This window comes from Bufo bufo, chromosome 9 (genome assembly GCF_905171765.1).
Source record: "Bufo bufo chromosome 9, aBufBuf1.1, whole genome shotgun sequence".
NCBI classification, from domain to species: Eukaryota; Metazoa; Chordata; class Amphibia; order Anura; family Bufonidae; genus Bufo; species Bufo bufo.
In genome coordinates this window covers 67,663,794-67,735,882 of record NC_053397.1, presented here as the reverse complement: position 1 = coordinate 67,735,882, position 72,089 = coordinate 67,663,794, and positions in this window count along the sequence as shown.

The following is a 72,089-nucleotide window of genomic DNA, read 5'->3' as shown; positions in this document are numbered from 1 at the left end:
CATGAAAAAATGTTGGACTCCGGCCAAATACACTTTGATGGTGCTGAAGGACAGCTTGAGATCGAAATGACAGAAGGCTATGAAAGCTGTGATGTACGTGGTTTTGTTGGTGTCTCGACTTGGGTGTAGGCCCCTGAACTTGTTGAAGGTGTTCCAGGCGGTCCTGTAATTCCTGGCGGTGTTGTGAGACAAAGACTTCTGCATCAATGTTTTTGCTGCATTAATAAAAAGGTTTAATCCAACACTAGCAATTGGTACATCGGAGGAGGAAGCCCCACACGGTCTGCCGCTGGCATGACCTGGAAGAAAGTTTCATAATTAAAACGAGATAGGGCATCTGCGGCCACATTGTGAACCCCCTGGATGTGCTTGCATGTTACGTGGAAATTGTGCACCAGCGAGAGCCAGACCAGCCTGCGGACAAATGACATGATCTGGGGCGACTGAGACCTGCCCCTGGTGATGATGTCCACCACTGTTTGGTTATCAGTGATGAACGCCACCGAAGAGTTGGCCCACTGGCCGCCCCAGACCTGGGCAGCCGCCACCACTGGATAGAACTCCAGCAAAGGGGATGACTGCAAGGCGTCTCTGGCTGTTGATACCTCGGGTGGCCAAGGGCCCGCGAACCATTGGTTCCCACAGATCGCCGCGAACCCCCCGGAGGCGGCGGCGTCTGAGAAAATCAAGGTGGACTCTGGCCCTAGCCGAGGAACGAACAACGAGACACCGTTCCAAGAGGCCAGGAAGTTCTCCCACATGGACAAGTCGGCCATGGCTTGTGCGTCTAAGGTGACGAGACTGTCCTGCTCTGGGGCTGAGGGGAGCAATTGGAGAAGCCTGGACATGAAGGCCCTGCCCTGGGGCATGACTTTGGTGGCAAAGTTGAGCATGCCTAAAAGGGACTGCAACTCGACCTTGGTGCAGGTCCTGCAGCCCGCCGCGGTTGAAATGGCTGTCTTGATCTTTGCCAATTTCTCGGCTGGAAGCCTGGCCTCCATCTTCCCTGTATCTAGCGTTATACCTAGGAAGGTGATTACCGTGGCGGGACCTTCGGTTTTTGCGGCTGCCACCGGAACATTAAGTCGGCCGAACATGTGCAGCAGAGCCTGGAGTTTGCAAGGCTGGCGGTCTGGGCTCTCAATGATGAGAAAATCATCCAAGTAGTGGATGGTCATAGGGCAACCACAGTGGTTGACCAGGATCCAATGCAATGCCTGCGCGAACTGGTCGAACAGCCAGGGACTGCTCTTGGACCCGAACGTCAGGCGATTGGCAAAGAAGTACTGATCTTGCCACTTGATACCGTAGAACCCCCAGAGCCGTGGATGAATGGGCAGCAGCTTGAAGGCGTCGGCGATATCTGCCTTTGCCAACCACGCCCCCCGACCTACCTGGAGGATCAGCTGTATGGCTTCGTCTATGGTGGCGTAGCTCATGGAGAACTCCTCAGAAGGCACTAAGGAGTTGAGACTGGGTACACTGGAGCCATGAGGCGCCGACAAGTCGTAGATTAACCGTGCTTTATTTGTGAACTGCTTGGTCACAATACCGATAGGGTTGATCCTCCAGAGGTCGAATGGAATGAAGGGGAAGGGGCCGATGAGAAACCCCTTCTCCAACTCTGAATTGATCAGAGTCCCCACCGGCTCAGGGTCCCTGCTCGCTGACAGTAGATTGGGCCCTTCCCAGGAAGTTTGTGGGAGAGCTACTAGCCCCGTGTGGAACCCTGTGGTGAACCCGGAGACCAGGAACTGCACCCAATGCGGCTTATGGTGCCCGCGCAAAAGGGACTCTAACAAGACCACGTTGACCCCGCTTAGTCAGGATGGCCTTGTTCTTTGAGGACACGCCGTCTGCGGGTGAGCCCTGAAACAGCCTGTGCAGACGTGGAGAGCCCTGCACTTGTTGTAATAACAAGCCTCCTGATTAAAATTATTACAAACCTGGCTGTTGCCCAGAAAAACTATTGGCCGACCTAATTTATCCGTGGTGGCGCCAGGACGTGGGAGGGGCCCGGAGCTACTACGGAGGGATCTGCCCTGGGATGTGGAGGGACCTGAGTTGGGGCACCAGTCCGACGAGTGAGTAATGGACTGGCATGACGTACATGCCGGTGCCCTGAGGCACGCGAAATGACGGCAAAAGAGTTCCATGTCCATTACCGCCCAGTTCGTAAGGTGCTGGAATTGGACCAGCGAGGCGGCGGCTTTAGCTGAGAACGAACGATGGTAATCGTAGAAAGCCTGCCCACCGTACTTGTGGCCCAACTCCGTGACCCTGTATAAGTAAGTGTCCAACTCTTCCCGCCTCTCAGGGTGGACGGAGCAGATGACATCTCTGTATAAGCTAAACGCCAGGACAAACTCCATGGGGGTTAGCTTCCTGTTGAGGCGGGGGTCCCTCGCTTTGAGGACGATGGACATATCGCCGCAAGCAATGGTCTTGCTCTCCACTGTGTCATGGGTTGCTATCAAAATAGACGCCAGGTTGACGTCCTTGCCCTCTAAAATGTCCTTCTTGATGTTGCTGGGGATGAAATGGGCCGGAGCTACCTCGGGTGCGCAAAGAACTCTACCTGGGGGAACCAACCCTGCCACGGGGGCCACCGGCAGTGGAGAGGCGACCCGCTCGGATGACAGTCCCTGGTGAGACTCCACTGCCTGGAGTCTGGACTGCACGTCCGAGACTGAGGAGGCGATAGTGTTCATCATAGCGTGCAGTTGTGTCAGAGACACTTGCATAGTGGACATGGAGACTTGCTCCAAGTCCTGGGCTGCTGGCTCCGCTGTGAGTAGCCTGAAAAGTTCGGCTTTCCGGGCGGAAGCGGGGTGTTGGATCCCTCTTCTATTAAGCTCCGCAATTAACTTGGCGATCGTCCAACTCCTCAGGGATGAGGAGCAGGGCCGTTCGGATGCGGGTGTCTCCGGGACGGACAGAGCTTCCCCGAAATTGGAAATCTGCGACATTTCGTGGCTGTGAGGTGATAAACAAAAATTAACATCTGAGCCGGAGACCCCAAGTGACAGAACGACGACACCCGAGCCGTGAATGGTGATGAAGAGCGAACTTGGGGCGGGCGAGTGCCTAGAGCTATGAAGGGGGGGCTACTGTGGAAGACCTTACCAACCTGAAAGTGAAAACAAGACGTAAGCGCTACGAGGACGTGGCCATTGACAGAGGAGTAAACACATGGAAAAACACCAAACCTGGGGTCGTACCGTAGAAAATAATATCGATCGAACCTGAAAAACAATGATAGCGACAAAAAATAGTGATTAACCGCATGAACCTGACCTGTAACCGGTAATGGACAACGTAAAACCGTCAGCGTGACGGGGAATAAAAAACATGGGGGAAACGTACGCCTGACGACGTGATAGGCAACAGACGGGGTACAGTAGATACGTAAGCCTGAAGCGTAACAGGCAACAATTGGAAAAACGTAAGCCTGAATCGTGACAGGCAGCAGGACATGTAAAGAAACGTGAACCGGAGAGGAACCGGCAAGAGAAAAAAGGAAAAACGTAAGCCCGCCGACGTGGCGGGCAACAGACATGAAATAACGGGAAATGTGAGCCAGGAAAGTGACTGACGCTAGACAGAGAAAAACGTAAGCCTGGAACGTAACAGGCAGCAGACATGTTATGACAGAAACGTGAGCCAGAAACGTAACTGGCGACAGAAAGAACCCAACAAGTGAGCCTGTAAACGGAAAACAGACAGTAAACATGAGAATAAGCCCCTTTTTTTTTTTTTTTTTTTTTTTTTTTTTTTTTTTGACCCCGGCTCTGACGAACTGAACGTCAGCCTGAACCGCGACCGGGAAACAGTATGGTGTGAGAGAAAAACGTAAGCCCGTAGCGCCAAGGCAATGAGATGACAAGAAATACGTAACCTTTACATAAAATAGGTCCCAAACATGGCGGAGCATGTTGTGCCATGGAATCAAGAAGTAATTACCGAGCAATGTTCGTAGATGCGGCAGAGCGGAAAGGCGGTGTTCGCAGCGGGTGGAATTCGTAGAGAACTTTTTGGCAGACGATGGATGACAAGCACGGCAGAGTAACCAGAGTCTGCAACAATAATCAGTAGCGTAAGGGGGGCGGGGGGGGGGGGGGGGGGGGGGGGTGGCCCCTGATGCCATGGTACGACCCTGGACCAGGGAAAAGCGTGACCCTGCGACTGATGAGACTGTTTGTGGGAGCTGAGGTGCGAGGTAGCGGGACCGCTGCCGTGGGGTGTGGAGGGTTGACTGGCCTGTAGTTTTGGCCAGACAGAGGGGGGCCCGTGGGAGCCAGCGGAGGGCCAGCCCCTGGCAAGCAGCTGTGCTGTGTGTGAGCCGGCGAGGGCCTATGATGGGGTTTATGGAGTCGAACCAGTGTGTATAACAACCTTTTTTTTTTTTTTTTTTTTTTTTTATCTAACTTTATTGCTTGGCGAACAGCAGCCGGCGCCGGCCGGTGGCTGCGTGTGGAAGAAGCGGTGCCCCTGGGTCTCGACGGACCTGCCCGTGGGGAGAGCGCCAGGACCAGCCAGACGAGGGGGTTTGAGCTGCTGTGGCGGCCGGAGCCAGGACGGGAACCCGACAGCAGAGACCGGCCGGGACGCCAGATCCGTAGCCATGGCAACGGAAGTGCTGCCGGCGTCCCGCGAGATCTGGTTTCCAGGCGGCGCCTGAGCGAGGCCGGGCCTGGCGTGCGAACCGGGATGCTGGGTGAGTGGTGAGTGGAGCGGAGCGGAGCGGACCGGACCGGGGGGAGGGGGGAAAAGATGGACACGCCGGAGGGGGGTGCGGTGGAGCCTGAAACTTACCCCAACAGCCGCCCGGGAAGCGATGGAGGGGAACCCTCAGCAAAAACTTACCTACTCAGCAGAGCAGCGGGACGGGGCGTGACGTCAGGCGGGAAAAGGCACCAGAAACGCACGCAAATGGGGAGAGGGCATGCCTCCTTTTAAGGGCGCCTACGCCCCTCCCACAAATGCAGGCTGACATGTCAGCCTTAACCTACTTATACCAGCCTCAACCATCCATTCTTGTACTCAAGTGCACTTATTATTTGTTTTATTTTGTTATATGTCCCAATATTTTGGGGGATACCCCAATTAAAAAAAAAATAATAACACAAATCAGTGTTGGCTACCTATTCCTCCTTCACCGCCACGTCAACCTACACCGCCACATCCACCGCCTCCTCAACCTCCTACTCCTAGATCCAGATTGTTATTTTTAATTTTTCAGTATTTTATGTTATTTTAAGTCATTTCCCTATCCACATTTGTTTGCAGAACAATTGCCACGCTCTTAAGCACATTTTGATGCCTTTTGCAGCCCTCTAGCCCTTTCCAGGACTATTTTAGAGCTATTTTAGTGCCCAAAAGTTCGGGTCCCCATTGACTTCAATGGGGTTTTGGTTCGGGGTCAAGTTCGGGTCAAGTTCGGGTCCCGAACCAGACCTTTTTTTTAAGTTCGGCGGAACTCGAACCCGAACATCCTGGCGTCCGCTCAACTCTAGTTACAGCCTTTTTTTTTCCTTTTTCACCTTGAGGTTTAATATAAGGACATACGTTAATAAAATGTCCTTCTTTACCACAGAAGAAACAAAGTATTCTCTGAACCCTGAAGTTCCTATTACCAGGGCATGAAGAGACTTGTCCCAATTGCATAGGCTCATCACCAGACACGAGATCGAGTGTCTCTGTACCCCGCAGGACAGAAGAGGCTGTTTCCCCATATGGTAGTGCATCCCGAGTGAGGGGAACCTTGCACTGCTCTCTCAGGCTTCTATCAATCCGTACGGCCAGGGACATAGCCGCCTCCAAAGAATCAGGGTTTTCGTGGAATGCCAGGGCGTCTTTTAGTCTCTCAGACAGCCTTTGACAGAATTGACTACGGAGTGCAGGGTCATTCCACTCCGAATCAGTTGCCCATCCCCTAAATTCAGAGCAATATGACTCTGCAGAACGTTCTCCCTGACTCAAACTATGCAGCTTAGATTTGGCCAGAGAAACCCATCATAAATAAGGCCCAGGGCCCTGAAAATATTCATCCACCGATCGGAGGGATTGGAACCGATCGGTAGAGAAAAGGCCCAGAACTGAACATCACCTTTTAGCAGAGAAATAATAATCCACACTTTTAGATTTTCGTCCCCAGAGCAGAGCGGACGCAGTCAAAAATACAGTTTACAAGATTCTCTGAACCGAACAAAATTATCGCTGGGAGGGCAACTTTAGGTTTAAGGCTGCCCTGGTTCCCACTGAACCAGAAGCCTGAGAATTCTGAAACTGTGCAACTGAATTACGGAGGTCAGCTACCTCCAAAAATAATCCCTGCATGCGATCCACCAGTGCATTAACAGTATCTATATCTGCACAAGGAAAATAATGATGGTAGGGGCGGTTGATAATGTCACGGCAAGTGGGAATAAGAGGAACACCAAGTAAACAAACAGCAACAGGTAAACAGACTAGGCCCCAAGGCTAGGGAGGAGGGAATGCTAACCTCCTAACAATCCCTGAGCCTCTCCCTGACTGCTGACAGTATGAGCAATTCCTTATGGTGAACAAACTCATACGCTGGAACCTAAGCCCTGCTGACACTGAAGCAAACCCTAACGTAGGGAGCGGGGAATGAGACAGCCAGTACCTTCCACCGTGAAGAAACCAGCATCTCCCTGAGACCTAGAAGCAATACACGCACAAAGGGGAGAACAGAATGACTTAGCTTGAGACGAGTGGGAAGTAGAGGATCCACAAACAACCTGTATAGAACTCCAGAAGGAAAATATCAACCGCAAAGTCAGCAGTAAGAAGCGGACTTAAATAGAGCTTCTTAAACAGCTAACGAGCAGAACCTGTGGAGAGGGTGGGATCCTGCCCACAACAACAAACAGAAGGGAAACACAGAAAGACCTGTCAGATAGACTCACACGCTGCAAGTCTATCCGATCTTCTCCGATCTCTCACAGGGCAGGCAGGGACAATCACTGCACTGCAGAAAGGCAATAAGGCCCTAATTTTTTTTCTTTTACACAAAAGGCTTTTCAACAGATAAGTGCAACGATGAACGGCGAATATATTTTTATTTCGCCACTAGTACACAACAAACTGGGCTTTAGAGTATATCACTGTCACGGCAAGTTTGGATAAGAGGAACACCAAGTAAACAAACAGTAACAGGTAAACAGACTAGGCCCCAAAGCTAGGGAGGAGGCAATGGTAACTTCCTAACAATCCCTGAGCCTCACCCTGACTGCTGACAGTATGAGCTAGTCCTGATGGTGAACGAACTCATATGCCGGAACCTAAGCCCTGCTGACACTGAAGCAAACCCTAACGTAGGGAGCGGGGAATGAGACAGCCAGTACCTTCCTCCGTGAAGGGACCAGAGTCTCTCTGAGACCTAGAAGCAACACATGCGCAAAGGGGAGAATAAGAGGACTTAGCTTGAGAGGAGTGGGAAATAGAGGATCCACAAACAACCTGTATAGAACTCCAGAAGGAAAATATCAACCGCAAAGTCAGCAGTAAGAGGCGGACTTAAATAGAGCCTCTTAAACAGCTAACAAGCAGAGCCTGTGGAGAGGGTGGGATCCTGCCCACAACAACAACAAACAGAAGGGAAACACAGAAAGACCTGTCAGATAGACTCACATGATGCAAGTCTTTGCCATCTTCTCAGATCTCACAGGGCAGACAATCACTGCACCGCAGAACGGCAATTAGGCCCTACATTTTTTCTACTTTTACACGAAAGGCTTTTCAACAGATAAGTGCAATGCTGAACGGCGAATATATTTTTATTTCGCCAGTAATACACGGCAAACTGGGATTTAGAATATTTCACTGCACCGCAGAACGGCAATTAGGCCCTAATTTTTTTTTTACTTTTACACAACAAAAAAGGCTTTTCAACAGATAAGTGCAATGCTGAATGGCGAATATATTTTTATTTCACCAGTAATACACGGCAAACTGGGATTTAGAATATTTCACTGCGCCGCAAAACGGCAATTAGGCCCTAATTTTCTCAACGTTTACACAAAAGGCTTTTCAACAGATATTTGCAACGCTGAATGGCGAATATACTGTATTTTTATTTTGCCACTAATACACGCAAAAAAAGGCTTTAAAACAGATAACTGCACCGCTGAGCGGCAAATATATTTTTTCCTTTTTCCACTAACACAAGCAAAAAAGGGTTTTAAAGGGATTCTGTCACCTCATTTTTTGTTATAGAGCTGCGGACATGCACGGCTAGATCACCGCTAGCATGTCCGCAATATACCAGTCCTATAGGGCTGTGTCCTTTTATTTTGTTTAAAAAAAGATTTTAGAGATATGTAAATGAGCTTTGTAAGGAGCCCAAGGGGCTGCACTAACCTTCCTGGTGCCCAGCCACGCCCCCCTGTGAAGGAGCCCAGCACTGCCTATGTCCTCTGAATCTGCGGTATGCCAGACCTGCAGGGTAATGCGATTGTGAGGTCACGGTCAATGGCAAGCGAGGGTCACTCACAGTTATATAAGGAAACCCTGGGCAGGCATACAGCAGTGAAGGAGAGGCTGGCACAAGAGTCCTCTGGGGCACACTCTGTATTTAGGGACCAGGCCTGGTGTTGGATGAGGTGCCCTGGGTGTTGCTGGTGTTTTATGTGCCTGGGGCAAGGGCCCTTTGAGGTACGTGACGCCAGTGCCGGTAACGGTGGCACACCGGTGGAAGGTCTTAATAAGCAAGGAACACAGATGGCAGGGTGAACCAAACTTTGCTTTACTGTAATAAATTCCACTTTGTACAGTTAGACAGCAACGCAGTTCCACATGTCAAGTACACTTCACAAGCAGGGTTTCACAGTTATGGCAGGTATACGGTACTTTGGCAAGATACACAGAGGGTAAACATCCACATGCACAGAATCAGGTTGTACAGACTCCTCGGAGATAGTGTACACTGTTCCCTAGAACTCCTGTCTGGCTTTAATCCCAAGGCCCGGATACCTTATTGTAGGCTTTTATCCTTGGTAAATAATCCTCCTCAGGTACTCATTCTTGCTTTACACTTCTACTCTCTCTGCCCTTCAGCTTACTTGTATTAGCTGGACATGTTGACTCTGCTCGACTTGGTAGGAACTACAGGGTTGCTTCCAGGAGGTAACCTCTTCCCCTGGGGTAGATCTTCTGAGCTAACCATGGCTCTCTTGATCAGCAGGTAGACTAGGATCCCTCTACTAGTCTCCTGGTGGCAACTAGAAGCCTGGACTGTCTAGTTGCATGTCAGGAGAAAGCTCTGGCTTGAGCCTTCTAGCTTGTCTCTGTAGACTCCTGACCTTCAACCCCCTTTCCCTGTCTGGGCCTGAATACTTATACCAGGGGTACTCTAGCTCCCTCTAGCGTCTGGGATGACTAACTACAGAGACTAGGCCTGATAATGCATATAACAGGGAAACATTGCATACAAACAATACCTTATACATTACATAAAATGCACAATTAAAGATACCATCCCTGTCCCTAGTGAGGAGAAGTAGCGCACACACCAATTGACCCTTGTGTAGTGCCCACGCTTATCTAGTGGGGACACTACATACCACCACGCTTTAACGTTGCCCGACCTCGGCGCAACATGGAGGGGCCCTGCCCAGCTGGATACTGCACCTGAAAAAGAGACCAAAAAGCAAAGCAGGAGAAAGACATCTACATTTGCAGGAGCACATTACATGCATAAATCAGGCAGTCCACTGGCTTAGGAACAAGTAACGGTGAAAAGGGGCGTCGCTCTCTTCTCTCAGGATCATATGAGGGAACAGGGGCGCTGACCTGGCACAGCGTAGCAGTGCTACCAGGATAGTCCATATGTGCAAATTGTCCTTAATAGAACAGCAAGAGGAAAAAAAAACAATTTAAAAGTTCTTGGAGGCTCAAAGAACAAATATGAGTCTGTACCCAGGTTCTTGTGCTTATTTAGTGTGAGTGTCTGTCACCAGCAAGGTAGAATAGCAAATCACAGAGGCTCGCTTACAGTGGAGTCCATCTCTGGGCACGTTTCCTTAAAAGAGTAAAAATCTCAGAGGCTCAGGTACTTTTGAGTCTATCACTGGGCACGGTTCCTTAGCATCAAGTTGCACAATCAAATGACAGCACATGAAAGATAGCCCACACTTTCCAAATGGCATAAAAAACGAATGCTGTAATACCCCTGATCAACCTGAAAAGGGGGTTAAGGGTTTAAGGTGCAACAAAGGAACAGGCACAACTTGGTGTGGGATAGTAGAAGCAGGCAGGAGGTCCTGGAAACACACACATGGTTTTGCTAACATTTTTATTTCAGTGGATGACCACTACCACTGAGCCGTGGGTGAACTGGCAGCAGCAACAAAGGACCAAAAACAAAGGACTCCTGTCCTGAAAGGGTTAAATTTTCAGAAATAATCCCTTGGCAAAGCAAATCAAAGGCCTAGCAGGCTAATTCACAAGGGCTTATCATAATCACCCGGCTCTGCTGGCAAATGAGGCCGGTAATAATCCTCCACAGGTGGATGTGCCCACAACACGGTGTTAGGGGGCAGCTGCAGCATGAAGGGACCCCTAATAGGTATTGGCCCCATAGGCCTAGGGGTGATGACAGTTGCTGACCGCACCGGTGCAGGCATGATTATGGTAGGCTGTGCTGGATTAGATACCGCCGCCGCAAGCGGTCCGGTGGGCTTTGGAGTAACTGACTCTGCGCAGCAAGTCACAGGGTTAGAGGGCCTTCTTGGGGGCCTTGACGGAGCGGGGGTAGTAGAAGGTGGCTTACGGGTGGAGACAGGCACCCTTACCTCTTCCTTCTTAGGCGGCGTCTGGATCCTGGCGGTGGCAATCTTGCGTAGCTCCCGCAACTTCTCTTCCAGACGGACGATCTGGTCACCCAGGCTCTCGGTCTCAGAATCGCTGTCTTCTGCTGTCGCCGCCGGCACAGGTACAGTCGATGATGCATCGGACGCGGCCGCTGCAGCCTCCGGTGGCGCATCAGGTCTCCTACCCTTCCGGATATTCTCCAGGGTAACGCGGAGTCCTTTCAGATTCTCCATGTCTTGGATTGTTTTCTCCCGGCGAGGCAGCTCGGGGGATGGATAGGGACTCACCCATTTCTCTAACACAGTTGGCTGCCAAAATACGTTAGGACCAATGAAAGAGCCCCGCTCTTGGAATGCGTGATGGGCTGGTTCTGGAGAGCGCACAGGTTTGCACTCGCAGCCAGAGTAGTCCTCATCTGCCTCCCAGTCCTCCGGTTCTTTCTTGGGACGGGTCACGGCAGTAGCATATGGGCCTCGCAGGCTCTCGGCAGGGGTGAATTCCACTTCCTCTCCCTCGCGGAGGTTATGCAGATGCTCGGGGAGGTAATCCCGCTTGACGGACCTCCGGTTGACATATAAGTCTCTGCCAGTAATATAGTCTTGTATGAACCCGTAGCCACGGTTCTTATCAAAAGACACAACCAACCCCTTTCTCCTTTCCAGGCGGGGTTGGGTATTAGTGTGACGTTCGTGAATGGACTTGGTCAGTTCTTCGTAGTATATCTTAGTCTTAGTATTCCTCTTTATGGCGGCCTCCCGGACCTCTGCCATTAGTGCTGACCACTTGAATGAGGGCTGAAAGAAGTCTCTCCAGGAGCCAAAGTAGTTCTCCAGTTCTTTCCCCAGTGGCGGGCAGGCGGGTCTCTCCGGTCCCGGAGAGTAGGCCGGTGGAGCGTCCTCTGGCTCTACACCAACATCCTCCATTTTTAATAAATCAGGCGCGGACATCCCAACAGAGCAGTCTTCACTCCCCAACATGCTCGATCCTTCTCTGGAGAGCGACAGGGTGGCGCCAATAAGTTCAGACAGATCCTCCCATTGCACTGGGAGGCCGCCCCCCAGGTACTCCAGTATGGGGGAGGCGGAGTCCATTTCTGCAGACATGCAAATGTCCAGACAGGGCGGTGGCGCTGACATTGAACCTTTTCCCGCTTTTTCCAGCAAAAAGGCGCCAACTTTTACCGCCAATTCAGGGTGAAGATGACGCAGCAGTAAATTCAAGCAAGCTGGGCGGCCATCTTTAGCAAAACGCTGTCTGTTCACTGACAGCAAGCGGTGGCTTAAACAAGCAGCAAATAGTCCAGAAAACACTATCTTCACACCGCTACTTAGGACAGTCCTTTGGGCCCATCAATTTTCAATAAAACAATTAGGGCTTGTCACTTTAAGGTAGTCTTCAGCACACAGTTTTATATCCGTAATGGCGCAGGAATGTTCCGTATCCTGTTCATGACGCCAATTTATGCGGTATGCCAGACCTGCAGGGTAATGCGATTGTGAGGTCACGGTCAATGGCAAGCGAGGGTCACTCACAGTTATATAAGGAAACCCTGGGCAGGCATACAGCAGTGAAGGAGAGGCTGGCACAAGAGTCCTCTGGGGCACACTCTGTATTTAGGGACCAGGCCTGGTGTTGGATGAGGTGCCCTGGGTGTTGCTGGTGTTTTATGTGCCTGTGGCACACCGGTGGAAGGTCTTAATAAGCAAGGAACACAGATGGCAGGGTGAACCAAACTTTGCTTTACTGTAATAAATTCCACTTTGTATAGTTAGACAGCAACGCAGTTCCACATGTCAAGTACACTTCACAAGCAGGGTTTCACAGTTATGGCAGGTATACGGTACTTTGGCAAGATACACAGAGGGTAAACATCCACATGCACAGAATCAGGCTGTACAGACTCCTCGGAGATAGTGTACACTGTTCCCTAGAACTCCTGTCTGGCTTTAATCCCAAGGCCCGGATACCTTATTGTAGGCTTTTATCCTTGGTAAATAATCCTCCTCAGGTACTCATTCTTGCTTTACACTTCTACTCTCTCTGCCCTTCAGCTTACTTGTATTAGCTGGACATGTTGACTCTGCTCGACTTGGTAGGAACTACAGGGTTGCTTCCAGGAGGTAACCTCTTCCCCTGGGGTAGATCTTCTGAGCTAACCATGGCTCTCTTGATCAGCAGGTAGACTAGTATCCCTCTACTAGTCTCCTGGTGGCAACTAGAAGCCTGGACTGTCTAGTTGCATGTCAGGAGAAAGCTCTGGCTTGAGCCTTCTAGCTTGTCTCTGTAGACTTCTGACCTTCAACCCCCTTTCCCTGTCTGGGCCTGAATACTTATACCAGGGGTACTCTAGCTCCCTCTAGCGTCTGGGATGACTAACTACAGAGACTAGGCCTGATAATGCATATAACAGGGAAACATTGCATACAAACAATACCTTATACATTACATAAAATGCACAATTAAAGATACCATCCCTGTCCCTAGTGAGGAGAAGTAGTGCACACACCAATTGACCCTTGTGTAGTGCCCACGCTTATCTAGTGGGGACACTACAAATCTCCTCATTTCGTCACAGTTAGATTGCCGTAATCTCGCGATGCGCAAGCTCGCGCATGCGCAGTTCCTTCCATGAGGCTGATGCCAGCACAGGGAAGGAACACTATATCGGCACTGTACATGCGCGAGCTCGCGCAGTGCGAGATTACAGCAATCTAACTGTGACGAAAGGAGGAGATTCGGAGGACATAGGCGGTGCTAAGCTCCTTCACAGGGGGGCGCGGCTGGGCTCCTTACAAATCTCATTTACATATCTCTAAAATCATTTTTTTAAACAAAATAAAAAGGACACAGCCCTATAGGACTGGTATATTGTGGACATGCTAGCGGCGATCTAGCCGTGCATGTTCGCAGCTCTATAACCGAAAACGAGGTGACAGAATCCCTTTAAAACAGATAACTGCACCGATGAGCGGCAAGTATATTTTTTCTTTTTGCACTAATACACGGAAAAAAGAGTTTTAGAACAGATAACTGCACCGCTGAGCTGCAAATATAGTTTACTTTTGCCACTAATACACGACAAAAAGGGCTGTAATTTTGGCATCATCACACAACGGCTAATAAGCCCTTTTTCCACTAATACAAGCCCAAAAAATGCTTTAGAACATATAACTGCACAGCACTAGGGCAAATAAAACATAGAAAAATAATAATAATAATAATAATAATAATAATAACCCCTGTTAATGCCTGTATCAAACAGCACTTTCACCCCAATAAGAACGGTTTTCTGGAATTACAGAGCTGTATAATGGCAATTTGGATCCCCAGTCAGTGCAGCCAGGTGTAATAGGATTGTTCCTATTACCCAGGCTGTAACCTCCCCTACTGAATCCTGTTCAACAGAAATGCTGTGGAATGATTCCTCCCTATCCTTTCCCTGCACTATTTTTTTTAGCACAATGACTATCACTGTCTCTAGCGCCTGCAGACAAATCTCCTTGCACTAAGTACACTGGTAAATGGCAGAATCTAAGATGGCTGCCGCTATTTATAGGGCTTTGACATCACAGGGCTGGCTGGCTGCTGATTGGCTGCATGTATGGCATTGTGGGTGATCCCGCCTTCCCAGAGTTCCTTGCTCCATGTCCTCACACGTGCAGCAGCCATTTTAGGAAAAATTGCGATTCGTTACCATGAAGCGCGAGGAAATTCGCATTCGGTGCAAATCAAATTTTTCCTGAAATTTTGAACAAATTCCACTTCGTCAGCTTCGATTCGCTCATCTATAGTATAGTGTTTTAAGTGCAGGGAGGCAGGGTCCCTGAGGTTCATGATGTCAGCACCCTTGAGTGAAAATTAGGTGTGGAAATAAGTCTACTTTCACACTCGCGTTTTGACTTTCCGTTTGTGAGATCCGTTTAGGGCTCTCACAAGCGGTCCAAAACGGATCAGTTTACATTCTAATGCATTCTGAATGGAAAAGGATCCGCTCAGAATGCATCAGTTCAGTCTCTATTCCGCTTTGAAAAAGCACATCAAAACGCTGCTTGCAGCATTTTGGTGTCCTTCTGATGAAACTGAGCCAAACGGATCCGTCCTGACACACAATGTAAGTCAATGGGGACGGATCCGTTTTCATTGACACAATCTGGCACAATAGAAAACGGATCCGTCCTCCATTGACTTTCAATGGTATTCAAGACGGATCCGTCTTGACTATGTTAAAGATAATACAAACGGATCAGTTCTGAACGGAGGCAGACGGTTGTATTATCTGAACGGATCCATTCATGACGTATCCGCCCAAAACGTGAGTGTGAAAGTAGCCTTAAAATGAGTCCGTTCGTATAAATAACTGGAACATTTACTAGTAATCAGTTATCTTGAGGTAGATGGACAGGTTCATTGACATGGAAGAGGTAGCTGTATTGTAATCCATACAAAGCACATCACAGTTAGCGGTGGTTGCAATCCTAGTAACAGACTCTTGATGAGGTAGAGATTCTGATCACACTGTTGTAACTTCTGTAATCAAAGTCAGTAAAGAAATCCAGCTCACCTCATAATCCACAGCCCTATGCAAGGAACGAGCTAGGCAAATCTCTTGCATGAAAAATAGGGGGGAAAAAACTTTAAAAACGGTTCCAGCACTCGCAATAAAACTTTGTTGCACTTTTATTTCTTCTTGTAGCAAATAACTCACATAGACACAATCCTCCACCCTAGCAAAGTTGACGCATTTCGAACACAGGTGTGTTCTTAGTCGTAACCAAATGAGACTCCCCTTGCTAAGCTTTAAGTACAGATCCCGCCTCCAATCAGGTCAGGGGTGGGAATACACGAACCTGATGCTAAGGGAGTACTCATTAACTTGACACATATAACACACAAAATCCACATATAAAATATTATAAGATACGACATTTCATGTTATAAATAGAGATGGCCTTGCGGTTCGCCCAGCGGCCGTTTCACAGTGAACGTTGCCCGTTCGCGATTCGCCGAACATGAGGCGATATTTGCATGCGCTATATTATTTTGCATAGTGCCGAACTTTGACCCATGACACATCCATCAGGTGGGTCAGAATAGCCAATTGAGATGTTTCAGCACATGGACACACCCCCAACCCTATAACAGAACCCAATCTGGCCACCATTTTACATGATGTTTTTTTCCAGTGTAGGGAGAGGTTGCATTTTGGAGCAGGGATATAGGTGTGGTATAGGTGTGCTATCGATAGGTGTGATATAGAGGGGTGTAAAATAGATAAAAAGAGAAAATACTGGAACTGCTTATTCCTTTTTTTGGTGCTGCTAGGCTGGATATATCACGCAGGTAGTAGAGTAAAAAGTTGCATTTTATTTGTCTACGCGTTTCGAGGGAATTGGACCCTCTTCTTCAGGACAATACACTATTAACCTACTGGTCGGGTTTATTTACCAGCAGGGCTCTTCAAGGTGTTGTGACTCCTCACAACACACTCTGGTAAGCGCATTACTTCTGTAAAACCTTAATTACTTTATACTGTACTACACATCTGGCGCTGCCTCCGTCCGTCCCCCCCTTTCTATATAGAGGGGTGTGATATACTTATAATATACTTTCTAACATAGAAATTATATTATAGTGTATTTGTATTGCGCAGCAGTTGTGTGCGGGTCTAGATAGAGGGACAAACGCTATTGGAGTAAGGATACTTTCACACTTGCGTTTTTCTTTTCCGGCATTGAGTTCCGTCCTAGGGGCTCAAATCCGGAAAAGAACTGATCAGTTTTATCCCCATGCATTCTGAATAGAGAGTCCGTCCTTCAGGATTGCTCCGCTTCAGTCTTTTCGACGTTTCCATTAAAATGAAAAACCGTAGCATGCATAATTTTCTTCTCCGTGTCAAAAGCCGTAGCATTTGCCGTAACGCCGGATCCGTCCTTAATTCCCATTGAATTATATTAAGGACAGATCTGGCTTAAAATGTTCGGGCGAACGACGCAACGACTGATCCGGATATCCTCTCTGCGCCTGTGTCCGATAGAGGAGGAGCAAGTTTCGCGCCATCCTGTCTGGATCCTATAGGAGCTATAAGTACATAGTAGCTGTTAGTACACAGTGCATGTTAGGAGTAGTAGTCCTGTCTACTGCTACTCCTAGCATCCACTATGTACTTATATTAACTGAAAATCCCTATGTACTGTACCATAGGGGTTGCAGGTAATATAACCACACAGTGCATGAGTATGTTTTCGTTCAACAATATGACCACCTGTAAAAATATTTTAACAAAAAAAAATTCAGCCAGCCAGCTAGCCACTCACTCCTAACCAAACCCAGCCAGGCAGCAAATTATTAAAAATAAAATGACCAGTAAGTATTTTATTTAAAGTTCAAATATTCAATTATTTTTTTATTTATAGGCATATCTTCTTCTTCAAGCGAGGCCGGGAGCTCTCCTCCCTGATCACAACGCCACCAGGATGTGGTATGTAAAGTTCCTTAGCATTCCAAACTGTATATTGTGTTGTTATTCAAAAATATTTTTTTTTTGTTTAATCAGTCAGACTCTATGGAGGAGAGTTGTCCCGGTCAACCCAGACCCAGAGGAACAGCGGAGGAGGAAGTTGGGGGTGGAGGAGAAACGGTTGGTTAAAATCTTTTTGATACTTTTCAAAGTTTTTTGCATTGTTGTTTTTATTTTTAATGTTATATATATATATATATATATATATATATATATATATATATATATACAAAAAGAAAATAGATGTGACGCACTGGACTAACTATTGACCCAAGAGGTGCACTCAGTTGAGTGGGCTCACCCAGTCCACTCAAAAGGAGAAGTATAATAGAACAAAAGTAACTGGGCACTCTCAGGATATCTGGACCATTTGAAATTTATTAACATATAATAGCATGAATAACTGTACTTATTGACAATGATAATATAAAACTGTAATAAAAATACCTGTCCACTACACCATAATACACAATGTGCAGTACTCCAATATGACAAATACTACAATATAAAATACTAAAATTCGAGGAATACAATAGAATAAAAACTCGTATAAATATTCGGCAGATATGTGTATGGGAAAGTCAAATATTTAAAATTTGGCGATAATCCAATGTCCTTTATGTATGTCTCTTTCGATAAATGACAGGGATATCCGAAAAAAAGCAAAGTCCCAATGAGCAATCAAAGAACAAACTCAAGCGGCGTCCCGCTAATAGCATCCACCAGCAGCGTCCCACTGGAATAATAATGCAGTTTTTAAATCGCTGGAAAATAATTGCTGGATAAAATCGTACGGTCTTACCGTCTCCTTTGATAAGTCGACAAAGATGCAGTTATGGACTTCTGAGTTTGCAGACCATATCTTGTAGTAAACTCGCACAACTGCAATTGTTTGGCACATGTAGTCAGGCCTTCACCATGGAATCAGGCCTTACACTTTCTTTTCCAAGTGTACCTTTCTTGTGCCAGGTAGTTCTTTCTTTGCGACTTTCCAGTCAAATCTCCAGCTTCCCAAGTGGTCCAAATGTTGGGGTCCTGTCTAGGCTAGACGCGTTTCGGGGTTTAGAAGTACCCCTTCCTCAGTAGCTATCAGTCCCCCAAACAATCCCTTTTTTTATATAGTGGAGAAGTTCTTCCAAAAGTCTGGATAAGATGTTCCAAAAACCTGAAATGGATCAATTTTTGATCCAGTGTTTCATTGAGTCTATTCCCATTAAAATCCTCGCTATAAAATAACATTGTCAAATAATTTTTAATATATATAAAAAACACACATATGTCACAATGGTCTTAAAATTTAAAATACCATTCTACACAGATAAAAAATGAAAATATGCTCTAGATTGTGTTTGCAATCTAGAGCATATTTTCGTTTTTTATCTGTGTAGAATGGTATTTTAAATTTTATATATATATATTTTTTTAGCCATCTCGTCCTGTTGCCAGCCAGAGAGGTCATCAACGATCTTCCAGAGGACGCCGTGGAGCATGCGGCGGTCGTGGTCGTGTGAGTATTGTAAAGTTATGGTTTTTATTAAAAATAAATTTATCAAATATAAAAGTTAATTTCTTTTCTATCTTTTTTCTTTTTCTTTTAGGGTTCCCAAATCTCCACCAGAAGGCATGAGGAGGACGTTGAACGATTTTATATCGACAATGACCTCCTCATCCATATGGTGGAGGAGCGTACACCGACCGCCGCCATGCAGACCATCCCATCATCTAACACGGCTCCTCTGGAACGAGATATGTGCGGCCATTCTGCCCAACTGGGATGACCCTTCAGAGAAAAGCAACAGGGCCAATGCCCGTAAGTATAAAGTATTTAATTTGTAGAGAGCTGAAACGTAAAAAAAAAATGTAATCAAAAGTGGTTTACAGTTTAGTGTAGGCAACGTAGTTGCCGTATTTGTGGGAGGGGAGGCTCCCACACAGTCTACTTAAGGCACCTCTGCGCCCTCCCCCCGTCAGCTACCTTCTCGATTCCCGGCACAGCAGCGTGTGCCGCGTCACTTCGGGGTCACGTGGAGGTTCAGCGTCCGGCATCCTGCGTCCCGCGAGCTGCAGCGCATCATCAGCGGGCTTCAAACATCGTCGCTCCCGTCGAGCAGGTATTCCGGTTCGGGTAAGAGCAAGTGTGCCCCCTGGAGTTTCGTCATGCCCCACGTCCAGGCAGCGGCGGGTCCGGTAGTCAGCACGGCACGCTTCTTCCTCGCTATGCGCACGTGTAGGCTGGATGCACGTGCAGCGTACCAGAAGAGCTGCACAAAATTCATAACCCCGAACGACCTGCTGTCTTTTTACCGTCACCGGCGGTCCTGCCGTCTGTTCTGAGGTGTTCTGACGTCACCATGTACCACGTAGCATGACAGTCACTGTTGATATAACTAAGTCACATGTTTCTCAGTGTTATGCAGTCTCCGCTGCTCCCGAGCTGAATTAATCAGTAACCGTGCGGCTTCTTCTGGAACACAATTTTAGAGGGGTCGAGCGCAGTGTAATTAGTCACAGTTACAATCATAGTCTATACGCCGCTCGTTTACTGATGGTTAATCTCTGAAGCAGCACTGAGTATTTAGATTTCGCGTTTTACATTACTGACGAGGTGTCCAACAACTTGAGCACAACAGGTCTGTTCCACCACCTACTATCTGTTAATGCGTTTTAGTAGGAAACTTTCGTTTTTCAGGTAACTCCACCGCACGGACCCGTTTCTTTTATTATCACACTGTTATCGTCCTCTTCTTGTAAGTTGGTAAGCTTGCGGCCTGCAGCTACCACATCCGGTGCTTTGCTGGTAAGATTTCAGGTGCCATCACTTCATTAGGTTCAAGATATACATGTCCGCTGGTCGTACATGATGTTGCAACTACTATGTGTACTGTGGGTTTATATGTTCATTGCTTTATCCCCTTCTGCTTCCTATTTTCTCTATTCATTGGTGTAAATTCATTTGGTAAAATGGTTCCGTCAAGGTCATTACTGTCATTTGTTCTAAACAGGTGTCTACCCGGGCTTTGGGGGTTCAGGCGGTCATACTTTCGAACTCTTTCGAAATCTTTGCACAGGTACATATTCTAGTGTCTTGGTTACGTTAGGCTCAGGCTTATCCAAGCTGACCTGAAGCTCTGTTTTGCTGTTACAGTCGCAGTACCTACGTACAATCATCCGTCAGGATCCGGTGAAAATAAAAAAAAAAAATTTAGAAAAGGGGTTTCTCTCCCTCTCTCTCCTCACCAGGGGTTTCATGTACAGCCATAAGAAAAAAAAAAAAAAAACTCCATCCGTGTCATCACTAGATCAGGCACGCATTGGTCCGTCACAGCTTCAGACATGACTAATCCCTGTCGCCACATCAGGCACGTTCATCAAGTCTGTCACGTCCTCAGACTCAATGCAAGTCCTGTCACGATTTCAGGCTCTCGTCAGGTCTGTCACGTCATCAGACTCGATGTAAGTCCTGTCACGACTTCCGGCACCCGTCAAGTCTGTCACGTCTTCAGACTCGGTTTAAGTCCTGTCACGGCTTCAGGCACACTCGTCAAGTCTGTCACGTCCTCAGACTCGATATAAGTCCTGGCACGACTTCAGGCATACTCTAAGTCTGTCACATCTACAGCTATGACGTAAGTCCTGTCAAGACTACAGGCGCTAGCGCAAGCCTGTCCCGTCCACGTCTACCCCAGGTCTAGTCCCAGCCAAGTACAGCCTACAGCGATACATACACATGCCTTCATTCTCATGCACACGGCCACAGTAACAGCCCGTTCACAGGTAGCCATGGGCATCTCCCCACGACTAAGCATCAACGGTTATGGCTGTACATGTCATTTCTCGTGGTACACAGGGTGGCGCATGGGTTAGGGTTACACAGGGTGCTTGTCCTGCAAGTTGCGCATCATCTCCTTGGGCACGGTGTCGTGGTGTTTCTGTCCTTCCCTTCACACTAGTTCACCAGGGTGCATGGTAGTGGTCAATCGTCACACTCAGTTAGCACAAGAGTCATATGGTTCATATTTTTTAGATTGAGCTGCCACACGACCAGGTTCCACTAGGATCTGCATCATCCCAAGCGAGCGGGGACCTACAGTCAGAAAGAGATGCCACCCCATCGCTAAGGTCTTGGACCATATCAAAAATCACTACGGAGCTGTTACGCAGAGGGATCCCTTTCCCAGTATCTGCCAGGAAGGCTGAACTTTTTCGCCTGTTACAGTCCGAACCAGGGTCCAGCCAAGAGATGTTTTCCTCAAACACCATACAGACTTCCATCACTCAGTTACATGCTGCGACCATCAATATCGCGTCCTCTATGTCTGGCTTCCAAACTAGACTAGAGGCTTTAGAAAACAGGGCTATTACCTCCAGCGCTGCCACCCCAAGACCTATGACTCCATCAGTCCCCACGACGACCACGGCGACCTTTCCCCCCAATTTCCCCAACATCGCGCCTTCACATTTTATACCGGCCAATATTAGGCAGGATATTCTAGACGGTAAGGACGTCAACTTAGCCTGTTTGCTCATCGCAACGCATGAGGTACCCGATAATAAGACTATCGCCTGTGGCGAGGTGTCAGTCATTCTCAAATCACGGGATGTCAGGCTAAACCGCAAACTCAGCATCACAGAGTTTGTTCTGGCGTTTAGCCTGTACCGGGACGTAGTTTGTTCCGTGTCTCCCAGTCGCGGTGAGGAATTAGACCTGTATCTTTATAGAATAGTGGATCTAGGTCATAAATACGGGGGAACGGCATTCTATGATTACCATAGATCTTTTTCCGCAAAGGCGGCAGCTTTACTAACTCAATTCCAGCACACGGTTGACTGGTCAGTTACTGACACTGAGCTTTTCTGTCGCCATTTCGCAGGGTTAAAAGCCCCCGCATGTTCCACATGCGGTTCCCACTCCCATACCGCAGAGTGGTGCTCCTCCAACAATCCTCCAGCAGGCGGCTCTCAGGCTAAGCATGCACCCGATAGCGTCATGCCCAAGTCCACAACAGGGGTAGACAAATTAGGCAGACCCATCAAATACTTAGGCAAGTCATAGATTTGCAATAACTTCAATTCCGCAGGGTGCTTCTATAGCCAATGTCGGTTACTGCATTTGTGTACTAATTGCTTCAGGGCTCACCCCAAGATAGCATGCCCCCAGAAAGGCCTTCATACGGCGTGACTAGGCAGAATATACGTAGATGCATTAGCTACATTCCTGGCAGACCATCCAGACAAACAGTGGGTGTATTTTCTCCTCAGTGGTTTTACTAAGGGTTTCCATACAGGCCAGATTTCCCTACCACAAACCATATATGAGTGCAGGAATTTGTTGTCAGCTATCAGGAACCCTGAGGCAGTTAGTAGCCTCATTCAATCAGAATTGGCAAAAGGCTATCTGATAGGTCCTCTGCGTCAGCCCCCATTCGAGTGCTGGAGAGTCAGTCCTATAGGCATGGTCGTTGGGAAGTTCTCAAATAAAAAACACCTGATTTACGACCTGTCAGCTCCACATTCTTCAGACATTCCTAGCCTCAGTGCTCTTATTCCCTCTGAGGAGTTTGGCATGAAGTATGCATCCATTAATGAGGCAATTCAGGTTATACTGTCTTTGGGGCAGCATACGTGATGCTTTTAAACTGTTACCTATTCACCCCCAACTATGGCAGTGGCACGGCGTTAAATGGGACGGTCTATACTATTTTGCTAACTGTCTCACATTCGGCTCAAAATCAAGTCCATGGCTGTTCGATCAATTTGCCAGAAGTCTGCACTGGATCCTCGAGCACACCTTCAGTGCCTATCACGTCATACACTATCTAGACGACTTTCTGTTGATCTAACCCCCATCTCGGCCTCCCGGGGACCTAGGGGTTTTAACCGAAGTCTTTAGCAAGCTCGGTGTTCCAGTAGCAGATCATAAACTTGACGGCCCACACACTAGGTTGACTTTCTTAGGCATCCAGCTAGACACTGACACGTTACCAGCTAGTTTGCTTCTGGACAAGTTACAAAGAGTCAGAGATACCGTTCACAAGTTAGCTCAATCAGGCATTTGTTCCAGACCAGAGTCTGCTGGGTATACTCAACTATGCCATGAGGATTATACCGCAGGGCAGGACTTTTATCTCCAGACTCCTTAGCCTGCTTCCGTTAACCACTGACCAAGATAGCCAGGTGAGGCTAGATCAACAAGCGTTGGCCGATCTCGTCATGTGGGACCTGTTCCTTTCCAGCTGGAACGGCATTTCATTCTTTACTCCCGCAGTCTCTAGCCAGTCTCCTGTCCTCCACGCCGATGCTTCATCAGCTTTAGGCTTCGCGGCCATCTACGGTAACCACTGGCTGGCCAGCTCTTGGCCACCCGAGGTTACGTCCATCTCTGGGTTTTCCCAATCTTCCTCGTTATTCGAGATTTACCCTATCGTTGCTGCAGCACAGGCATGGGGAGCTTACTGGAGCAAGAACACAGTTTTAATTCTAACTGATAATGCAGGTCTGGCAGCTCTGATTAATAAGGGTAGGTCAGCTTCCAGAGAGATCATGGTCTTCATGAGGCGATTTATCTGGTTGGCTTTGGAGCACCAATTCCATTTCGAATGTGTACATATTCCCGGTAAGGTAAACGTGGCAGCAGAGGCACTATCCAGAGGTAAATTGCAGTTTTTCTTCCAGATTTCACCAGAAGTGGACCCTACACCAACCCCAACACCTTTGTACAACCTGTTAGTCATGCGTTGAGTGCGCAACTGGATACAGCCAGGGTTCTCATGCAGAAGTCGTTATTCAAGAACACGGCGGGGACGTACAAGACGGCTTGGTCCCATTTCACTAGGTTTCAGCAAATTTGTCCTCAACAGGGTGTGGATCACATCACATACCTACTTGCGTTCATAGCATTTTGCCACTCAGACCTTAAACTTTCACATGGTACAATCAAGTTATATTTAGCCGGTATACAACACTGTTGGCATATTTCCTACCCAGACAGACCCTCGTTATTTTCTGCTCACCCCATTAAAACGATCCTCAAAGGCACGGGTGTCAAACACAAGGCCCGCGGGCCGAAACCGGCCCGCCAGACCTCGTCATGTGGCCCGCGCAGCCGCCGCCGGCCGCCAGCCTTCACCTTTTATTCTTGCTTTTTTTTTTTTTGACACAAGAAAGCCGCCTCTTCAGCGCATGCGCGGCAGCCTACAAGCCAGAGAACGTCTGCCCTCTAGCGGCCGTTCTATTGTACCGTATATCCTAATTGCTTGTGTAGAATGCAGGCAGGCCGGGCGGGCGGCAGCGTAACTCCCTGATGTCACGTGCCTGCACCACCTCCTTTATGAATGAAGCAGGCGGCGCAGGCAAGTGACGTCAGTGAGTGACGCGCCGGCCGCCCGTCCTGCCTGCCGGCATTATACACAAGCAATTAGGATATATACAGTACAATTAGGAGTGAGGGGGGCATGTTTAATAACTTTTAATTCAATAATACATTTTATATTTGTATACTGGGGGGGGGGGGGGGGGCGGGGGGGGGGGTTACACAGAATCTGTGGATGGCACAGTTAAGGGGTGGGGGTCTGTGGATGGCACTGTTATGGGGTGGGGGGTCTGTGGATGGCACTGTTATGGGGTGGGGGGTCTGTGGATGGCACATATATAACACTGCCATCCACAGATCCCCCCCCTGTAACAGTGCCAGCCACAGATCCCCCCCCCCCTGTAACAGTGTCTGTCATCCACAGATCCCCCCATAAGTGTCTGTCATCCACAGATCCCCCCCATAAGTGTCTGTCATCCACAGATCCCCCCATAAGTGTCTGTCATCCACAGATCCCCCCATAAGTGTCTGTCATCCACAGATCCCCCCATAAGTGTCCGTCATCCACAGATCCCCCCCATAAGTGTCCGTCATCCACAGATCCCCCCATAAGTGTCCATCATCCACAGATCCCCCCATAACAGTGTCCGTCATCCACAGATCCCCCCATAACAGTGTCCGTCATCCACAGATCCCCCCATAACAGTGTCCGTCATCCACAGATCCCCCCATAACAGTGTCCGTCATCCACAGATCCCCCCATAACAGTGTCCGTCATCCACAGATCCCCCCATAACAGTGTCCGTCATCCACAGATCCCCCTTTAACAGTGTCCGTCATCCACAGATCCCCCCATAACAGTGTCCGTCATCCACAGATCCCCCCCCCCCATAACAGTGTCCGTCATCCACAGATGTTTAATGAAAATAAAAATTACTGTCTGTTACCAAAAATCATTTTTCAATAAATTGTACAATAATTGTACATTTGAATATATACTTGCCATTATTCTGACTATGTTTCTGCTTTCAGAGCTAGTTATTACTTACATTATTACAAAAAACAGTAATAATTGAATGCAGTGACAATAATTTATGATAATAAAGAGTCCTACAGATACAACCGGCCCTTTGAGGGTGACCAAACTGCTGATGCGGCCCCCCGATGAATTTGAGTTTAACACCCCTGCTCAAAGGGATACAGAATTCTTCAGCCGTTAGCAAAATTTCCAGGAGACCCTTCTCAGGGGAAATGTTTAAGTCCTTGTCTGCGATCCTGAGTACTAGCCCCTTTGGGTTGAAGACAAGCGCCTTAATCAAAACAGCCCTGTATTTATGTTTTTACAGGTTCCTACAACCCGGGGAATTCACGTGCCCTACATCTAGCAGCGCCTTTGTACAGAAACAACATTTACTACGCTTAGGCTCCCACTACGTCTTTACACTTGATCATACTAAAACTACCAGACCCGGCTAAACCACAAAGATCAAATATTTCTCTACGGGCAATAAGTGGTGCCCAGTGGCAGTATTCAACGAATGGTCGGTGCTGACCAAACGCGCTTCACCCAACTCCCCTCTGTTGGCACACAACTCTGGCCCGCTCAGTATTCAAGCATTCCTGAAATACATTCGCGTATTGTTGCCTAAACTGGATGTAGATCCTTTAAGCATTACCGGCCATTCATTCAGAATAGAGGCGGCCTCTGCCGCTTCTAAAAACAATGTACCGGGTCACATCATAAAGATGCTGGGGCGTTGGAAATCACTGTGTTACACTCGTTATATCCCCAACCCTAAACGAGAGATGTCATTAGCTTTTCAGAATTTGCTGCTGTGATATGTTTCAATACAGTTCTTTGTTTTCACACTACCGTGTCTTGTATTTTTGGCCCCTTTAGGCTACCCTTTACAGCAGTTCCGCCACTACTCTACTGCTATGCTTAGGTTAATGTCATTCTGATATTCGATCCGAGCACAAGTGTAAGCAACGTAGTTGCCGTATTTGTGGGAGGGGAGGCACCTCTGCGCCCTCCCCCCGTCAGCTACCTTCTCCATTCCCAGCACAGCAGCATGTGCCCCTCCCACCCAACCCTCATATCATCATTACCTATAGGGTGGCCCCCTTTAGTCTACCCTTTACAGCAGTTCCGCCACTACTCTACTGCTATGCTTAGGTTACTGTCATTCTGATAGTCAATCCGAGCACAATTTAAAAATTTTAAAAATATTTTTTTTTTCTTGTGGCTGTTTCAATTAAATTGTAAACCAACTTTGATTAAACCACAGATTTTTATACTAAACATCCTTTTTTTTTATTTATTTCTTTATAGGGGATACGATCATGGTTCGGTGGCGCTCAATCAGGGACCGCTACAAGAAGGCCTTTAATGAGGAACTTCGGCGCCCGAGTGGGTCGGGAGGAACCTCGAGGCGTGAATACCGCTATTCTGCCGCCTTGGGGTTCCTACGAAGAACCCTAGAGATGCGAAGGTAAGATATATGGTTTCTATAAAAAATTGCTTTTCCAACTAGGTGTATGGCCCAGGCAGACTGTCATTTGGCACTTTTTCTTGGACATACACATTGTATTTCGTGGAGTAGAGAGGAGCGATGTGTGCTTCCGATTTTTCATTTGAAGTTGCTTTCCAAAAAAAAAAAAAGCTATACTGTACATTGACACTGCCTTGAAAATTCATTTAACCACCTCAGCCCCCAGTGCTTAAACACCCTGAAAGATCAGGCCACTTTTTACACTTCTGACCTACACTACTTTCACCGTTTATTGCTCGGTCATGCAACTTACCACCCAAATAAATTTTACCTCCTTTTCTTCTCACTAATAGAGCTTTCATTTGGTGGTATTTCATTGCTGCTGACATTTTTACTTTTTTTGTTATTAATCGAAATTTAACGATTTTTTTTGCAAAAAAAATGACATTTTTCACTTTCAGTTGTAAAATTTTGCAAAAAAAACGACATCCATATATAAATTTTACTCTAAATTTATTGTTCTACATGTCTTTGATAAAAAAAAAATGTTTGGGTAAAAAAAAAATGGTTTGGGTAAAAGTTATAGCGTTTACAAACTATGGTACAAAAATGTGAATTTCCGCTTTTTGAAGCAGCTCTGACTTTCTGAGCACCTGTCATGTTTCCTGAGGTTCTACAATGGCCAGACAGTACAAACACCCCACAAATGACCCCATTTCGGAAAGTACACACCCTAAGGTATTCGCTGATGGGCATAGTGAGTTCATAGAACTTTTTATTTTTTGTCACAAGTTAGTGGAAAATGCAGATTTCTTTTTTTTTTTTTTTCTTTTCTTACAAAGTCTCATATTCCACTAACTTGTGACAAAAAATAAAAACTTCTATGAACTCACTATGCCCATCACGAAATACCTTGGGGTCTCTTCTTTCCAAAATGGGGTCACTTGTGGGGTGGTTATACTGCCCTGGCATTCTAGGGGCCCAAATGTGTGGTAAGGAGTTTGAAATCAAATTCTGTAAAAAATGACCTGTGAAATCCGAAAGGTGCTCTTTGGAATATGGGCCCCTTTGCCCACCTAGGCTGCAAAAAAGTGTCACATATCTGGTATCTCCGTACTCAGGAGAAGGTGGGGAATGTGTTTTGGGGTGTCATTTTATATATACCCATGCTGGGTGAGAGAAATATCTTGGTCAAATGCCAACTTTGTATAAAAAAAAGGGAAAAGTTGTCTTTTGCCAAGATATTTCTCTCACCCAGCATGGTTATATGTAAAATGACACCCCAAAACACATTCCCCAACTTCTCCTGAGTACGGAGATACCAGATGTGTGACACTTTTTTGCAGCCTAGGTGGGCAAAGGGGCCCATATTCCAAAGAGCACCTTTCGGATTTCACAGGTCATTTTTTACAGAATTTGATTTCAAACTCCTTACCACACATTTGGGCCCCTAGAATGCCAGGGCAGTATAACTACCCCACAAGTGACCCCATTTTGGAAAGAAGACACCCCAAGGTATTCCGTGAGGGGCATGGCAAGTTCCTAGAATTTTTTATTTTTTGTCACAAGTTAGTGGAAAATGATGATTTTTTTTTTTTTTTTTTTCATACAAAGTCTCATATTCCACTAACTTGTGACAAAAAATAAAAACTTCCATGAACTCACTATGCCCATCAGCGAATACCTTGGGGTCTCTTCTTTCCAAAATGGGGTCACTTGTGGGGTAGTTATACTGCCCTGGCATTCTAGGGGCCCAAATGTGTGGTAAGGAGTTTGAAATCAAATTCTGTAAAAAATGACCTGTGAAATCCGAAAGGTGCTCTTTGGAATATGGGCCCCTTTGCCCACCTAGGCTGCAAAAAAGTGTCACACATCTGGTATCTCCGTACTCAGGAGAAGTTGAGGAATGTGTTTTGGGGTGTCTTTTTACATATACCCATGCTGGGTGAGATAAATATCTTGGTCAAATGCCAACTTTGTATAAAAAAATGGGAAAAGTTGTCTTTTGCCAAGATATTTCTCTCACCCAGCATGGGTATATGTAAAATGACACCCCAAAACACATTCCCCAACTTCTCCTGAGTACGAAGATACCAGATGTGTGACACTTTTTTGCAGCCTAGGTGGGCAAAGGGGCCCATATTCCAAAGAGCACCTTTCGGATTTCACAGGTCATTTTTTACAGAATTTGATTTCAAACTCCTTACATAGAAACATAGAATGTGTCGGCAGATAAGAACCATTTGGCCCATCTAGTCTGCCCAATATACTGAATACTATGGATAGCCCCCGGCCCTATCTTATATGAAGGATGGCCTTATGCCTATCCCATGCATGCTTAAACCCCTTCACTGTATTTGCAGCTACCACTTCTGCAGGAAGGCTATTCCATGCATCCACTACTCTCTCAGTAAAGTAATACTTCCTTATATTACTTTTAAACCTTTGCCCCTCTAATTTAAAACTGTGTCCTCTTGTGGTAGTTTTTCTTCTTTTAAATATGCTCTCTTCCTTTACCGAGTTGATTCCCTTTATGTATTTAAAAGTTTCTATCATATCCCCTCTGTCTCTTCTTTCTTCCAAGCTATACATATTAAGGTCCTTTAACCTTTCCTGGTAAGTTTTATCCTCCAATCCATGTACTAGTTTAGTAGCTCTTCTCTGAACTCTCTCTAGAGTATCTATATCCTTCTGGAGATATGGCCTCCAGTACTGCGCACAATACTCCAAGTGAGGTCTCACCAGTGTTCTGTACAGCGGCATAAGCACTTCACTCTTTCTACTGCTTATACCTCTCCCTATACATCCAAGCATTCTGCTGGCATTTCGTGCTGCTCTATTACATTGTCTTCCCACCTTTAAGTCTTCTGAAATAATTACTCCTAAATCCCTTTCCTCAGATACTGAGGTCAGGACTGTGTCAAATATTCTATATTCTGCCCTTGGGTTTTTACGCCCCAGGTGCATTATCTTGCACTTATCCACATTAAATTTCAGTTTCCAGAGTTCTGACCATTCTTCTAGTTTTCCTAAATCCTTTTCCATTTGGCGTTTCCCTCCAGGAACATCAACCCTGTTACATATCTTTGTGTCATCAGCAAAAAGACAAACCTTACCAGCGAGGCCTTTTGCAATATCACTTATGAAGATATTAAACAAAATCGGTCCCAGTACAGATCCCTGTGGAACCCCACTGGTAACATTACCTTGTTTTGAATGTTCTCCATTGACTACAACCCTCTGTTGTCTGTCACTCAGCCACTGCCTAATCCACTCAACAATATGGGAGTCCATGCTCAATGACTGCAGTTTATTGATAAGTCTTCTATGTGGGACAGTGTCAAAAGCCTTACTAAAATCTAGATAAGCGATGTCTACTGCACCTCCACCGTCTATTATTTTATTCACCCAGTCAAAAAAATCTATAAGATTTGTTTGACATGATCTCCCTGAAGTAAACCCATGTTGTTTTTCATCTTGCAATCCATGGGATTTTAGATGTTCCACAATCCTATCCTTTAATAGGGTTTCCATTAATTTGCCTACTATTGATGTCAGACTCACTGGTCTATAGTTGCTCGATTCCTCCCTACTACCTTTCTTGTGAATGGGCACGACATTTGCCAATTTCCAATCTTCCGGGACGACTCCTGTTACTAATGATTGGTTAAATAAATCTGTTAACGGTTTTGCCAGCTCACCACTAAGCTCTTTTAATAATTTTGGGTGTATCTCATCAGGCCCCTGTGACTTATCTGTCTTCACCTTAGACAGCAAACTTAGAACATCTTCCTCTGTAAAGATACATGCATCAAACGATTTAATAGTCATTCTTTCTAGTGGAGGTCCTTCTCCTTTTTCTTTTGTAAAAACTGAACAGAAGTATTCATTAAGGCAGTCGGCTAGCCCTTTATTCTCTTCTACATACCTTCCGTCCTTTGTTTTTAATTTAGTTATTCCTTGTTTTAATTTCCTTTTTTCATTTATATATCTGAAGAATGTCTTATCCCCTTTTTTCATAGACTGAGCTAGTTTTTCTTCTGCCTGCGCTTTAGAAGTTCTTATAACTTGCTTGGCCTCTCTCTGCCTAATCTTGTAGATTTCCTTATCTTCATTGCTCTGGGTTTTTTTATAATTACAAAATGCTAGCTTTTTATTTTTAATGATTTGGGCCACTTCTGCTGAGTACCACATTGGTCTCCTCCTTTTTTTGCTTTTACTGACAAGTCTAATGCAATTTTCTGTTGCCTTCAATAATGCACCTTTTAAGTAGTCCCATTTCTCCTGGACTCCATGTAATCCGTTCCAGTCTGATAAGGACTCATTTATGACTAATTTCATTTTTGAAAAGTCTGTTTTTCTAAAATCTAAAACTTTTGTTTTTGTGTGGTGGGACTCTTTCACAGTTCTTATATTAAACCACACTGACTGGTGATCACTAGATCCCAAGGTTTCGCCTACAATGACATCATATACCGAATCCCCGTTTGTGAATACCAAATCCAAAATGGCCTCCCTCCGGGTTGGCTCCTCAACCACTTGTTGTAGAGATAACCCCAGTAGGGAATTTAGAATATCTGTACTCCTGGTAGAACTTGCTATTTTGGTTTTCCAGTTTATATCTGGAAGATTGAAATCTCCCATAATGATAACTTCTCCTTTCATTGTCATTTTAGCTATTTCTTCAACTAGTAGATCATCTAGTTCTTTAACTTGACCAGGTGGTCTATATATCACACCTACACGAGTTACTGCATGGTTAGCAAACTGCAACGTAACCCAAACTGACTCTATGTTGGCCTCACCAACTTGTATTAGGTTAGATTTAATGCTATCTTTCACATACAGGGCCACTCCTCCTCCTTTCTTGCCTTCTCTGTCTCTTCTGTATAAAGAGTACCCTGGTATGGTTATGTCCCAGTCATTTCTTTCATTAAACCATGTCTCCGTAACAGCCACTAAATCTACATTCTCAGATGCCATTATTGACCCAAGTTCATTGATTTTTTTACCTAAACTGCGAGCATTTGTAGACAGGACTCTGAGCTTATCATTTCTTAACCTCAGTGCTTCTGGCCTGTTCTGGCATTGTTTCCACACATTTGGGCCCCTAGAATGCCAGGACAGTATAACTACCCCACAAGTGACCCCATTTTGGAAAGAAGAGACCCCAAGGTATTCGCTGATGGGCATAGTGAGTTCATGGAAGTTTTTATTTTTTGTCACAAGTTAGTGGAATATGAGACTTTGTATGAAAAAAAAAAAATCTGCATTTTCCACTAACTTGTGACAAAAAATAAAAAATTCTAGGAACTCGCCATGCCCCTCACGGAATACCTTGGGGTGTCTTCTTTCCAAAATGGGGTCACTTGTGGGGTAGTTATACTGCCCTGGCATTTTCCAGGGGCCCTAATGTGTGGTAAGTAGGTAAATGACCTGTGAAATCCTAAAGGTGCTCTTTGGAATATGGGCCCCTTTGCCCACCTAGGCTGCAAAAAAGTGTCACACATGTGGTATCGCCGTATTCAGGAGAAGTTGGGGAATGTGTTTTGGGGTGTCATTTTACATATACCCTTGCTGGGTGAGAGAAATATCTTGGCAAAAGACAACTTTTCCCATTTTTTTTATACAAAGTTGGCATTTGACCAAGATATTTCTCTCACCCAGCATGGGTATATGTAAAATGACACCCCAAAACACATTCCCCAACTTCTCCTGAGTACAGCGATACCAGATGTGTGACACTTTTTTGCAGCCTAGATGCGCAAAGGTGCCCAAATTCCTTTTAGGAGGGCATTTTTAGACATTTGGATACCAGACTTCTTCTCACGCTTTGGGGCCCCTAGAATGCCAGGGCAGTATAAATACCCCACATGTGACCCCATTTTGGAAAGAAGACACCCGAAGGTATTCAATGAGGGGCATGGCGAGTTCATAGAAATTTTTTTTTTTTGGCACAAGTTAGCGGAAATTGATATTTTTAATTTTTTTCTCACAAAGTCTCCCGTTCCGCTAACTTGGGACAAAAATTTCAATCTTTCATGGACTCAATATGCCCCTCACGGAATACCTGGGGGTGTCTTCTTTCCGAAATGGGGTCACATGTGGGGTATTTATACTGCCCTGGCATTCTAGGGGCCCTAAAGCGTGAGAAGAAGTCTGGAATATAAATGTCTAAAAAATTTTACGCATTTGGATTCCGTGAGGGGTATGGTGAGTTCATGTGAGATTTTATTTTTTGACACAAGTTAGTGGAATATGAGACTTTGTAAGAAAAAAAAATAATAATTCCGCTAACTTGGGCCAAAAAAATGTCTGAATGGAGCCTTACAGAGGGGTGATCAATGACAGGGGGGGTGATCAATGACAGGGGGGGTGATCAATGACAGGGGGGGTGATCAATGACAGGGGGGTGATCAATGACGGGGGGGTGATCAATGACAGGGGTGGTGATCAATGACAGGGGGGTGATCAGGGAGTCTATATGGGGTGCTAACCACAGTCATTGATCACGCCCGTGTAAGGCTTCATTCAGACGTCCGGATGCGTTTTGCGGATCCGATCCATCTATCAGTGCATCCGTAAAAATCATGCGGACATCTGAATGGAGCTTTACAGGGGGTTGATCAATGACAGGGGTGTAATCAATGACAGGGGGGTGATCAGGGAGTCTATATGGGGTGATAACCACAGTCATTGATCATGCCCCTGTAAGGCTTCATTCAGACGTCCGTATGCGTTTTGCGGATCCGATCCATCTATCAGTGGATCCGTAAAAATCATGCGGACGTCTGAATGGAGCTTTACAGGGGGGTGATCAATGACAGGGGGGTGATCAATGACAGGGGGGTGATCAATGACAGGGGGGTAATCAATGACAGGGGGGTAATCAATGACAGGGGGGTGATCAGGGAGTCTATATGGGGTGATCAGGGGCTAATAAGGGGTTAATAAGTGACAGGGGGGGGGTGTAGTGTAGTGGTGCTTGGTGCTACTTTACTGAGCTGCCTGTGTCCTCTGGTGGTCGATCCAAACAAAGGGGACCACCAGAGGACCAGGTAGCAGGTATATTAGACGCTGTTATCAAAACAGCGTCTAATATACCTGTTAGGGGTTAAAAAAAACACATCTCCAGCCTGCCAGCGAACGATTGCCGCTGGCAGGCTGGAGATCAACTCTCTTACCTTCCGTTCCTGTGAGCGCGCGCGCGTTCACAGGAAATCTCGCGTCTCGCGAGAGGACGCGCCGGCGCGTCCAGGAGGAATGAATCAACCACCTCCAGGACGCGTCTGTGCGTACATCGGTCCGGAGGTGGTTAAAGGGCTTCTGTCACTCCACTAAACTCTTTTTTTTTTTGTCTCCTTAAAATCCTTATGCTGCGATTTCTCAATATATAGGGCTATTACTCAGTTTGGTTCAGTAGTTATATAAAAAAACTGACTTTTATAATATGCAAATTACCTCTCTAGCAGCAGGTAGGGCGGCTACCTGCTGCTAGCAGCCGCATCCTCCATTCATAATGATGCCCCCTCCTCATGTTGATTGACAGGACCAGCCAATGCGCTCGTCCTCTGACTGGCCCTGTCTGCATTTTAAATCTCGCGCCGGTCTTCAGTTGGCGCAGGCGCACTGAGTGGAGGACGCTCGCTCGGCCGCTCCATCCTCAGTGCGCCTGCGTCGGGTGTACATGTGACGTCATCGGCGCAGGCGCACTGAGGATGGAGTGGCCGAGCGAGCGTCCTCCACTCAGTGCGCTTGCGCCAACTGAAGACCGGCGCGAGATTTAAAACGCAGACAGGGCCAGTCAGAGGACGAGCGCATTGGCAGTGACAGAAGCCCCTTAATTCATGGCCTCTATCTATGTACAGTATGTTTCTCAATTTTTTGGAATGTAACCTCCTATGTAGCTTCTGAAGGCTCTTTGCTCACCTCTATTCCACAGTTTCTCCCATTCAAAAAAAATGCTAATTATTATTTTTTCTTTGCTTCACAGAACAGCCAGCAGCACTCTGGAGCCCGAAGTTCCTCAGGAGGCGGTCCCTGAAGAGCAAGCCACCGCGGGTCCCTCTCGTCCTGCTCCTACTGCTGGTCAGGAACACCAGGTTTCCCAACCTGTTCCCCTACCTGTGCCCTCTGGCGACGCAACAATGTCAACGATGATGTGTATTGTTTACTGAGTATGCCTTTATTATTCTTAAGTTAAGATTTAACTTTTATTTCTATCATTTAAAATAAAGTGAGACGAAGGAGTAAAGTGAACTCCTGCGCTTTTTTTGTTAGAGAGGGAGGAAAGGGTCTGGGTGCAGAGTAGTGGGCTTTAGCAGTGTTCCCGTATGGTAGGCGTGTTAAATGTATAGGGGAGGAGCCTAGTTGAGTTTACTAAATCTCCCTATACACTTGCCCTACTTGACCTAGTCTAGTCAGTGTGATTGCCTAAATGGCTGTAGTCGGGGCACTCGTCTTTATTTTAAATGATAGAAATAAAAGTTAAATCTTAACTTAAGAATAATAAGGCATACTCAGTAAACAATACACATTATTTTGAGACCACTGTGAGTATTTAATTGTGGGTCTACTGTAATTAGACACCAACTATAAACGTATGATACAGTTTAAACAAATATAAAACGCAAATGGCAGGCTTTCTGTCAGCAAGCCCCAACCTGGAAGCCTGGGCTACAGAGGCTAGAAGTGTCTTTTCTGAAATTGATTATATTCAATCCAACTCAACTACCAGTATCAAAAACGTATTTAAAGATTTGACAGGGGCGTATAAAGATCTTATTGTATCCTGGTGGGAAATACAATCCCTGGACCACTACCTTAAAGAAAATATTGTCCCAAAAGGCCTTAGAATTAACCTGACCCCTGCAGACAGACTAAGGAATACAAACTTGATTAAAAAGTGGGAGGAAGAAGCTACAGCGAGTTCTCACAGATGTATGCGTCTGCTCCTAGAGGAAGAGAGACTGAACCTTGACTGTAAACAGAAAAAAGTGGATAACCTAAGGGAACAGGCACTTAGATTTAAGGACGAGGCTCAATTCTCAACAAAGGAGGAACACCTACAGAATACGATTGAGAGGTTTCACTACACCTTCAGGGAACGTAAGCACCAACTCCACAGAGTTTAAAAAAAATAGAGCATATCTCTTCCTAAACAAAATACAACAAAAAGAAACAGCAAGTGAAATCTCTTCCTCAGAGGCAGAGGGATCAGAAACCGAACAGGTCAGAATAAAAGGAGGTAGGGGACAGAAATACAGAGGAAAAGGAGGTAGGGGGAGACAGAGAACAGCAAATAGAAATATCTACAACGAGGGATATTCAACATGCAATACCCACAGACCTACACCTACCCCCTCATCATCAGCTGTATCCTCTACTTTTTTGGCCCAGGCCCCCACACAAATGCCCTACTAATTAAGGAACAACGTGTAAGGGGGCGTACAGGACACACTAATCTATCCAGCAAAATGCAAATCATTAATCTGTCCTCACATAACCTATCCCTAAGTGACATATCACTATTGAGTAAAGGGCTGTCATTTGTCCCCACAGTTAAATATGATACTTTCGAGTGGAGTAAGGACCTAGCATTATTCACACGCAAATTGCTCTGGCACAAACACTTCCGCCTCCAGGATCATAAAAAATATGAAGAGCTGAATATGAATCCCAGGGAACTGGAGGCCACACGCACCCTTGTTGGCCTAATGGAGGAAGGTGAGAGAGATAGAGCAGAGGGTCCCATTACTGAAATGAAACTAAAAAGTACCCAAATGCCACCACCTCTACCAGACTCTAGTGTGTCCATATTCCACAAATTAGTATCCAGGGATCTGGAACTAATTAAAACGACCAAGGATATCTCAAATTTGAGTAAGGAAGAGTACCAAGCCCTAATAAGCCCTATATTTGTCTCAGAACTCCGGCAAATTTTATCTAAGGGATTGAAGGATAAACTAATTGACCAGACAGAACTAGACTTCCTCCTTCCTAAATATCCAGTCACAGCCACCTTCTATTCCACACCCAAGATTCATAAGGGCACTACACCACTGAAAGGACATCCAATAGTATCAGGTGTAGGCAGCCTAGGACAGAACGTAGGCATCTACATCGACAAAATCATTAAACCCTTTGTGGAGACACTACCGTCGTACATACGCGATACATTTGACCTCCTATTGAGGCTCAGTGGTGTATGTATGGACGATCAAACCATACTGGTGTCCATAGATGTCGAGGCCCTATATAGTTCGATCAAACATGATCTAGGAATGAAGGCAGTAGAAAGCTACCTAAGTATGAGGGATATAAGACAATCTCGACACAATCAGTTCATACTCGATCTATTGAACTTCAGCCTCACTAGGAACTATTTTGTCTTTGATGACCACTACTACCACCAGCTCAGGGGCACCGCGATGGGCAGTTCTTGTGCGCCGTCGTACGCAAATCTGCTCCTGGGCTGGTGGGAAGCCAACGTCATTGGCTCAGAGAGGATGGATAAGTGGCAAGACATGATAGTTCTGTGGCTGAGGTTCATAGATAATGTCTTTGTATTGTGGCGAGGGACGGTAGACGCCTTTGTGGAATTCATGGAGATGATTAATGACAACACTATGGGCCTTAGATTCACATCTGAACATAGCCATGACTCATTACTAGAGTTGAGCGAACACCTGGATGTTCGGGTTCGAGAAGTTTGGCCGAACTTCCCGGAAATGTTCGGGTTCGGGAACCGAACTCGACCCGAACTTCGTCCCGAACCCCATTGAAGTCAATGGGGACCCGAACTTTTCGGCACTAAAAAGGCTGTAAAACAGCCCAGGAAAGAGATAGAGGGCTGCAAAAGGCAGCAACATGTAGGTAAATCCTCTGCAAACAAATGTGGATAGGGAAATGAATTAAAATAAAAAAAATAAAAATAAAAATTAACCAATATCAATTGGACAGAGGTCCCATAGCAGAGAATCTGGCTTCACGTCAGCAGAGAATCAGTCTCTTCATGCCATAGCAGAGAATCTGGCTTCAAGTCACCCACCACTGGAACAGGCCACTGTCACATATTTAGGCCCAGGCGCCCAGGCACCCAGGCAGAGGAGAGAGGTCCCGTAACAGAGAATCTGGCTTCATGTCAGCAGAGAATCAGTCTTCATGTCATAGCAGAGAATCAGGCTTCACGTCACCCACCACTGGAACAGGCCACTGTCACATATTTAGGCCCAGGCACCCAGGCAGAGGAGAGAGGTCCCGTAACAGAGAATCTGGCTTCATGTCAGCAGAGAATCAGTCTTCATGTTATAGCAGAGAATCAGGCTTCACGTCACCCACTACTGGAACAGGCCACTGTCACATATTTAGGCCCAGGCACCCAGGCAGAGGAGAGAGGTCCCTTAACAGAGAATCTGGCTTCATGTCAGCAGAGAATCAATCTTCATGTCATAGCAGAGAATCAGGCTTCACGTCACCCACCACTGGAACAGGACACTGTCACATATTTAGGCCCCGGCACCCAGACAGAGGAGAGAGGTCCCGTAACAGAGAATCTGGCTTCATGTCAGCAGAGAATCAGTCTTCATGTCATAGCAGAGAATCAGGCTTCACGTCACCCACCACTGGAACAGGCCACTGTCACATATTTAGGCCCAGGCACCCAGGCAGAGGAGAGAGGTCCCGTAACAGAGAATCTGGCTTCATGTCAGCAGAGAATCAGTCTTCATGTCATAGCAGAGAATCAGGCTTCACGTCACCCACCACTGGAACAGGACACTGTCACATATTTAGGCCCCGGCACCCAGACAGAGGAGAGAGGTCCCGTAACAGAGAATCTGGCTTCATGTCAGCAGAGAATCAGTCTTCATGTCATAGCAGAGAATCAGGCTTCACGTCACCCACCACTGGAACAGGCCACTGTCACATATTTAGGCCCAGGCACCCAGGCAGAGGAGAGAGGTCCCGTAACAGAGAATCTGGCTTCATGTCAGCAGAGAATCAGTCTTCATGTTATAGCAGAGAATCAGGCTTCACGTCACCCACCACTGGAACAGGCCACTGTCACATATTTAGGCCCCGGCACCCAGACAGAGGAGAGGTTCATTCAACTTTGGGTTGCCCCGCAATATAATGGTAAAATGAAAATAAAAATAGGATTGAATGAGGAAGTGCCCTGGAGTACAATAATATATTGTTAAGGGGAGGTAGTTAATGTCTAATCTGCACAAGGGATGGACAGGTCCTGTGGGATCCATGCCTGGTTCATTTTTATGAACGTCAGCTTGTCCACATTGGCTGTAGACAGGCGGCTGCGTTTATCTGTAATGACGCCCCCTGCCGTGCTGAATACACGTTCAGACAAAACGCTGGCCGCCGGGCAGGCCAGCACCTCCAAGGCATAAAAGGCTAAAACTTTTCCACATCTCTGCCATGCTAACCCTGCCCTCAGAGGAGCTGGCCGTGACACAGCTGTGTTGGTGACCTCTTGCTCCTCCTCTGCCTTCGCCTTGGGCTTCCACTGGTTTCCCTGTGACATTTTGGAATGCTCTCAGTAGCGCGTCTACCAATGTGCGCTTGTACTCGCGCATCTTCTCATCACGCTCCAGTGTAGGAAGTAAGGTGGGCACATTGTCTTTGTACCGGGGATCCAGCAGGGTGGCAACCCAGTAGTCCGGCAACGTTAAAATGTGGGCAACTCTGCTGTCGTTGCGCAGGCACTGCAGCATGTAGTCGCTCATGTGTGCCAGGCTGCCCAGAGGTAAGGACAAGCTGTCCTCTGTGGGAGGCGTATCGTCATCGTCCTGCGTTTCCCCCCAGCCACGCACCAGTGATGGGCCCGAGCTGCTTTGGGTGCCACCCCGCTGTGAACATGCTACATCCTCATCCTCCTCCACCTCCTCCTCATCCTCGTCCTCCTCGTCCTCCAGTAGTGGGCCCTGTCTGGCCACATTTGTACCTGGCCTCTGCTGTTGCAAAAAACCTCCCTCTGAGTCACTTCGAAGAGACTGGCCTGAAAGTGCTAAAAATGACCCCTCTTCCTCCTCTTCCTCCTGGGCCACCTCCTCTTCCATCATCGCCCTAAGTGTTTTCTCAAGGAGACATAGAAGTGGTATTGTAACGCTGATAACGGCGTCATCGCCACTGGCCATGTTGGTGGAGTACTCGAAACAGCGCAACAGAGCACACAGGTCTCGCATGGAGGCCCAGTCATTGGTGGTGAAGTGGGGCTGATCCGCAGTGCGACTGACCCGTGCGTGCTGCAGCTGAAACTCCACTATGGCCTGCTGCTGCTCGCACAGTCTGTCCAGCATGTGCAAGGTGGAGTTCCACCTGGTGGGCACGTCGCATATGAGGCGGTGAGCGGGAAGGCCGAAGTTACGCTGTAGCGCAGACAGGCGAGCAGCGGCAGGGTGTGAACGCCGGAAGCGCGAACAGACGGCCCGCACTTTATGCAGCAGCTCTGACATGTCGGGGTAGTTGTGAATGAACTTCTGCACCACCAAATTCAGCACATGCGCCAGGCAAGGGATGTGCGTCAAACCGGCTAGTCCCAGAGCTGCAACGAGATTTTGCCCATTATCGCACACCACCAGGCCAGGCTTGAGGCTCACTGGCAGCAACCACTCGTCGGTCTGTTGTTCTATACCCCGCCACAACTCCTGTGCGGTGTGGGGCCTGTCCCCCAAACATATGAGTTTCAGAAAGGCCTGCTGACGTTTACCCCGGGCTGTGCTGAAGTTGGTGGTGAAGGTGTGTGGCTGACTGGATGAGCAGGTGGAATAAGAGGAGGAGGAAGCTGAGTAGGAGGAGGAGGAGACAGGAGGCAAAGAATGTTGCCCTGCGATCCTTGGCGGCGGAAGGACGTGCGCCAAACAGCTCTCCGCCTGGGGCCCAGCCGCCACTACATTTACCTAGTGTGCAGTTAGGGAGATATAGCGTCCCTGGCCGTGCTTACTGGTCCACGTATCTGTGGTTAGGTGGACCTTGCCACAGATGGCGTTGAGCAGTGCACACTTGATTTTATCGGATACTTGGTTGTGCAGGGAAGGCACGGCTCTCTTGGAGAAGTAGTGTCGGCTGGGAACAACATACTGTGGGACAGCAAGCGACATGAGCTGTTTGAAGCTGTCTGTGTCCACCAGCCTAAATGACAGCATTTCATAGGCCAGTAGTTTAGAAATGCTGGCATTCAGGGCCAGGGATCGAGGGTGGCTAGGTGGGAATTTACGCTTTCTCTCAAATGTTTGTGAGATGGAGAGCTGAACGCTGCCGTGTGACATGGTTGGGATGCTTGGTGACGCAGGTGGTGGTGTTGGTGGTACATCCCATGTTTGCTGGGCGGCAGGTGCCAACGTTCCTCCAGAGGCGGAGGAAGAGGCCGAGGCGGCGGCAGCAGCAGAAGAGGCCGAGGCGGCAGCAGCAGAAGAGGTAGCAGGGGGAGCCTGAGTGACTTCCTTGCTTTTAAGGTGTTTACTCCACTGCAGTTCATGTTTTGCATGCAGGTGCCTGGTCATGCAGGTTGTGCTAAGGTTCAGAACGTTAATGCCTCGCTTCAAGCTCTGATGGCACAGCGTGCAAACCACTCGGGTCTTGTCGTCAGCACATTGTTTGAAGAAGTGCCATGCCAGGGAACTCCTTGAAGCTGCCTTTGGGGTGCTCGGTCCCAGATGGCGGTCAGTAGCAGGCGGAGTCTCTTGGCGGCGGGTGTTCTGATTTTGCCCACTGCTCCCTCTTTTGCTACGCCGTTGGCTCGGTCTCACCACTGCATCTTCCTCTGAACTGTGAAAGTCAGTGGCACGACCTTCATTCCATGTGGGGTCTAGGACCTCATCGTCCCCTGAATCGTCTTCCACCCAGTCTTGATCCCTGACCTCCTGTTCAGTCTGCACACTGCAGAAAGACGCAGCAGTTGGCACCTGTGTTTCGTCATCATCAGAGACGTGCTGAGGTGGTATTCCCATGTCCTCATCATCAGGAAACATAAGTGGTTGTGCGTTAGTGCATTCTATCTCTTCCACCCCTGGGGAAGGGCTAGGTGGATGCCCTTGGGAAACCCTGCAAGCAGAGTCTTCAAACAGCATAAGAGACTGCTGCATAACTTGAGGCTCAGACAGTTTCCCTGATATGCATGGGGGTCATGTGACAGACTGATGGGCTTGGTTTTCATGCGCCATCTGTGCGCTTTCTGCAGAAGACTGGGTGGGAGATAATGTGAACGTGCTGGATGCACTGTCGGCCACCCAATTGACTAATGCCTGTACCTGCTCAGGCCTTACCATCCTTAGAACGGCATTGGGCCCCACTAAATATGGCTGTAAATTCTGGCGGCTACTGGGACCTGAGGTAGTTGGTACACTAGGACGTGTGGCTGTGGCAGAACGGCCATGTCCTCTCCCAGCACCAGAGGGTCCACTAACACCACCACGACTATGTCCACGTCTGCGTCCGCGTCCCTTACTAGATGTTTTCCTCATTGTTACCGTTCACCACAATAAGAAAAATATTATTCGGGCCAATGTATTGAATTCCAATTCAGGCCTTTTTTTACAGACACCTAACACTATCTGGCTATCTATTTAGGTACAGTATTACACTAATACAGGCACACCAGTAATGACAGATTTAGCTGAATATAAATGTGAGGCCTATTTTTTAGGCGCTGGGTGACAGGTATACGTTTAATCACAGAATTAGACTTGGATCTGCACTGTAGCGTGTGTGTTAAGTTTTTGAGAATGATCCTATCAGCACCTTGAATCTAATATACCCTTTTAGGGATAGATTTAAAGTAGGCCTGATACAGCAGAAACCACTAATTTTGAGAATTGCAAATTTGGGAATTGTTTTTCAACCCAGAACAAAAACTGTGCTTTGACGGTCACAAACAATAACTTGACCAGCTAAAACAGTACAGATTTGGATGAATATAAATGTGAGGCCTATTTTTTAGGCGCTGGGTGACAGGCTCAACTTGCCCCTGATGTAGTTTATGTCCAAAAAATAACCACACTATTGATGGTTAAATGCATTTGATGAAAGCTTGACCCTGATGTAGGATATAGTAAAAAATAACCACACTGTTGATGGTTAAATGCACTTGGGTGACACAGGCTCAGCTTGCCCCTGATGTAGTATATGGCCAAAAAATAACCACACTATTGATGGTTAAATGCACTTGATGAAAGCTTGACCCTGATGTAGGATCTAGCAAAAAATAACCACACTATTGATGGTTAAATGTACTTGGTGGTAGCTTGTGCTGGCGCACCACAAGCCACAAAATGGCCGCCGATCACCCCAGAAAAAAGTGATATAAAACGCTCTGGGCAGCCTAAAAACACTGAGCAATTGAATAGCAGCACTTCAATGATCCACAGCTGCAGATCGATCACTGAATGAAGTCTTTTGGAGGAGTTAATCTGCCTAATCTCGCCCTAACGTCGCAGCTGCAACCTCTCCCTACGCTTGTATCAGCAGAGTGACGTGCAGCGCTACGTGACCCAAGCTTATATAGAGGCTGGGTCACATGCTGCACTGGCCAATCACAGCCATGCCAATAGTAGGCATGGCTGTGATGGCCTCTTGGGGCAAGTAGTATGATGCTTGTTGATTGGCTGCTTTGCAGCCTTTCAAAAAGCGCCAAGAAAGCGCCGAACACCGAACCCGAACCCGGACTTTTACGAAAATGTTCGGGTTCGGGTCCGTGTCACGGACACCCCAAAATTCGGTACGAACCCGAACTATACAGTTCGGGTTCGCTCATCCCTACTCATTACCTTTTTTAGATGTGCTTATTGAAAGAGGCCCAAACAATAACATAATCACCTCGGTCTACCGTAAAAAGACAGCTACAAATAGCTTGCTCCGTTGGGAGTGCGCCTATCCCTACGCCCTACGTAATGGCATACCTAAGGGTCAGTACCTTAGACTCTGACGCAACTGCTCCACCGTTAAAAAATTCAAAAGTGAAGCAGAGGATCTAAGGTACAGATTCAGGGATAGAGGGTACCCTGACGGCATACTACGAGTAGCTTATGAGGCAGCAGTCTCAGAGAATAGGGATATACTTCTCATACCAAAGAAAAAAAGGATGGACTCTATAATTCCCTCCAACACTGCTCGCATCATAGGGACCTTTGACAATGCCCATCAACAGGTTAGGCAGGTACTAACAAAGTACTGGGACATACTAAAAACTGACCCTGATCTGGAAGATATAATAGGACCATACCCAGCAATAACCTACAGGAAAGGTAGAAGTCTCAAAGACAGACTGGTCAATAGCCACTATCTACCCCTTAGCAATCCTGGTAACTGGCTATCTAGGAGACCTACAGGTACCTTTAAGTGTGGTAGGTGCTTGGCCTGCAGCCAGGTAAGGCTACTTTCACACCTGCGTTCGGGTGTCCGCTCGTGAGCTCCGTTTGAAGGGGCTCACAAGCGGCCCCGAACGCATCCGTCCAGCCCTAATGCATTCTGAGTGGACGCGGATCCGCTCAGAATGCATCAGTCTGGCGGCGTTCAGCCTCCGCTCCGCTCAGCAAGCGGACACCTGAACGCTGCTTGCAGCGTTCGGGTTTCCGCCTGGCCGTGCTGAGGCAAACGGATCCGTCCAGACTTACAATATAAGTCAATGGGGACGGATCCGTTTGAAGATGACACCATATGGCTCAATCTTCAAACGGATCCGTCCCCCATTGACTTTCAATGTAAAGTCTGCATTATAGGAGCGGATCCGTCTGAGCAGACATCAGACGGGCCCGCTCTGAACGCTAGTGTGAAAGTAGCCTAAGGAAAACCAAGACATTTACGTGCTCACACACAGGCAGAGAGTATACCAGCCGTGATTACGTAAACTGTCTAACCATGGGGGTAGTATATTTGGCACAGTGCTCCTGCCCCCTAGACTACGTAGGGAAAACTAAAAGAGAATTCAGGAGACGGATTAGAGACCACTACAACGATATTCAAAATAAAAAGGAGACATCAGTGGCATGGCGGAAACACGACATGCCTTGAATTTATAGGTATCCAACATGTCCCAAAACCTAGGAGGGGAGGTGACTGGGTCAAATTGATCCTGAAGGCAGAAGCTAGGTGGATCCATAGACTGAAGTCCGTGACACCAAACGGCCTCAATGAATATCTCTCATATAAACCCTTCCTATAGATATAAACCTGTAATATACATACAGAGGGCAGGTCTAAATGGGCGTTAATATGCATATAGAAGACAGAACAAAATCTGTTCTATTCAATAATTAACCTAAGCCCCCTGTATGTATTTATATAAAAAATAAAAAATAATGGTCCTATTCACCCAAACACCAGATCATCTCTGTGTAAATTATTATTTTATTTACATTTTATACTTATTTTTTTCATAAGTACGAAAAGGTTACATAAACCATCTGATCATAACAGAACACAATTTTGTAGCATAAATAACATCGATTTACAATGTAAATCATAACGAACAGCAATCAGTTAATTGGGAAGGGAGTAGGGTAGGAGGGGTAGGGGGGAAAGCATTGTTACTAATCAATAACGCCCTGTCACAAACTAAAAAAGTGTAAGACAAAATCTGACTTAGCTTGCTCATACAAGTGAATAACTTGTTGGAAGAAGCTAATTACTCGTGAGCCTAAAACTATCTAGGTACATTATAACGATCATCTGTTTTAATCTAAGCAGAGAAGATATCTGATTTATCCGCATCTAGCCATCTTCTCCAAATCTTCTCAAACTTGTCTGGTCTGTTTGCCGTAAGCCATCTTTTTCGTTCAAAGTCGCATACTTTATACAGTTCAGTGAACCAGTCGTTCAAAGTCGGTGGGTCTTTCTGAAGCCATCTCCTTGGAATAAGTATCTTGGCAATGTTTAGAAAAAAGTTGCAAAGGTCTGATTTTGCGACATGCTGATGTGTGTTATACAAGTTAAACAAAACTAGGTTCATCTCTGTGTGCATGCTCTGGATGGTAACTTCCCAGAGCAGCCACACAGCCATTGATCCAACAATGAGGGTTTTAACAATAACTTTACAGAAACCAAAAATCGCAATATAACACTCAGGATAGACAGGGTTAACACATTCCATGTCGTATGACAGTTATTATAGATACTTTTTAGCAAATCAAACTGAGCCCATAATGATATCCAGCGATCTTCAATCTTGCTATACATAGAGCCGGCCGGGGACGCGGTGTGAGATCCCCATGACGACTAGCCACGCCCAAGCACCACGTCACTTCCGCCTTATAGCGGAGCATAGCTAGGCCGCCCGATCTAAGAAGTGGAATCCTATTGCGCATGTCTCCGCTTTGAAGTAGACAAGTGAATATGCGGGGGGGAGTTACCAGTGCACAGCGCTCATACCAGCTGATTGGCCAAATCAAATTAGGGGTGGAGTGGGACGCACGTAAAAGAGACGCACAGCATAACAAAGTTGCCACTGCCACATGATCGATACAGGCGCAGAGCCACTGCCTCTAGCGCCTGGACATCCTTTCTCCCTGAAGAGCCATACCTGGCGAAACGCGTCGGAGGATGACACAGGACATCAATCTTAGAGAGGTAAGAGCATAGGGATCTTTAGCACAGGGCCGAGGTTCCTGAGGCTGGGGGTCGCCCTTTTAAAGACGAGTGCCCCGACTACAGCCATTTAGGCAATCACACTGACTAGACTAGGTCAAGTAGGGCAAGTGTATAGGGAGATTTAGTAAACTCAACTAGGCTCCTCCCCTATACATTTAACACGCCTACCATACGGGAACACTGCTAAAGCCCACTACTCTGCACCCAGACCCTTTCCTCCCTCTCTAACAAAAAAAGCGCAGGAGTTCACTTTACTCCATCGTCTCACTTTATTTTAAATGATAGAAATAAAAGTTAAATCTTTACTTAAGAATAATAAGGCATACTCAGTAAACAATACACATTATTTTGAGACCACTGAGAGTATTTAAAAGTGGGTCTACTGTAATTAGACACTGACTATAAACGTATGATAATACAAACGGCATAGGTGGGCCATCAGTACCTGGCAGTGGTTGAGGGAGAGGAAAATCGAATTGTCTGTTATATAGACTATGGCCTATATTAGAATTTTTAAATACCATAGAATCGTCGGTGCATCCATAGGCCCCTACGTCGACGGCAACAAAGCGATATTGTGCATCTTCGATGGCCATTAGGATTATCGAAAAATATTTCTTGTAATTGAAAAACTCTGATCCGGTTCCTTGGGGCTTGATAATCCGAATATGTTTCCCGTCTACCGCACCTATGCAGTTAGGAAACTGACAAACGTCAAAAAATCTTTCAGCAATTTCTGTCCAATGCTGTCTAGTTGGATGTGGTATAAATTCATCATGCAGTTGTTCCCACAAAACACGGCATGTCTCTTTGACAATTATGGAGACAGTTGATATCCCAAGGCGAAATTGAAAATGGAGTGAGCTGAAACTTTCTCCACTTGCCAGAAACCTAAAAATGAAAAAAAAAATTAGGGTATTAAAAAGATTTTCAAACAACATAATATACAAGGTAGATCAATCTGACGCAATTGTATGGCACCCCTACATATATTAGTTTGGTCAAGATTTTTTCTGTGGCCGATATAATTTTTATTAAAATTCAACGATAAATGCTTTTTCTCCATGGTTAACAATATTCATCACAGTTCATTCTACATCGTTAATGACGAGTATATTGCTTAAAACTTTTACATTCAAGATCTACAATGAAAAATAATAATGATGAGCATCAATTAGGGCCAAAATTAGTGCTTGTACAGTGATCCCAGAAAAACTTAGCAAATTTAGGATCAAAAAATTATGGCTTCACACTAACAAACAGCAGCTTTAATAAATTTAGACCGAATATTGGTACTATATGTAATAAGTATGTACTTTACCTTATGGTCAACAATAGGTGTTCTGCTGGGGAAACACAGCGACGGAAAGTGGTGTCTTGTCTTTGAATGTGAGGTGACACACGTTGTAAAAGATCATCAAAACTTTCTACCGTCATCCGTAAGTAGTTAAAGAATTTTTCAGGATAATCCTTCAATTCAGGAAACGGAGTTTCAAAAACTCCCCTTCTTACTCTTGCAGAGGTTATTGGATGCACCCAATAGCGACGATTTCTACGCCGTCTGGCTCGAAGACATCTTCACCAGCGTGAAACCAGAATTAGAGCCTGAAATCCAAAACGAAAATGGTCTGGCATCATCTTTGCAATCTTTAGAAGGAACTTCTGAGTGGAAAGTGACCTTCGGTTTTCTTTTATAGCCACTTGTAGTATTTGCTTTAGGCCTCATGCACACGACCGTAATTTTTTGCGGTCCGCAAAACGGGGTTCCGTTTTACCTTGCTTCGTGACCGTTTTTTCGTCCGTGGGTCTTCCTTGATTTTTGGAGGATCCACGGACATGAAAAAAAAAGTCGTTTTGGTGTCCGCCTGGCCGTGCGGAGCCAAACGGATCCGTCCTGAATTACAATGCAAGTCAATGGGGACGGATCCGTTTGACGTTGACACAATATGGTGCCATTTCAAACGGATCCGTCCCCATTGACTTTCAATGTAAAGTCTGGAGTCCCTTTTATACCATCAGATCGGAGTTTTCTCCAATCCGATGGTATATTTTAACTTGAAGCGTCCCCATCACCATGGGAACGCCTCTATGTTAGAATATACTGTCGGATATGAGTTAGATCGTGAAACCTCATTTCCGACAGTATATTCTAACACAGAGGCGTTCCCATGGTGATGGGGACGCTTCTAGTTAGAATATACTACAAACTGTGTACATGACTGCCCCCTGCTGCCTAGCAGCATCCGATCTCTTACAGGGGGCCGTGATCAGCACAATTAACCCCTCAGGTGCCGCACCTGAAGGGGTTAATTGTACTATCATATCCCCCTGTAAGAGATCAGGGCTGCCAGGCAGCAGGGGGCAGACCCTCCCCCCCCTCCCCAGTTTGAATATCATTGGTGGCCAGTGCGGCCCCCCCCCCTTCCTCCCTCTATTGTAATAATTCGTTGGTGGCACAGTGTGCCCCCCCCTTCCTCCCTCTATTGTAATAATTCGTTGGTGGCACAGTGTGCCCCCCCCTTCCTCCCTCTATTGTAATAATTCGTTGGTGGCACAGTGTGCGCCCCCCCTTCCTCCCTCTATTGTAATAAATCGTTGGTGGCACAGTGTGCCCCCCCCCTTCCTCCCTCTATTGTAATAATTCGTTGGTGGCACAGTGTGCGCCCCCCCCCCCTTCCTCCCTCTATTGTAATAAATCGTTGGTGGCACAGTGTGCGCCCCCCATTGGCCCCCCCTCCCTCTATAGCATTAACAACATTGGTGGCCAGTGTGCGGCCTCCCATCTCCCCCCCCCCCCCGATCATTGGTGGCAGCGGGTTACTAGCAATAGTACAATAGTAAAAGATTCTTACTTACCTGGGAGCTGCGATGTTCGTGTCCGGGCGGGAGCTCCTCCTACTAGTAAGTGACAGTTCATTTAGCAATGCGCCGCACAGACCTGTCACTTACCAGTAGGTGGAGCTCCCGGCCGGACACGAACATCGCAGCAGCAGCCAGCAGGTAAGTATGAATCTTCTACTATTGTACTATTGCTAAGTAACCATGGCAACCAGGACTGTAGTAGCGTCCCGGTTGCCATGGTTACCGATCGGAGCCCCAGCGATTAAACTGGGACTCCGATCGGAACTCCGCTGCCACCAATGATGGGGGGGGGGGATGGGAGGCCGCACACTGGCCACCAATGTTGTTAATGCTATAGAGGGAGGGGGGGCCGATGGGGGGCGCACACTGTGCACCAACTAATTATTACAATAGAGGGAGGGAGGGGGGGGGGCGCACACTGTGCCACCAGCGAATTATTACAATAGAGGGAGGGGGGGGGGCACACTGTGCCACCAACGAATTATTACAATAGAGGGAGGGGGGGGCCGCACTGGCCACCAATGATATTCAAACTGGGGAGGGGGGGAGGGTCTGCCCCCTGCTGCCTGGCAGCCCTGATCTCTTACAGGGGGCCGTGATCAGCACAATTAACCCCTTCAGGTGCCGCACCTGAAGGGGTTAATTGTGCTGATCACGGCCCCCTGTAAGAGATCGGATGCTGCCAGGCAGCAGGGGGCAGTCTTGTACACAGTTTGTAGTGTATTCTAACTAGAAGCGTCCCCATCACCATGGGAACGCTTCTGTGTTAGAATATACTGTCGGTTCTGAGTTTTCAGGAAGTGAAAACTCAGCTTTGAAAAAGCTTTTCTGCAGACGGATCTTCGGATCCGTCTGTATAAAAACTAAACTACGGCCACGGATCACGGACACGGATGCCAATCTTGTGTGCATCCGTGTTCTTTCACGGACCCATTGACTTGAATGGGTCCGTGAACCGTTGGCCGTGAAAAAAATAGGACAGGTCATATTTTTTTCACGGCCAGGAAACACGGCTCACGGATGCGGCTGCCAAACGGTGCATTTTCCGTTTTTTCCACGGACCCATTGAAAGTCAATGGGTCCGCGAAAAAAAACGGAAAACGGCACAACGGCCACGGATGCACACAACGGTCGTGTGCATGAGGCCTTAAGAGATTGCATCTTTTATCTCCAAAATTTGAATACCGGATCCGTCTTTCCGTTTAAAAACGGAAGAAAACGGAATAGACGGATCCGCTTTTACGACGGATCCGGCGCACGGATCCGTCAAAAAGTGTTGACGGAATGAAACTGAACGACGGATCCGGCTTTTATTGTCGTCGACGGAACGACGGATCCATTGCGTTAAAAATGTGCGGCGATGTGCGTTTTGTCGGATCCAGCGGGCAATTCCGGTGGCGGTACTGCTTGCCGGATCAGTCTGCCGCAAGTGTGAAAGTACCCTTACTAATTGCAACGGGTGTGATATACCTGTTGCCCCAAAAAAAACTGCTTGAGGGTTGCGATATACCTTCTTCCACAAAATCCTGATTGAGGGGTGCTATACCCCTGTTTCCGCCAAATGCTGATTGAGGGGTGCTATATACCAGTTTCCACCAAATACTGATTGAGGGGTGCCATATACTTTCTTCCACAAAATACTGATTGAGTCGTGCTATTGCTATATACCTTCTTCCGCCAAATACTGATTGAGGGCTGCGATACACCTAGTAACATAGTACGTAAGGCCGAAAAAAGACATTTGTCCATCCAGTTCGGCCTGTCATCCTGCAAGTTGATCCAGAGGAAGGCAAAAAAACTAACTGTGAGGTAGAAGCCAATTTTCCCCACTTTAGGGGAATACAAAATTCCTTCCCGATTCCAATCAGGCAATCAGAATAACTCCCTGGATCAATGACCCCTCTCTAGTAGCTATAGCCTGTAATATTATTACACTCCAGAAATACGTCCAGGCCCCTCTTGAATTCCTTTATTGTACTCACCATCACCACCTCCTCAGGCAGAGAGTTCCATAGTCTCACTACTCTTACCGTAAAGAATCCTCTTCTTTCCTCCAGACGCAGAGGATGTCCCCTCGTCACAGTCCTGGGGATAAATAGATGATGGGATAGATCTCTGTACTGACCCCTGATATATTTATACATAGTAATTAGATCTCTCCTCAGTCGTCTTTTTTCTAAAGTGAATAACCCTAATTTTGATAATCTTTCAGGGTACTGCAGTTGCCCCATTCCAGTTATTACTTTAGTTGCCCTCTTCTGGACCCTCTCCAGCTCTGCTATGTTTGCCTTGTTCACAGGAGCCCAGAACTGTACACATTACTCGATGCGTGGTCTGACTAGCGATTTGTAAAGTGGTAGGACTATGTTCTTATCACGGGCATCTATGCCCCTTTTAATGAAAACCATTATCTTATTGGCCTTGGCAGCAGCTGCCTGACACTGGTTTTTGCATCTTAGTTTGTTGTTCAATAAAATTCCTAGATCCTTTTCCATGTCAGTGTTACCGAGTTTTTTACCATTTAGTATGTACAGGTGACTTGCATTATTTCTTTCCATGTACATAACTTTACATTTGTCAGTATTAAACCTCATCTGCCACTTCTCTGTCCAAGCCTCCAATCTATCCAGATCCCTCTGTAGTAGTATACTGTCCTCTTCAGTGTTAATTACTTTACACAGTTTAGTGTCTGCTTCCACAAAATACTGATTGAGGGGTGCCATATACCTGTTTCCGCAAAATACTGATTGAGGAGTGCTATATACCTGTTTCCGCCAAATACTGATTGAGGGCTGCTATATACCTGTTTCCACCAAATACTGATTGAGGTGTGCCATATACCTTCTTCCACAAAATACTGATTGAGGGGTGCTATTGCTATATACCTTCCTCCACCAAATACTGATTAAGGGCTGTGATACACCTGCTTCCACAAAATTCTGATTGAGGGGAGCCATACACCTGTTTGCGCCAAATACTGATTGAGGGGTGCTATATACCCTCTTCCTAAGTGGGAAGTTGGAGAAGGCACGTGCGATAACTTCAAAGGACGCACCAGAGTTGGTTGAGTGGCTCACTCAGCCTTTCGCTTCTGCACCCTTCTCATCCTCTGTATCTGCACCCTCCTCACTCTCTGCTGTGTGCATCCCCAAAGACACCACCACCATAGCCTCTCCACTCGAGTCAGAGGAATTATTTTCCCATCCATTCCCAGACCTTACCGATGCGCAGCCATTCTTGGCATTGGATGAGGAAGAGGAGGTAGCAACGGCCGCCACCCAGCGGTCTGACTACAGTACCCAGATCAGCCCAAGGAGGGTGGTCCCTGCTGTTGCTGCCTACTCCGAGATCTCTAATGTCAGTGGTTGTGAAGGTGGTGATGATGATGTGTCGATGGATTTCACGTGGGTGCCCACAAGAGAGGAAGAAGAGGGGAGTTTAGAGGGAGAGACGGAGCAGCATATAGGGAGAAGCAGGCAGAACTCGCAGTGCACAGGAGGCAAAAAGCAGACTGCAAATGTATCTGGAGCGAACCATCCACCATGCACTGTCACATCTTGTGCTCCCAGAACGCTTGCACATGGCTCTGCAGTGTGGGCTTTTTTTAAAGTGTCAGATACTGATAATAGAAACATAGAAACATAGAATGTGTCGGCAGATAAGAACCATTTGGCCCATCTAGTCTGCCCAATATACTAAATACTATGGATAGCCCCTGGCTTTATCTTATATGAAGGATGGCCTTATGCCTATCCCATGCATGCTTAAACTCCTCCACTGTATTTGCAGCTGCCACTTCTGCAGGAAGGCTATTCCATGCATCCACTACTCTCTCAGTAAAGTAATACTTCCTGATATTACTTTTAAACCTTTGCCCCTCTAATTTAAAACTATGTCCTCTTGTAGCAGTTTTTCTTCTTTTAAATATTCTTTCCTCTTTTACCTTGTTGATTCCCTTTATGTATTTAAAAGTTTCTATCATATCCCCTCTGTCTCGTCTTTCTTCCAAGCTATACATGTTAAGGTCCTTTAATCTTTCCTGGTAAGTTTTATCCTGCAATCCATGTACCAGTTTAGTAGCTCTTCTCTGAACTCTCTCCAAAGTATCAATATCCTTCTGGAGATATGGTCTCCAGTACTGAGCACAATACTCCAAATGAGGTCTCACTAGTGCTCTGTAGAGCGGCATGAGCACCTCCCTCTTTCTACTGGTAATTCCTCTTGCTATACACCCAAGCATTCTGCTAGCATTTCCTGCTGCTCTGTGACATTGTCTGCCTACCTTTAAGTCTTCTGAAATAATGATCCCTAAATCCCTTTCCTCAGATACTGAGGTTAGGACTGTATCACCGATTTTATATTCTGCTCTTGGGTTTTTACGTCCCAGGTGCATTATCTTGCACTTATCAACATTAAATTTTAGTTGCCAGATTTTTGACCATTCCTCTAGTTTTCCTAAGTCCTTTTCCATTTGGTGTATTCCTCCAGGAACATCAACCCTGTTACAAATCTTTGTGTCATCAGCAAAAAGACACACCTTACCATTGAGGCCTTCTGCAATTTCGCTGATAAAGATATTAAACAATGTGGGTCCCAGAACAGATCCCTGAGGTACCCCACTGGTAACAAGACCTTGGTCTGAATATACTCCATTGACTACAACCCTCTGTTGCCTGTCCCTCAGCCACTGCCTAATCCATTCAACAATATGGGAGTCCAAGCCCAAAGACTGCACTTTATTGATAAGCTTTCTATGTGGGACAGTATCAAAAGCCTTACTAAAGTCTAGATAAGCGATGTCTACTGCACCTCCTCCATCTATTATTTTAGTCACCCAATCAAAAAAAAGATTAGTTTGACATGATCTCCCTGAAGTAAACCCATGCTGTTTTTCATCTTTCAATCCATGGGATTTTAGATGGTCCACAATCCTCTCCTTAAGTATGGTTTCCATTAATTTCCCCACTATTGATGTCAGGCTTACTGGCCTATAGTTGCCCGATCCATCTGCAGCCTGTGCTGTCAATGCATAAGTCGCGGTAAGCCCAACACTCACCTAGGGACGACCGCCTTAGGAAGGCACCTGGCCTCCCATCACTGAGCCCAGTGGGAGCAACGCTGTCAGAACCCACAAAGCCACACTCCTGGCACTCCTGCCTCTTCTCCTTCTCATCTCTCCTCTCATTTGTCCTCCACTCCACCTTCCACCGTGCCGTTGTCGCATTCATCTGGCACAAGGCAGGCTTCCGTGGCCCAAATGTTCGAGCGTAAAAAAATGATGACGCTGGATAATCCTCTTGCCCAACGGCTTACCACTGGCTTGTTGGAACTGCTAGCCCACCAACTACTGCCATATAAACTGGTGGACTCTGAGGACTTTAGAAAATTTGTGGCCATTGGCACACCGCCAATGGAAGGTCCCCGGAAGGAAATATTTCTCCCAGAAGGGCATCCCTGAACTATATGGCCATGTTTAGCGGCAAGTTAATATATCTCTGGCACACAGTGTCGGTGCCAAGATACATCTGACCACAGACACGTGGTCTAGAAAACATGGGCAGGGAAGGCACATAACTTTTACTGCCCACTGGGTGAATCTTCTGAAGGCCATTAAGCATGTAACCCGTGGCACCGGTGTGGATTTGGTGTTACCGCCACGGATTGCATGCAGGCCTGCCTCTTCTTCTCCTTCCCCTACTCCATCCTCCGTCTCCTCCTCGGCTGACTCCTCCTTTTCCACTGCTACCGCCTCTTCCGCTGCACCCCCCCAAGCTTCCCCGGAACTTATTCGAAGTGCCAGGTGAGACGTTGCCATGCTGTGCTGCGGCTGTTGTGCCTGGAAGCCAAATGCCACTCCAGTCCTGCACTCCTTTTAGCTCTGCAGTCACAGGCCGATCAGTGGCTAGCTCCGCTCAATTTGACAGCTAGTAAAGTGGTGTGCGACAACGGTGCCAATCTGCTGAGCGTGCTGTAACAGGCCAAAATGACACACGTGCATGGCACACGTCCTGAACTTAGTCGTGGAGCGATTCTTTGCCAAATACCCTGGGGTCCAGGACGTCTTGCGGCAGGCCAGGAAAATCTCTGGCCATTTTAGAAGATCTTTTACAGCCATGGTTCGTCTTGCTGACGTTCAGCGGCGACACCATTTGCCCGTCAGACGTCTGATTTGTGACTGCCCGACGCGCTGGAACTCCACCTTGTATATGCTTGATAGGCTGCTCCATCAGAAATGTGCCATTAACGACTACCTGTACAAACTCTGCGGCAGGTTCTGGGGAGCTTGTTTTTTTTTCACCGCGCCAGTGGCTGCTCATGCGCGACTGGCCAGTCGCAGCCGGGGCGCCATCAGTGACATCGTACCTTACGCCTTCTTTCTGGAGCATGCATTGCGCCGTGTCATTGATCAAGCCGTCGAGGAGCAGGAGCTGGAATATGAGGAAGTCCCAATGCTGAATGAATTCACAGGGGGGGCTACTCCATCTGAGACAAGTCAGCAGAAGTCTGTAGAGGAGTCAGAGGGGGGTGGTGGCTGGGGGGAGGAGGAGCAAGAAGAACAGGCTTTAAATTTTTCGGGGATCCCTGGTGTTATCCGTGGCTGGGGGGAGGAGACCGAGGTCGATGAGCAGGAGCCAGGGCGCTCCACCGCTTCCAATTTAGTGCAAATCGGTGCCTTCATGTTCCAGTGTTTGAAGATGGACCCCCGTATAAAAAGCATAAAGGTCAAGGACCTGTACTGGGTGGCAACGTCCTTAGACCCCCGGTACAAACACAAAATGGCGGACATGTTACCAGCATCACACAGGGCTGTTAGAATGCAGCATTTCCATACCTTTCTGCGAGCACTGGCAGAGGAATTTCCACCCACAGCGAAACAGGTGCGGGTACCAATCCCACCGCGCCTGCAAAAAGAGCGCGGCTTGAAGATCTGTTGGTCACTTCGGATATGAGATCATTCTTGCAACCAACCGATCGACAGCCGCCCTCCAGATCCAGCCTCAGGGAACGCCTAGACCAACAGGTGTCCGACTTCAATGGGTTAACGGCCAATGTGGATGCTCTGAGAAGCAAGGAACCCCTTGACTACTGGGTGTGCAGGCTTGACCTGTGGCCAAAGCTGACACAATTTGCCATGGAACTCTTGGCTTGCCTCTCGTCATTTTTATCCCGTGACCGCCTAATGTACAACCAGCCACAGAATCCTAAGTTCTTTGCTGTCAGGCGAATCCCTATTGCCTAATTTTTGAGGCCTGTACTGGCTGACAGTTACATTTTTATCCCGTGACCGCCTAATGTACCTCCAGCCACAGAATCCAAAGTTCTTTGCTGTCAGGTAAATGCCTATTGCTTAATTTTTGAGGCCTGTACTGACTGACAGTTACATTTTTATCCCGTGACCGCCTAATGTACCACCAGCCACAGAATCCTAAGTTCTTTGCTGTCAGGCGAATCCCTATTGCCTAATTTTTGGGGCCTGTACTGGCCGACAGTTAAATTTTTTAATCTCTAGCCACATAATCACACCCATGTCTCACTCCTCTGCCTCTCATTATGGTGGCGTGAACCGCATTCACCATAAATACCTTCTAATGTCACAGGGTCATGTGACTGTGCCCCCCACTCTGTACTGTGCCCCCTTATACACTGCATTGTGACCTCTTACCACACCCTGTGCAGTGCCCCTAGTCATTCCCTGTACTGTGCCCTCTTATACCCTTTAATCCGGTCACAGTATGGCGGTGTTATCCGGTCACTGTACAGAGGTGTTATCCGGTCAAAGTATGGCGGTGGTATCCAATAACTGGATGGCCATAACTGTATCCCTTTCCCTGCCCACGCCATCCTTTTTTAGACCTGGCATAAGCGGGAAAAATATGCAGATTGTGGTGCTAAGGACCTTTACGCCACAATCTGTGTCAGAAATACGCCTCACATAGACGTATTTCTATATAATAAATGACCACCTAATTGTATTATTATTCGGGGATAGTGCTAATATCTTTATATTATATAGATTCTAGTGTATTATACTGTGCCCTGTATTTCCCAGTAGAAAATGATCCTTGGGAAACACAGTCCTCATCCCTGACCACCAGGTAGCGCTCTGTCAGTTCATCGCGGCCTCCCCTCTCTGCCACACTGCTCCGCTGTGTACTGGTGTTTATTCTGACACTAGGGCTGTGTTCACATCCTATTTTTGCCATCCATTTAATGCATACCAAAAATGTATGCGTTAACAGATTCCTCAGACTGATGCCGTACAGTGGCGTCCATTTACCATACAGTTCCATGGTAGAAAAAAAAATGTACCGTATTTTTCGCCCCATAAGACGCACCTAGGTTTTTGAGCAGGAAAATAAGAAAAAAAATATTTTGAACCAAAAGGTGTGCTTTTGGTGGGTTTTGAACTAATTGTGGTCTGTGGATGGCACTGTTATGGGGGATCTGTGGATGGCGCACTGTTATGGGGGATCTGTGGGTGACGCACTGTTATGGGGGATCTGTGGGTGACACTTATGGGGGATCTGTGGGTGACACTTATGGGGGATCTGTGGGTGACACTTATGGGGGATCTGTGGGTGACGCACTGTTATGGGGGATCTGTGGGTGACACATATGGGGGATCTGTGGGTGACACTTATGGGGGATCTGTGGGTGACACTTATGGGGGATCTGTGGGTGACACTTATGGGGGATCTGTGGGTGACACTTATGGGGGATCTGTGGGTGACACTTATGGAGGATCTGTGGGTGACACTTATGGGGGATCTGTGGGTAGATCTTATTGGGCTCTCTCGATGGCACTGTTATGGGGATCTGTGTATGACACAGTTATGGGGAGGATCTGTGGATGACACATATATAGAATCTTATGCTATGTGTCATCCACAGATCCCCTCCATAAGTGTCCCTGTAGTGAATGACCCTCAATACACGCTGGGGGCCGTCATCTGCTTTTATAATGACAGCGGGGCCCTTGCAGTGACTGTATTCTACTACACGGGCCCCACTCACTGTATAATCCTATGTCTAATAGTTAATTGCAATTGTATGTAATCACATAAGGAGCGTTGTGTATTACCGGTACTTACAACTAAGTTGTTGGCCAAATACACCTATGACAAATCAAACGTCCCATATGCAAGATGGAAATATACCACAAATGGCCTCCTCTCTGCCCTCTCTATCCTTTTCTTCCTCACTACATGGGGCACAGGGAGTCATGCCACAGATGTCAGCATCAGGGAGCAATACCATGCCACCGTCTTTTTTAGTGCCAGAAATACAATTAAGAGACAGAGACAAGTGGGGTTACAACCAGCCGAAAATATAGAGAGCAGTAATAAATTACAGATCATGAATTTGTCTGGAGTAGATCTAGGACCCCAATATGAATCTCTACTCAGTAAGGGGCTTTCCTTTACTCCGACTCCAGGATTTAATTGTTTTACCTGGATAAAAGACGTAAATCTATTTGCCAGAAAACTAGCACTTCATAAAGAATTCAAGGAAAAGGAGAGACAAGATCCAGGCAGGAAGGAACGGGAGGCTCTATGTGTCTTGGAGGAGTTGCATAGAGAGGGCAGAGGTGAAGCATTCACCCTTGTGGCCCCCCTAACGGACTTGAGTCCTAAATCACGGTACACCCCTCCCTTCTCAGGATATGCCAATGTGGAGACATTCGTTAACCTAGTGACTAGGGATCTAGAGAAAATTAGAACTAAAAAGAGTGACGTCTATAATAACCTTACGGCAGAAGAAAAAGGGGTATTGGAGGATCTGACCAAAAAAGACGGAGTGGTCATTAAGCCCTCGGATAAAGGGGGGAACATAGTCATATTAAACCTAAATGACTATGTAGATATGGTCATGAGATTACTAAAGGATCAAAAAACATATAAGAAATTAGAATCCAACCCACAATGAAATATAAACTAGAACTAGAGGTCCTTTTAAAGACAGCGAAAGGAGATAACCTGATCTCCAAAGATGAGTATAAAATCTTATTCAATGCGAATCCCACGACCGCTACCTTCTACGCACTACCGAAGGTGCTCAAAAAACGGGACCCAATACCGGGCAGACCCATCGTGTCCGGGAACGAAAGTATGTGCGAGGGAATCAGCATGTATGTTGACCTTTTTATAAGCCCCTTTGTCGAAATCCTCCCGTCCTATATTAAAGACACTTTGGACCTGGTAAGAAAATTAAAAGATATTCAAATAAGCCCCACTACACTTATAGCGAGCCTTGATGTCGAGGCTCTATACACGAACATAGAGCATGAAAAGGGGATAAGTGCAGTAAAGCACTATCTATATACCAAAGGGACACATTTCTATAATCACAATGATTTTGTTATTCACCTTTTACGTTTTCTTCTCACACACAATTATTTTATGTTTGATGGCACTTATTATTTACAGACACACGGTACGGCGATGGGGACGGTCTGTGCGCCCAGTTTCGCCAACTGATTCTTAGGGTGGTGGGAAGACCAACACGTTTTCACAGAGGAGAATACACAGTACACGGATTTAATTTCTTATTGGGGTCGTTATATAGATGATATTTTAATTTTCTGGGAGGGCACGATCACACAGTTTACTGAATTTGTAGACAAACTCAATAATAATGAGCTAGGTTTAATCTTCACCATGGACATCCAAATGGAGAGCATCAGCCTTCTGGATCTTAAAATCACCTTGGATGGGGAAGGAGGCATTAAGACGGAAGTTTACAGAAAGCCCACGGCGTCAAATAGCCTTTTACATTGGCAAAGTTACCATCCCCTGCCGTTGAAAAGAGGCATCCCCGTAGGGCAATATCTGAGGGCCCGGCGAAACTGCTCGGATGACGAGGCCTTTCAAAAAGAAAGCGATGCCCTCTATTGCAGATTTCGAAATAGGGGTTACCCCAAGAAGGTCCTGCACCGAGCATACAATAGAGCCGTTAACATCAACAGAGAGGAACTGCTCTTTAAAAAGAAAACAGTGGGAGATAGGCTCGTGAGATGCATAGGCACATTTGATGTGCAAAACAAAAAGGTCTGCGAGGTTCTCCGAAAACATTGGCATATCCTGAGAATGGATAAAGATCTAAAGCAGGTACTTCCCGAAAAGCCGAGTATAACGTATAGACGAGGCCCCAATCTAAAAGAATTGTTGGTTCGAAGTCATTTTCAGAGGACATCAAAGAGCAGGGGAACATGGCTCAAAACTACAGGATCCTACCCATGTGGAACGTGCAGTTTCTGTAAATATATGACCCCTAGAAGAGAGTTCATGAACCCACAAAATGGGCGAACATTTAAAATCCGGGAATTCATAAATTGCAAAAGCACTGGAGTAGTATACTGTATACAATGTGAGTGCAATAAATTGTATATTGGCAAGACTGTTCAGGAATTGAGGAGAAGGCTTTCCAAACACTTTTTAGCATCCTCAATACCTCCGAGGAGACGCCACTATCTAGACATCTACAAGAATGTCATAGTGGGAGGACACAAGGCCTTAAGGTTTGGGGGATACAGAAGGTACGGGGCTCTCCTAGGCAGGGCAGTGTGGACCGTAAACTACAGCAAGAGGAGGCGCGGTGGATTTACCGTCTCCGTTCTTTGGCCCCGAATGGGCTAAATGAAGGATTCACCTTCACATCTTTTTTGTAAATATAAGATTTACTGGCTACTCTGTCATTATACAGAATTGAGATAACATAAATCATGCTCGAATTGAGTCAAGAATAAGGGATCAGATTAAATTGTTCCCTAAATAAGCCGTTTGGGGGCGGGGGACATATCGTGCCAAACAAAGGGGATATGAATATTAAATTAGGATAACGTGTCATTTCTTACCTGATGCGGTGTGGCTCCTCTCGCGGGTGGTCTTCTGGCCGTTGGACGTGCTGTGTCTTGGTCGCGGGTTCCTTGGCGGGACGGGGGTCGATCTGTAAAAGAAAGCAAGCACAGTTATGACTATTAAATTAGGATCCAATGGGCACAGTTGCAATAAACAAACAATACGGAGTAACCATAAAGGGTAGATTTAGGATAACCATGCAAAACTGGCGTATATAGGCATGCGAACATTGAGTAGGGAATGGAGTAATAGAGGAGTGGGGGGATCATGGATATTTACCCCCTCCTATATACCCACTAGGAGTGGAACATGCCCCAGGCCAAGATGCATACTGTGTCAGATAGGGCGCACCAGTATAAACCATTTCATTGTTAGGGTCAAAATCACATATAGATATGGATCCAGTAATAATAAAAAAATAAAAAATAAATATAGATTCAGAGATGGATATAGTGTGCACCCTGGCTGATATAACGTAATCTCCATATAATGGACCATGGGTAATAAATAATCCATCTATGCCTACCTAGTGCATAATATGCCCCTGATTTAACTAAAACATACAGAACAGAGATGTGCATGGACCCACAGAAGAATCAAAGTCCGGATGAAGTATAGAGGACTGACAGGATGCGAAGGTCTATTACCTGGAGCATGCGCAATGACCTGGGAACAGGATCGGGACAACAAGAAGTATTGCGCATGCGCGAAAGAACGCGACGGGCTACGGACATGAGCGCCTGCAAGATACATGCGCCGCGCACCAAGTGTGATGTCATAGACATCAGAAATGAGCACAGCGAATCCCAGCCCCGATTAAGCTCAGGCACATATGACGCTGAGCGTCTCATAAGAGACAGCCACTGTGATTGGCTGATAGCGCTAGCATGGGCAAACCGAGGAGTTAAATGTCCAGACCCCGCCCCCAACACTTGAACCTGTTAGTTTCCCCTGAAGACGCCGAATCGCTCGGCGAAACATGTAGGGAAGCAGGCTTCATTTTTTAGGCAGGAAGGTCGTGTAGGGATCCTAAACTAACATAAGCTGGCACCAAGTATGTGATCCAAATCCATAGGGTCACATAGGTGTAAGAAGTGAAACACATCTTAGCCACAGAGACTGACATCCCGATCATGACCGTTTCCTGATAGTTTTAATCCTTTTAATCCCTAGACTTATATGTTCTTTTAGTAGTAGAAATAATAAAGACTAGTTTTAATGTACTGCCGGTGAGGCTGCATAAACACGCTAAGGTCCTAGAGACCACCTGATGATTTTTCTTTCCTTGTTTGAATTATTAGCGTGGCAACCTCCTGTGGGATCCATTTGTTTGTTAAGAATGAAAACATACAGTAAAACTCTTACTGTGCTTACCAATAGATGTGAAGTAACAAACTTCAACTGTTCATACTTTGCAATGTCTATCTTTTGCAGTGGCCCATTTTAAAAATAATTTGTCTAGGTCAATCCTTTGTCCAGAATTCATGAAGAATTTAATCCTCATGAGTAGAATTGAGCGAACACCTGGATGTTCGGGTTCGAGAAGTTCGGCCGAACTTCCCGGAAATGTTCGGGTTCGGGATCCGAACCCGACCCGAACTTCGTCCCGAACCCCATTGAAGTCAATGGGGACCCAAACTTTTCGGCACTAAAAAGGCTGTAAAACAGCCCAGGAAAGGGCTAGAAGGCTGCAAAAGGCAGCAAAATGTAGTTAATGTCATGTGTATGCATTTTCCCTGTGTTAACTGGGTGTCAGGCCTGTCAGGGTGCAGTTTAGCCTCCCAGACGTTAGAGGGAGCCAGAGAGCCCTGGTTATATATAGGTAGGCCCAGACAGGGGAAGTTAGTTCATTCCAGGGGACTAGAGGAGTTACTTCGTCTTCCTGAAGCTCCTGAGGCTAGGATTAGCTCAGTTGAGACACCCCAGTAGAAGGACAGGACCTCCTGGGAGAAACTTGCAGTCATTCACGAGTCAAGTAAGGATATTTCCAGCCAAGATAAGTACACTAATAGGCAGAGGAACTATAAAGCAAAGCAAGGATTAATACGAGAGGAAGATATATTTTACCAAGGATTTAAGCCACCATTTAGGCATCCGGGCCTTGGGATTGAAACCAGACAGGAGTTCTAAAAGAACAGTGTACGCTATTTCTGAGGAAAGGTACAACCTGATTCTGAGTGTGTTGTGGATTTACCCTCTGAGTATCTTGCATGATCAATACCTGTCATCTTGTGAAATAAGCCTGCTTGTGAAGCTTGTGATCTAAAGGACTGTATAACTATCTTGCTGTACAAAGTTGGACTGTTTAAGTAAAGCAACGTTTGGTTCACTATACCACCTGTGTACCTCACTTATTCCAACTATAAATCGGTGTGCCACCGTTACAGGCACTGGCGTCACGAATCCAAAAGGGACCTTGCCCCAGGCACTCAAAATACCTGTAACAACCAGGGCACCTCATCCACCATCAGGCCTGGTCCCTACATACCGAGTGTGCCCCAGAGGAACGGTGTCTACCTCTCCTTCACTGCCGCATGCCTGCCCAGGGTTCTCCAATACAGTGAGCAACCCTCGATTGCCCATAACCGTGACCTCACTTCGCAATACCCTGCAGGTCTGGCGTGCTGCAGATAGGGAAATGAATTAAAATAAAAATAAAATAAATAAAAATTAACCAATATCAATTGGAGAGAGGTCCCATAGCAGAGAATCAGGCTTCATGTCAGCAGAGAATCAGTCTTCATGTCATAGCAGAGAATCAGGCTTCACGTCAGCCAAAACTGGAACAGTCCATTGTCATATATTTAGGCCCCGGCACCCAGACAGAGGAGAGAGGTCCCATAACAGACATTCAGGCTTCATGTCAGCAGAGAATCAGTCTTCATGTCATAGCAGAGAATCATGCTTCACGTCACCCAAAACTGGAACAGTCCATTGTCAGATATTTTGGCCCCGGCACCCAGACAGAGGAGAGAGGTCCCATAGCAGAGATTCAGGCTTCATGTCATAGCAGAGAATCATGCTTCACGTCACCCAAAACTGGAACAGTCCATTGTCAGATATTTTGGCCCCGGCACCCAGACAGAGGAGAGAGGTCCCATAGCAGAGATTCAGGCTTCATATCATAGCAGAGAATCATGCTTCATGTCACCCAACACTGGAACAGGCCACTGTCAGATATTTTTAGGCCCCGGCACCCAGACAGAGGAGAGGTTCATTCAACTTTGGGTTGCCCCGCAATATATTGGTAAAATGAAAATAAAAATAGGATTGAATGAGGAAGTGCCCTGGAGTACAATAATATATGGTTAAGGGGAGGTAGTTAATGTCTAATCTGCACAAGGGATGGACAGGTCCAGTGTAGGGATGAGCGAACCCGAACTGTATAGTTCGGGTTCGTACCGAATTTTGGGGTGTCCGTGACACGAACCCGAACATTTTCGTAAAAGTCCGGGTTCGGGTTCGGTGTTCGGCGCTTTCTTGGCGCTTTTTGAAAGGCTGCAAAGCAGCCAATCAACAAGCGTCATACTACTTGCCCCAAGAGGCCATCACAGCCTTGCCTACTATTGGCATGGCTGTGATTGGCCAGTGCAGCATGTGACCCAGCCTCTATATAAGCTTGGGTCACGTAGCGCTGCACGTCACTCTGCTGATTCAAGCATAGGGAGAGGTTGCAGCTGCGACGTTAGGGCGAGATTAGGCAGATTAACTCCTCCAAAAGACTTCATTCTGTGATCAATCTCCAGCTGTGGATCATTGAAGTGCTAATATCGACTTGCTCACTTTTTTTAGGCTGCCCAGAGCGTTTTTATATCACTTTTTTCTGGGGTGATCGGCGGCCATTTTGTGGCTTGTGGTGCGCCAGCACAGGCTATTACCAAGTGTATTTAACCATCAATAGTGTGGTTATTTTGTGCTATATCCTACATCAGCTGCAGGCTGAGCCTGTGTCACCGAAGTGCATTTAACCATCAACAGTCTGGTTATTTTTTGGCCATATACTACATCAGCTGCAGGCTGAGCCTGTGTCACCGAAGTGCATTTAACCATCAACAGGGGCAAGTTGAGCCTGTCACCCAGCGCCTAAAAAATAGACCTGACATTTCTATTCAACCAAATCTGTACTGTTTTAGCTGGTCAAGTTATTTGTAGTGACCGTAAAAGCACAGTTTTTGTTCTGGGTTGAAAAACTATTCCCAAATTTGACATTGTCAAAATAAGTAGTTTCTGCTATATCAGGCCTACTTGAAATCTATCCCAAAAAGGATATCTTAGATTCAAGGTGCTGATAGTGTCATTCAGAAAAACTTAACACACACGCTACCGTGCAGATACAAGTCTAATTCTGTGATTAAACCTATACCTGTCACACAGCGCAAAAAAAAATATGCCTCACATTTCTATTCAACCAAATCTGTACTGTTTTAGCTGGTCAAGTTATTTGTAGTGACCGTAAAAGCACAGTTTTTGTTCTGGGTTGAAAAACTATTCCAAAATTTGCAATTCTCAAAATAAGTAGTTTATGCTATATATATCAGGCCTACTTGAAATCTATCCCAAAAAGGATATCTTAGATTCAAGGTTCTGATAGTGTCATTCAGAAAAACATAACGGACACGCTACCGTGCAGATACAAGTCTAATTCTGTGATTAAACCTATACCTGTCACACAGCGCAAAAAAAAATAGGCCTCACATTTCTATTCAACCAAATCTGTACTGTTTTAGCTGGTCAAGTTATTTGTACTGACCCTAAAAGCACAGTTTTTGTTCTGGGTTGAAAAACTATTCCCAAATTTACCATTCTCAAAATTGTGGTGAACGGGAACAATGAGGAAAACATCTAATAAGGGACGCGGACGTGGACATGGTCGTGGTGGTGTTAGTGGACCCTCTGGTGCTGGGAGAGGACGTGGCCGTTCTGCCACAGCCACACGTCCTAGTGAACCAACTACCTCAGGTCCCAGTAGCCAGCAGAATTTACAGCGATATTTGGTGGGGCCCAATGCCGTTCTAAGGATGGTAAGGCCTGAGCAGGTACAGGCATTAGTCAATTGGGTGGCCGACAGTGGATCCAGCACGTTCACATTATCTCCCACCCAGTCTTCTGCAGAAAGCGCACAGATGGCGCATGAAAACCAAGCCCATCGGTCTGTCACATCACCCCCATGCATATCAGGGAAATTGTCTGAGCCTCAAGTTATGCAGCAGTCTCTTATGCTGTTTGAAGACTCTGCTGCCAGGGTTTCCCAAGGGCATCCACCTAGCCCTTCCCCAGGGGTGGAAGAGATAGAATGCACTAACGCACAACCACTTATGTTTCCTGATGATGAGGACATGGGAATACCACCCCAGCACGTCTCTGATGATGACGAAACACAGGTGCCAACTGCTGCGTCTTTCTGCAGTGTGCAGACTGAACAGGAGGTCAGGGATCAAGACTGGGTGGAAGACGATGCAGGGGGCGATGAGGTCCTAGACCCCACATGGAATGAAGGTCGTGCCACTGACTTTCACAGTTCGGAGGAAGAGGCAGTGGTGAGACCGAGCCAACAGCGTAGCAAAAGAGGGAGCAGTGGGCAAAATCAGAACACCCGCCGCCAAGAGACTCCGCCTGCTACTGACCGCCGCCATCTGGGACCGAGCACCCCAAAGGCAGCTTCAAGGAGTTCCCTGGCATGGCACTTCTTCAAACAATGTGCTGACGACAAGACCCGAGTGGTTTGCACGCTGTGCCATCAGAGCCTGAAGCGAGGCATTAACGTTCTGAACCTTAGCACAACCTGCATGACCAGGCACCTGCATGCAAAGCATGAACTGCAGTGGAGTAAACACCTTAAAAACAGGGAAGTCACTCAGGCTCCCCCTGCTGCCTCTTCTGCTGCTGCTGCCGCCGCCTCAGCCTCTTCCTCTGCCTCTGGAGGAACGTTGGCACCTGCCGCCCAGCAAACATGGGATGTACCAACAACACCACCACCTGCGTCACCAAGCATCTCAACCATGTCACACGGCAGCGTTCAGCTCTCCATCTCACAAACATTTGAGAGAAAGCGTAAATTCCCACCTAGCCACCCTCGATCCCTGGTCCTGAATGCCAGCATTTCTAAACTACTGGCCTATGAAATGCTGTCATTTAGGCTGGTGGACACACACAGCTTCAAACAGCTTATGTCTAGGGATGAGCGAACCCGAACTGTATAGTTCGGGTTCGTACCGAATTTTGGGGTGTCCGTGACACGGACCCGAACCCGAACATTTTCGTAAAAGTCCGGGTTCGGTGTTCGGCGCTTTCTTGGCGCTTTTTGAAAGGCTGCAAAGCAGCTAATCAACAAGCGTCATACTACTTGCCCCAAGAGGCCATCACAGCCTTGCCTACTATTGGCATGGCTGTGATTGGCCAGTGCAGCATGTGACCCAGCCTCTATATAAGCTTGGGTCAGGTTGCGCTGCACGTCACTCTGCTGATTCAAGCATAGGGAGAGGTTAGGGCGAGATTAGGCAGATAAACTCCTCCAAAAGACTTCATTCTGTGATCGATCTGCAGCTGTGGATCATTGGTTCTGATAGTGTCATTCAGAAAAACTTAACGGACACGCTACCGTGCAGATAGAAGTCTGATTCTGTGACTAAACCTATACCTGTCACACAGCGCAAAAAAAAACAGGCCTCACATTTCGATTCAACCAAATCTGTACTGTTTTAGCTGGTCAAGTTATTTGTAGTGACCGTAAAAGCACACTTTTTGTTCTGGGTTGAAAAACTATTCCCAAATTAGCCATTCTCAAAATTGTGGTGAACGGGAACAATGAGGAAAACATCTAATAAAGGACGCGTACGCGGACGTGGACATGGTTGTGGTGGTGTTAGTGGACCCTCTGGTGCTGGGAGAGGACGTGGCCGTTCTGCCACAGCCACACGTCCTAGTGAACCAACTACCTCAGGTCCCAGTAGCCAGCAGAATTTACAGCGATATTTGGTGGGGCCCAATGCCGTTCTAAGGATGGTAAGGCCTGAGCAGGTACAGGCATTAGTCAATTGGGTGGCCGACAGTGGATCCAGCACGTTCACATTATCTCCCACCCAGTCTTCTGCAGAAAGCGCACAGATGGCGCATGAAAACCAAGCCCATCGGTCTGTCACATCACCCCCATGCATATCAGGGAAACTGTCTGAGCCTCAAGTTATGCAGCAGTCTCTTATGCTGTTTAAAGACTCTGCTGCCAGGGTTTCCCAAGGGCATCCACCTAGCCCTTCCCCAGGGGTGGAAGAGATAGAATGCACTAACGCACAACCACTTATTTTTCCTGATGATGAGGAGATGGTAATACCACCTCAGCACGTCTCTGATGATGACGAAACACAGGTTACAACTGATGCATCTTTCTGCAGTGTGCAGACTGAACAGGAGGTCAGGGATCAAGACTGGGTGGAAGACAATGCAGGGGACGATGAGGTCCTAGACCCCACATGGAATAAAGGTCATGCCACTGACTTTCAGAGTTCGGAGGAAGAGGCAGTGGTCAGACCGAGCCAACAGCGTAGCAAAAGAGGGAGCAGTGGGCAAAATCAGAACACCCGCCGCCAAGAGACTCCGCCTGCTACTGACCGCCGCCATCTGGGACCGAGCACCCCAAAGGCAGCTTCAAGGAGTTCCCTGGCATGGCACTTCTTCAAACAATGTGCTGACGACAAGACCCGAGTGGTTTGCACGCTGTGCCATCAGAGCCTGAAGCGAGGCATTAACATTCTGAACCTTATCACAACCTGCATGACCAGGCACCTGCATGCAAAGCATAAACTGCAGTGGAGTAAACACCTTAAAAACAAGGAAGTCACTCAGGCTCCCCCTGCTGCCTCTTCTGCTGCTGCTGCTGCCGACACCTCGGCCTCTGCCTCTGGAGGAACGTTGGCACCTGCCGCCCAGCAAACATGGGATGTACCACCAACACCACCACCTGCGTCACCAAGCATCTCAACCATGTCACACGGCAGCGTTCAGCTCTCCATCTCACAAACATTTCAGAGAAAGCGTAAATTCCCACCTAGCCACCCTCGATCCCTGGCCCTGAATGCCAGCATTTCTAAACTACTGGCCTATGAAATGCTGTCATTTAGGCTGGTGGACACACACAGCTTCAAACAGCTCATGTCACTTGCTGTCCCACAGTATGTTGTTCCCAGCCGCCACTACTTCTCCAAGAGAGCCGTGCCTTCCCTGCACAAAGAAGTGTCCGATAAAATCAAGTGTGCACTGCACAACGCCATCTGTGGCAAGGTCCACCTAACCACAGATACGTGGACCAGTAAGCATGGCCAGGGACGCTATATCTCCCTAACTGCACACTGGGTAAATGTAGTGGCGGCTGGGCCCCAGGCGGAGAGCTGTTTGGCGCACGTCCTTCCGCCGCCAAGGATCGCAGGGCAACATTCTTTGCCTCCTGTCTCCTCCTCCTCCTACTCAGCTTCCTCCTCCTCTTCTTCCACCTGCTCATCCAGTCAGCCACACACCTTCACCACCAACTTCAGCACAGCCCGGGGTAAACGTCAGCAGGCCATTCTGAAACTCATATGTTTGGGGGACAGGCCCCACACCGCACAGGAGTTGTGGCGGGGTATAGAACAACAGACCGACGAGTGGTTGCTGCCGGTGAGCCTCAAACCCGGCCTGGTGGTGTGCGATAATGGGCGAAATCTCGTTGCAGCTCTGGGACTAGCCGGTTTGACGCACATCCCTTGCCTGGCGCATGTGCTGAATTTGGTTGTGCAGAAGTTCATTCGCAACTACCCCGACATGTCAGAGCTGCTGCATAAAGTGCGGGCCGTCTGTTCGCGCTTCCGGCGTTCACACCCTGCCGCTGCTCGCCTGTCTGCGCTACAGCGTAACTTCGGCCTTCCCGCTCACCGCCTCATATGCGACGTACCCACCAGGTGGAACTCCACCTTGCATATGCTGGACAGACTGTGCGAGCAGCAGCAGGCCATAGTGGAGTTTCAGCTGCAGCACGCACGGGTCAGTCGCACTGTGGATCAGACACACTTCACCACCAATGACTGGGCCTCCATGCGAGACCTGTGTGCCCTGTTGCGTTGTTTTCGAGTACTCCACCAACATGGCCGGTGGCGATGACGCCGTTATCAGCGTTACAATACCACTTCTATGTCTCCTTGAGAAAACACTTAGGGCGATGATGGAAGAGGAGGTGGCCCAGGAGGAAGAGGAGGAAGAGGGGTCATTTTTAGCACTTTCAGGCCAGTCTCTTCGAAGTGACTCAGAGGGAGGTTTTTTGCAATACCAGAGGCCAGGTACAAATGTGGCCAGACAGGGCCCACTACTGGAGGACGAGGAGGACGAGGATGAGGAGGAGGTGGAGAAGGATGAGGATGAAGCATGTTCACAGCGGGGTGGCACCCAAAGCAGCTCGGGCCCATCACTGGTGCGTGGCTGACGGGAAACACAGGACGATGACGATACGCCTCCCACAGAGGACAGCTTGTCCTTACCTCTGGGCAGCCTGGCACACATGAGCGACTACATGCTGCAGTGCCTGCGCAACGACAGCAGAGTTGCCCACATTTTAACGTGTGCGGACTACTGGGTTGCCTCCCTGCTGGATCCCCGGTACAAAGACAATGTGCCCACCTTACTTCCTACACTGGAGCGTGATAGGAAGATGCGTGAGTACAAGCGCACGTTGGTAGACGCGCTACTGAGAGCATTCCCAAATGTCACAGGGGAACCAGTGGAAGCCCAAGGCGAAGGCAGAGGAGGAGCAAGAGGTCGCCAACGCAGCTGTGTCAGGGCCAGCTCCTCTGAGGGCAGGGTTAGCATGGCAGAGATGTGGAAAAGTTTTGTCACCACGCCACAGCTAACTGCACCACCACCTGATATGGAACGTGTTAGCAGGAGGCAACATTTCACTAACATGGTGGAACAGTACCTGTGCACACCCCTCCACGTACTGACTGATGGTTCGGCCCCATTCAACTTCTGGGTCTCCAAATTGTCCACGTGGCCAGAGCTAGCCTTTTATGCCTTGGAGGTGCTGGCCTGCCCGGCGGCCAGCGTTTTGTCTGAACGTGTATTCAGCACGGCAGGGGGCGTCATTACAGACAAACGCAGCCGTCTGTCTACAGCCAATGTGGACAAGCTGACGTTCATAAAAATGAACCAGGCATGGGTCCCACAGGACCTGTCCATCCATTGTGCAGATTAGATATTAACTACCTCCCCTTAACAATATATTATTCTACTCCAGGGCACTTCCTCATTCAATCCTATTTTTATTTTCATTTTACCATTATATTGCGGGGCAACCCAAAGTTGAATGAACCTCTCCTCTGTCTGGGTGCCGGGGCCTAACTGTGTGACAGTGGCCTGTTCCAGTGGTGGTTGACGTGAAGCCTGATTCTCTGCTATGACATGAGGACTGATTCTGCGCTGACATAAGGCCAGATTCTCTGTTACGGGACCTCTCTCCTCTGCCTGGGTGCCGGGGCCTAAATGTGTGACAGTGGCCTGTTCCAGTGGTGGGTGACGTGAAGCCTGATTCTCTGCTATGACATGAAGACAGATTCTGTGCTGACATAAGGCCAGATTCTCTGTTACGGGACCTCTCTCCT